Genomic DNA, 72,089 nt, shown 5'->3' with positions numbered 1-72,089 from the left:
ACTTGCCAGGGGGTGGTTATAGGGGATTCAATTTAAGCAATAGGATCTCTGAACTTAAATCTATTATTAAGATAGATATTACCGCTAACCCTAGAGATGAAATAAGCTATTTTGAAGATATGTGCCGAAGTCTTGAAATTTTTGACTCTCAATTGCGCTACCAAATTTTGACTTCAGTCTGGCCACATAAAGATATAAGAAATTTCTACACTACTGTCGAGTATGGGAGACGTTGTTACAAGAGTCTTATTGATTACTTGTCAAATAGGGATGGTCAGCTTGGTAGAGTTCTTCTGCCTAGACCTGATTTCAACAATCTAAACGGCCAAGCTTTGGAACTAGAAGTCACGAAGTGGGAGGCAGAAATGAAAGACTCTAACACTTTAAGAAAGTTTTTATACATTCACCTAGCTCCTGAACACTTAAAAGGTAAAATGAGAGAAGTCTTAAGCTTAGATATAGAAAATTTTAAGCGTCGTTGCAGGGATATTTGTGATGCCAATCACCAACGTAGTATAGAGGCTTCAAGGAATATTAATTACAATGTTAATAGACCAAGTCAAAGAAAGAGTAAATCTAACTATCACATGAATAGCTATAGACATATAGACCGAAACTCTGGCTACCAAAATAATGCAAACAACTATTTTGGCCATCAAGATTGTAATTTTATTCCTGATTCTAGAGTCATTGGCCACCCTAGAGATAATTTCCAGGGTCGGACACACCAAAACAATACCCCTGTTGTCAATGGGTATCAAGGCAGACAAAATAATAGCAATCACAACAATACAGGCAACAACGGGACTTCAAGTACTCTCTGTCACAGACATAGAAAGTTTGGGAATAACGCCTATGAATGCGCTGCCCCGGGGACGTGTGAAATGGCAGGTATCAGAACTCAACGTCCAACAAAAAACGACTTCCCGTCTTCGTCGCAGTGAGAGGATCAGATGGCGGGATTAAAAGTCCTCTTACAGAGACTGCTAAACAGTCTCCCGAACGTCCATTGCGCTGGACTTTCAAATTGGTCAAAAACTCTTTTGTTGACCCTAATAATTTGCCACAAAATCTTCAGTTTGTTTCAGATTTGAATACAAATGTGTTATTTTTAATCGATTCTGGAAGTGAGATATCACTTTTACCGAAATCTTTAACTAATGGTATTAACAAATATTTTCTCCCTAATAGCAAAAGTATCCAAGGAATAGGCGACTCAGTAATTCACCCAGTTGGGAGTGCAGATATAGAAGTTAATGTTAGTGAACTAGGTAATTTCACACATACCTTTTGGATAACTCCAGAGTCAAGGGGTTATGGTATCATTGAACTTGATTTTCTAAAAGCGAATGAATTAGAAATACTGCCAGCCAAGTCACAATTACGCTCAGCAATTTCAGGCCGTAAGACAAAACTCCTTGTGGCTTCAGACTTTTCCAGCCCTGTAGTTGCATCAATCAACAGTGTCGAACTGATAAACTCAGGCAAAAATTCTTTAGAAGAAAGATGTAAGGCCTTACTTGCTAAATTTCCAGAAATTACTAAGAAACCTGACTATACTGTACCACCGAAGCACAATCATTCCCTAGAGATAATAGTCGATAATTATTGTCCTAAAATGACCAAGGCCAGGAGATGCGGTGGTACAAGAGAAGTAATTAAAGATCATTTCTTTGATCTATTAGAGAGAGGTGCTGTAGTCCGGGGTAGTGGGAATACATGTGCTTCTCCAGTTACTTGTGTACCCAAGAAAGATAAGACTTATCGTGTCTGCATTGACTACACTATTCTAAATTCACATACACGTCCTTTATCTTATCCGCTACCTCGTATAGACGAACTGTCTGAAATCATTCCAGGAGGTACATGTGTTTTCTCTACCCTGGATCTAAAAGAAGCTTATTACAGCTTGCCAATAGAAATAAGTTCTCAAAAGTATGCTGCAATAATCACGCATAAAGGAGTTTTCATTCCAAAACGTTGCACGTTTGGCTTGAAAAATGCCCCTACCAGATTTCAGCAGATGATGGAAAGTATTTTTATTTCTTGTCAAACTTTTACATTTATTTATCTGGATGATATATTGATTTTTTCCAAAACTGAGGAAGATCATATCTCTCATTTGAAGACAGTTTTTAAGATATTGTCTGACAATGGATTATATCTAAATACAAACAAATGCAATCTTGCTAAAACAAAACTAGATTTTTTAGGTCATTCTGTTAGCATTGAAGGACTTAATGTCTTAGACTCAAAGGTTGAGGCTATTCGGGAATACCCTATTCCCACCACACGAAGAGACCTAAAACGTTTTTTAGGTCTTGCGAATTACTATCATCGTTTTGTTCCAAAGATTGCTGAAATAACTGCACCTCTCAATGAGTTATCTGGAGGTCCAAAATCTACTAATCGTGCTAAAATAAACCTTAAAGATAGGCATATTCAAGCCTTTGAAAACACAAAGGCTATTTTAGCACATACGACTACCTTGTCTTATGAAGATCATAACAAACCACTTATGCTATTTTCAGATGCATCTGATATCCATGTTGGCGCAGTCTTCGAGCAGGAAGGCAAGAATGGGGAGATGCGTCCTTTGACATTTTTTTCAAAGAAATTGCCACCACTTAAGACTGTTAGGTCAACTTTTTATAAGGAACTTCGTGCCCTTTATTTAAGCTTGAAACACTTTCAATATAGAATTCTTGGCAGGAGGTTGTTGATAAGGACAGATAACAAGGCATTGGTTGGGGCCATTAACAATAATCTAAAAGATCAGTCACCTATGGAACAACGGTACATCATGCTGATAAAAGAGTTTGATCCAGAAGTAGCACACATAGCCGGATCCAACAACACAGTTGCAGATGCTCTAAGCAGGCCGCCTCAGATTACAGCCATGCATGTTAGAGCACACCAAGAGGATCCGGATTACTTGTGTAGTTCGGAGTCTGATACTAGTGACAGTGAGCTGGACATAGATGATTTTGATAACAGTGAGCAATTAATAACTCCAGAAGTTTATGATTTGGATATTTCAAGCTCAGATGTAGAATCTGTTAGCCCTAAAACTTTGGATAGGGAGGCAATTGCAATTTTCCAAAGGAGGGAGCCAGGCCTTATTGACCAAGCACGCCTCTTAAAGAAAGAAGTCCAGTTCACAACAAACGAAAACATGGCTTTCTTTATAGAAGATGGAATTAAACGTGTCATATTACCTGAGTCGTTGCGTCTGACTGCGTACAACGCAGCCCATAACAGGCTTCACTTGGGTATTGAGAAGTCCATAGAAGCCATAGCAAGAACTTTCTGGTGGCCTAAATTAAGGAATAACATCAGTCACTGGGTTAATAACTGCGCCACGTGTCAGCAGACAAAAGTTTCTAGACATAACAGGCCAAACATAGGTTTTTTTCCCAATAACACGCAACGTTTCCAATTTTTACATTTAGACCTTATAGGCCCATTGGATAAGTCAGTTGACTATCAATATGTTCTAATGATAAAAGATAGAGCAACTGGGTTATTGGTAACAGCTCCCATACCAGATAAAACAGCAATAACTGTTAGGGATGCCTTTATACAAAACTGGGTAGGGCATTATGGAGTACCTCAGGTTCTTCTTTCAGATAACGGTAAAGAATTTAAAAATTTTTTATTGCAAGAGGCGTGTAAACAATTGGGAATTGAGCAAAGGTTTACCTCTTCAAGAACGCCTCAGACAAATGGTTATGTTGAAAGACAGAATAGAACAATCAATGTGGCTTTTCGTTCACTTGAAGACAAAACAAATTGGGCTCTTCACCTCCCATTAATTACTTGCACCATTAACAACTCACTTATTGAAGGTTCCCCTTACACCCCGGCCCAGTATGCATTTGGATGCTCTTTAAATTTAAGTGGCCGACTTCTTTTTGATGAAGTTGATGAAATTCATCAAATCACCAGACCATCTCCTATTGAATGTGCGGTCTTTGTAAATTCCATGGCAGATATCAGCCGCAAGTTCAGAAAAACTAAAAATGATGCACCTTTTTATCAGCCAGGCCTTTTTAATTGTAGATATGTTTGGTTGAAAAAGAATAGCAGAAAGAAATTAGATAAGTTGTATGAAGGACCATACAAAGTGGTAAGAAATAAATCAACAAAACATTCTTTGTACATAATAAAAAATTCTCAGGTTGTGAAAGTATCAATTGGGAATACTAAAGCTTATGTTGGTCCGTTAAATCTTACTGATGAATTGGAAGGTATTAATAGTTATAATTTAAGACCACATGGGCCAGTTAATTATGCAGAGACCCATAGTTCAGAGGAGTAGGACATGGTCAATGGTATGGTGGATTATTTTGGGTTTGGACTGTAACAATTATTTTTTTTTATTTTATATCCAAAATTATTAATATTTCTTGTTGAGCTATTTTATCCGTATAATTATTTTAAAAAATTTTAAACAAGTTATACGTAATTTGGGATAAAAAATTTCTGTATTTTAAATGTGCTTTGTTTTTGAGTTGATTTGTTTATCTAAATATAAACTAACTTATAACAAGATAATAAGACTTTTTTACTTTTATTTTATTTATTCTTACTTTTTTGTATCTAAGTTGAACTATTAAATACAATTATTGCTTGTTAAATTTATGACAATTTTTGAAACAAAATCTTAAATTTTGGCTTTAAGATTATTTTATTAACACACAAAAAAAAAACATATCAAAAATATAGATTTATTCTAACACTTTAATTTATAAAAAAACAAATTTTTTGTTTGCTTCTATTGTGTTGGGAAGTTAAATAAATAATGAAATCTTGCTTGTGTAACTTACAGTAACCAAGCAAATTTAACAACAACTGTAAACATTGAAAAAATTCCCTAAAACACAACAAAAAAAATGAAAACTTTATTAATTGCTGTTCTATGGAATTTATTGATTTATGTTCAGAAGTTTGACATTTTACATGACCGTAATGTTATGTGTAACTGTATTTGATTTTATGGGTTTTGTCGCCATGATTGTTATTTTGGTTTATTTATTTTGTCGATAATCTTAGTATAACGTTATTTATACATATTTTGTTTTTTGTTACCTATGTATTCTTTTCTTTCCTTAAAGAGAGTGAGGAAGGAAAGCGGGATGTTACTGCACATCTTTACTAGCGTGTTTTTATATGTTTTACTGTTTTGAGAACAATACTTCATTAGATAGGTGCATGTTAAAAAAAAAAAAAAAAAAAAAAAAAAGAGAGGAAAAGTAATGTAACGATACGTTATTTTATTCCAATTTTCTATTTTTTAATTGGAAACACTTTGTTGTTCGGAAAGCTAAATTTGAAATTGTTGCTATAACAATAGTTCAGTCAAGTAAAGGAGTATTGTAAGCTTGGACATTGTTAGAGTGAGTAGGCTGAGTTCTGAGGAAAGAATTGGAGTGAAGTTTATTGTCTTCCAGCAGAATCACCTTTCCCTGAGTGCTAGTGACTAATTTTATTGACTTTTTTATAAGCAAGATACTTAAATTGTTTTTAGACAAATTTAAGTATTTTCTTGAATTCTGTTAACATTGTATAAAATTTTATAACAGTTTATAAAATTTTATTGATTTTTTTCATAGCTGAGTTTTTATTGTAATTTTTGTCTAATTTTAACTACTTTATTCATTTTAAGTTTTTTATATTTTGTTACAAATTGGTTTACTATTAAGTTTTTAGTATATAAATTTATCCCAATTATTTTGTGTTTTATATTATTAAATAATTTTTATTAATGTAAAATTAAACTATGTCACGGGTCAGTCCAAACCCAGAGTGTCTTCCAGACACTAGGATTCAAACTCGGGCTAAGAGTGCTCGCATTCAGAGCCAAAGACCTCTTAGCCATGAGTCCATCATTGACCCTCCTACCCTCCTAAACAAACCCTTGGAAGTTGGCATGCCAACCTCCTCTGGTTTCAGATTGTTGTAGTTTAAAGTTTTTAAATTAACGTTTTTCAAAGTAATTTTTAACTTTTATTGCTCGTACGTTTACACCAGGGGCGTAGCGTGGGGAGGGACACTGGCGCATGCGTGCCACCCAAAAAAAAAAAGAAGTAAAAAAAAAAAATAATGTAATATCTTTATCCTTTACTTTGTTTTTTTTTCTGCTTAGTTTGCCTTTTTTCAACTATGTTTATCTAGTATTTAAAAAGTTAAACGAAATTTTGAATACCAATTAATGACAAGTTAGGAAAATTATTTAGGATACTGATTCGGTGCGCACCGAAGTTGATGAAAAACTCCATGAGAAAAAAATATAACTTCATTAACTTCATAAAGAGTTAGACTCAAAAAGCACGCAATTAATGTAATGCACCGCTGTTGTATAACCTTATGGCAGATTTTTCTATAAAAAGTTTACAAAAGTACGTCACGCTTTAAGAAAAATTAAACAATTTTACAAGTTTATTTTTTATGCTACAATAAATGTTAAGGCTACTGCCAGTTTTTATTTTTGTAAAAATGCAAAAAAAAAGCGTGTCGGCCTATGAAAAATAAATTTTTTTTGCTATTTTATTTTAAACAAATACAATCAGATAAATTAAATTTAAAAACTATACATTTAACTATTTTACAAAGTTGTAATAAATTGTTATAACAGTTATAAAGTTGGTCTATTTTAACTTCTGTGTAACTTCATTTAAATTATGTACAATAAAGTGTTGTTATCACTGTTGTATTGTATATTAAAGAGACTGATATTTTTTTCGTAAATAAAACAGACACTTTTGTTTTATTGAATATATTCATTTTCAAAGATACAAAGTTTACTGTAAGTAGTAAAAACAACTTTCATTTAGTAAGTTTACATTTGTGCAAGTATAAGTAATTCTAATGAAGTTTATACTTTATTTTAACTGTATAATTTTGTAATATTTAAATATCTTTTAAAACAGTTATTTCGAACAAATTTACAAAATGAATTTATTTCAATTCTATTACTTATAAAAAGATCTTTTTATAGCTAATTACAATTGTTGTTATTATTACTGTAATGTTAATTTAGGGGATTTTTCAAGAAAAAAATTGCGCATCCCCTGACCAAAATACCACGCAACGCCACTGGTTTACACGTACACTTTTTATAACAAAAGTAAAAAGTAGACCTGAAAATTAATAGCAAACTTTTTGTTGAAAAAACATCTTAACAGCAACCAAAGCTTACCAATTTTTTTGATGAACTATTTTTATCTTGAATTTAGAACTTGAAAAAATAAACTGAACTTCATGTTTTATCGACATATTTGCAAAAAACGTTTTCTAAACAATACACTGCAAAAAAACGATAATTTTATTAGATACAAACAAAAATTGCTTAGGCAATACTAATTATATTTTAGTTTGAAGTTTACTAGAGACCATTTAATTAAATTACTTAAACTATAGATCTGGAAAAAGTTTGCCTAACTTATATTGAGTTCACAAGTAAAAACTTATTTAGGATAATATATACATTCATGGAACGGGTCAAATATGTACGTAGAAACTTTTGTATGAAAAGTCAATTTTGCACGGAGGGTCAGTTTCGCACAAATTATAGGAAAAAAAAAAACTAGTAACCATACAAAATTTTTTTTTGAAGTTACTGACCAAGGGCTAAATGTTAGGGGTAGCAGTGATAATAATAAAAAAATAAATAATAATTCATACAAGTAAGATATTATAAATAAAAAAAAAAGAAAAGTAATACCAATAAACGGAAAGGGTTATGAGCAACAGTGATATTGAAAAGGGATAACTAAAAATTAAAAAAAAACGTGTACAAAAATAACAAGAAGAAAAAATAATTACCAATCAAGGGTAAGGTTAGGGGTAACAGTAATAGTAAAAAAATTCAAAAAGGAAAAATAATAGACTGATAAAACAGTAAAATAAAATAGAAACTGAATAGAAAATGTTTAAGCCGGTGTAAAATGTCAATTCATGCAAAAGTGTCTTTTTCTGTATACTTGTCACCTACTCATATTCAATAGTTAAGAAATAATAAAGTTTTCTTTTTACAAAAAATCGGTAGAGTTGTATTAGTTCAAACTCTTACTTAGGTAAAACGTTAACATATTTTTAATCACTGATTTAGAAAATATAAAACTTAAGCTAAAAATAAAAGTGTTAGAATATCAATATTTTTTAGGCTTTCACTAATATAAACATATTTTTTTTAGAGAATCGAACAAGGGAATACTTTATCAATTCAAACATTAAATTAAAAGTAATTTACAAATTAAACTTTGTAACTGACGTTACCGAAGCTAATTTAAAAACAATTAAATATTTTGAAACTTCTTTATAAAATATTTTTTATTTTCTGTTGTTGATTAGTTTAGAATTTTTTACTAAATAGTGTAAAAAAGATCTAAAGTAAGTACAGGTTTTATACTAACTACATACTTTAAACTATATATGCTTATTTCATTTGCTAAGTGTACTTAACTATTTTGAATTAGTTTTATTATTTAATCGTTTTTCGTTACTTTTTTGTAACGCAATATTTATAAACAGGGTTTAATTAAATCTAGTGGTTTTAAAGTTTATCCTTTTTTAACTCTAAAGTTTCTAGACTGATCACTTTGAGTTTATGTTAAATTATAGAATTTACTATTTCTATATCCACGTCATTTTTGAATTCTGGCAACTGTTCCATAAGGCACATTCGTTACAAATGAAGTATATTTAGATTTAATCGTTTCAACATTTCTTATTTTGACTTGAAGTTTTATAAATTAAATGCTTAAAAATAAGAGCTTAAAATAATACAATTTACAACTGTTATATTTACGGTATTATAGAATTAGACCTTTAAAAATAGAAATATTAAATACTAGAACGAGTTATAAACATTAAGTACACTTAAGAAGTGAACTGAATAGAATTAGATTAAAATTAATTTGTTGAACTAAGTGAGGATTATGAATTAAGTTACTTTAACTTTTTATAGTTAATTCACTACGAAATGTTTTAAAGATACTAAACTACACAAACATCAGAGAATAAAAAGAAACTTTCGTAAATCTAAAAAATAGTTACCTTTTAAATAAACTTTACCAATGTCAGTTGTGGTTAAAGAGTAGTTGATAATTTGATTACTTTTTAACATGCTTTGAGTAGAGCTAGTTTTAGATGTCTATTAAAAAAACTCCCTTGTTCAAAACTCTAAAAAAATCATCTTATATTAGTAAGCAACTGTAAAACATTGGTACTATAACAGCTTGTTTTAAAATAAAATTCTGAAGTTACTTAAGTCCAGTAGTTGATTATAAATGTTTCTTTTTACTTAGATAACAGTTTAACTTATACAGCTCCAGTGCTTTATTGTAATACAAAAACAGGTACTTCTTAACTTAAGTATATACTTTGTTTTACTAGTAAGTTTTTCATGTTGTTCACCTAAAAAAGTATTTACAAGTTATTAAGAATTATGTAAAACTATAGTAATAACCAAGTATAAAAAAATTACTAAGCAATGTAAAGTTTTAAAAATTTGTTTTATTTTTTTTTGACATAGTCAATCTATGACATATTTCACACCCAAAACAAATTTAAAGAATTCTTTCATTCATTTAACCATGCACACTTTTTAAAATTAGGAAAAAAAAGGAAAAACAAGAAACTGTTGTTCTTTCTCAAAATTATATGGAAAAGATTCTTTAGTAATTTCCACTAAGTCATGTTAGTTATAATTATTAGACAATTTTTTAAAGATATCCATACCCCTTACAACAATTCAGTGAAAAAAAAATGGAAACTATTGATACTAAGAAAAGCAAAACAAAAAAACAGTAAATTTCAAAGTTTTTTTACTTTGATAGAATGGCAACTATAAAAAACGTTACATATATATTTTTCCAATATTATTTTAAAATAAAGACGAAACTACATGCACTTAATTTTTGATTTTGTAACTTTTTTTGAGTTGTTGAAAACATCTTTTGTATAATTAAAATAGTAGTCATAGCCTCTAAAATATTAATTTAAACTTATTTAAAAATATCTTTATCTCAAAAACTTAATTTTTATAAAAGTTATCAGGTGAGCTCTGTAGAAAGTGATTAAGTTTGAATAATCACTTTATTTTCTAAAAATATACATATATATACATATTTATCTAATTATATAAAAACAATAGTTTATACAGCTGTTTCATACATGAAATGTATAATTTCATATACTTCTCAGTAAGCTACAGTTTATAACAATAGTAGACAGAAGTTTAGACTTTGAATATTTTTATATTAATTTTGACGTAGTTTATTGTACAGTTAGCTGAATTTTAAATTTTACGCTGTAGTTGTTAATTTATGCATTTTGGAAATTTTTGAAAGGCTATTTTAGAAAAAACTTTTGAGATATTATAAAAAAGTTTTAGACTGATAAATTTTTTTTTGAAATACTCGTGTTTGCGGCTTAAATTTATTTGGTTTTAATATTTAGTTAGTTTTAGTTTTGTTAAAAAAGTAATTTTGATAATGGATACATATGTTTTGTCTTTTGCTTTTCTTGTTTAATGTTACGTTTTTATCTGATTTATCAATTTCTTTTTTTCTAAGTTACAAAGTTTGCAGCTGAATTTAGTAATGAATTTTATTTTGTACTGTTTAATATTTACCATTTAGTTTTGTAGTCTGTATTGTTATCTTTAAAATTCCATATGTAGTTCGCTATTTCTGTTGTGTGTTATTTGTTAGTATTTCTGAATGATAATTTGTGGCTTCTGTTTCTTTGTTTAAAAGTATTTCCTGTGGATCCTATATACTGCTTTGCTGTTTTATTTGATGTTACTGTTGCTTTATATATTATATTTGACACTAGGCATTCGTTATTCAGTGGGCAAAGTTCTTTATGTTTTTAATAATATAACATATATTTTTTTCTACTACAACTTTGACCCCTATGTCTTACCTTCAGTCAGAAAATCTTGTTTCTTTTTCCTTTTATATGAATTTATTCTTAAGTTTTCTTATTTTATTTTTGTTTTGTGTTACACTTTTTCAAAAATTACCCTACGTACAAAATTGTAACTTATGCAAAATTGACCCTTGATGCAAGTTTGTCTTCGTGCAAAAGTATCTTCGTGCAATTTTGTGACCTAGTGTAATTTTGTCTTAGCGAAATTTTGACCATTTCCCGGTAAATATGTTCTGGTTGCTTAATTTAAACTTTAAAAACATTTTTTGCAGAGTTTTTAATCACAAAATGGAAGTAAATAACACTTCTACTGGTAAATCTTATTCTGTACCAACGAAAAATGAATCAGTAAACACTGTCCCAGAGGTGGGTTTTATTTTTTTTTTTTTAATGTTTTATTTCTGAAGTTCTATCCAAGTAAACTAGTCCAATAAAAACTTTACTTTAAGTTGTTGGAAAAAGGAATCTATTAATTTTATTGTTAAAAATAATTTAAATAGTATTATCAAACATAAGTTTAGCTAGGTAAAATAGGCAAGGGTACACCAATAGTTAAATTGTTTTACTTAATTTTGTAAAAGAAAAAAAATTACAACATATAAATTAATAGAAAAAATGTTCGGGTTGTTTTAATTAATAATAGTTACCACAAATAAAGTCATCATACTATTAGATACTGTATATTATTTATAACTCTATTATTAATTAAAGATGGAAATTTTGATAAAAAAAAGTATTATACACTCTAAGACAGTATGTTTTTTTTTAAATTCTTTTCTAATTTCATTTTAAAGTTTTCAATAAGGAGGATTATGGGTAACTGTTTATACCTAAAACTTAGGATTAAACGGATTTAGGATATAAGTTTAAGTTTTATTTATCTACTGTATTTTTCAATTGTTTTTGTGGTAATATTGTTGAAAAAAAATTCTGAAACATCAGTTGAGGTATAATTCATTAGATTTAGTAAAAACCTTAAACAATAATACAAATTTGAATTTTATTTCATATAGTAACCACTATTTAAACTAATTAGTATGGTTACAGAGCGGAACGGACAGACCAACTGAAGAAGTTCTTTCTAACAGTTCAAATGCTCCAGTTGCCCAGGTGCCTGCAAGGGCAATAGTATGTATATTTATAAACATTTAACAACTAACATTTTTGTAAAACTGTCAATATGAAATACATCGCTTTGAACCTTGAAGTTCAAAGTTAAAGGTTTATTCAACTCATATCATAAACGCCAAAATTTAACAAACATTCGCTCGGATATAAAATCATAAACGCCAAAATTTAACAAACATTCGCTCGGATATAAAAAACTTCCCATTACTATTTAATTAACCTTATACTTTTTCATCACCTTGCAGAGAGAAACTGAGCGACCAGCCGAAGAAATTCTTTCTTCAAGTTCAAATGCACAAGTTACACAGGCGCCTGCAGCTGTGAGGCGATATAACGCAATGGTATGAATTTTTTAAATATTTAGAAATATTTTTGTTTCTACTGGTAAAGCTTTTCTGTTAATTAGCTTACTTTAAGCATTGATGACCTTCTTAAACTGAACTTAGTGTGCTGAACAAACCTAAGAAGAAATTTATTTTTATTTTTTAATGTAGAGGCCTCTATTTTTTTGTTTAATGTAATATTCTTTTAATTTTTCTTTAAAATTTCAAAGGTCACAACATAATTTTAATTAAAAAGATAAACAAATAACTTAGACATTATGGCAGATAAATTTTTTTTAGGTTTTAAAACTTAAACGAAACTATTTTATGGTGTTTGCTTAGTTTTATATATTTTTTTTAATTTCTATTAAAGACACCAATGGCATTAAATGCATAATATTTTGCAAAACTTTGCAACTTTAAAAAGCTCATTCATACTAAACTAATGTTTTGATTTTTTTTTCATCAGAATTTTAAAACGGCTTGTTATAAAAAACATCAACTCAACTCTACTTTCTAAAAAAACTCATACTTTTAATGCAGCTCTTTAAAACTTAACTACAGTTTACTCAATTTGGTAATAAGCAGTAAAACTAACTACTCAAACAACCTGGGGTTTATCTCAACATCTGACATAGACGAATACAATACTCAAGTTGCAATCAGTTCACTTGATTTTTTACTCTCATTTTTTCTTCCAAAAAAATTTATTTATAATCAAACTCCTACTTTTAAAGTAACTTTTTACAGATTAGTAGTAAATTAAGTTTATACTGTTTAATAATCATGAATAAAACCATCAGCGACCTATGCCGTCATCCATCATAGACGTGTTCAATCGTGAAGGCATTCCATTACCCCCCATTCCACGAAATATTGTCCCTTTAGAAGAGAACAATCGCATTCACATTGACTCTAACGGTGTAAGGCACGAGTTAATTTCGCCTACAGAGTTTCACGAGTTTCTAATAAACGTAGTAATGAACGAAGATAATAATATTATTGGCCCTGCAGACAAAAGTGGAGGTCTTTCAGCGGAGAGGATCGAGAGATTTCATCACTTTGACGCGGGTGCTGATTTAGCAGGTGAGCAAGTAAAAAAAAATTATATGAATAAAAGTTCCGTAAAGAATGTTCAATTTACATTTTGAAGTTTTAGATAACTGATAATTAGGTTTAGATCCTTTTTACTTCTTCTAATATTATAAGATGATTCTAATTTATCAGGAGAACAACATTTTTTTATGTCCTTTGGTAATTAATTTCAATTAACATGTTTTCTTGCCTTTTTAGTTTTAATAAGCATGTTTTCTTGTAATACTACAAAATATTTTTATTAGGTAAACGTTGTCAAATCTGCATGGACGATCTTACAATCGAATCAAGGATGGTCCGTCTGGATTGCCACGAAAATCACGTGATGTGCGAATCCTGTACGGACAATTGGTTCGGCAACCACAACACTTGTCCGATGTGCAGGAAAGTTTTTCAGTAACATTTGTGGTAGAAATAGAGTGGTTAGCAACGCTGAAAAAAAAAAAGTTTTTCTAAGCTTGTTGCTTGGTTTTGTTATTTGCGTACTTGTGACTATATAGTCTTTTTTTGTGTTTGGTGTTATAAAATCAGTTCAGTTGAATTGTTTCTTTCTTTAGATGACCTGATTGTTTTAGTATAAATTTTGAACTGACAAATACTTTGAGTAAAACTTGCCAGACATGTCCATATCACTAGATACTGTTTGATTAGATTTGGTATTGATTTAGAGTGTTTCATAGTTTTGCGTTTATAAGATAATAAAACATTTATATAAACTTCTTAAATTGTTTTCATTTTTACTTTTTTATAGTTGTATAGTCTACTTCTTATATAGATGTTATTAGTTTAGTTAACTTAAATACTTAAACAATTATATAATTAATGCACGGAATGTGCCTTACATGGATGAAAGAATTTAAATAGAACTGTTTTTAAAATTAAATAAGTAAGTAGAATACTTAATAATTATACTTTTATTTATATAAGTATATTCGATGATAAAACACTTTGGTAATCTTTTATTACTTTTACTTATGTTTAAAATTTCCATGGTTTAAGTTTAATGCTATAAGATTAGTTCAGTTAATTTTGGGATACGTTTCACTCATTAGGAATATTTTGTACATGTTTTCTTTAAAGTTTAATTGGTATTTTAAGGTGTTAGGTGTTGTAACCATAGCTGTAGGAACAAATTATCTTTACAAACTTTTATTTACTGACTTTATTGTCAATCATTTACTAAAATGTCTATTAGAACATGCAAGTACTAAAAAATTTTTGTTCAATACACAAATTGAAAAAACATTATGTTCTGTAACACAATATAATTCTTTTAGGGAAACACTAATATCAAAGTTTTATTTGGTCTAGTATCACAATTAAGCAAACCTATGTCATTAAATAAAAAATTCCCAGTTAATTTCTTAAATATTTTTTCAATATTTTTTGAACAAATAAATATAGAAATATTATAGTTGCGCAGCAGTATAAAAGAAACTGTTATTAACTACAACTAAACTGCCAAAAAAATCTTCAATTGAAGTTAGAATTGTATTTTTGAGGTTTTAATGGAGTAATAGATAACTTAACAGTGTTCATCTAAATTATTTAGCTGTCCAGAAGAAGTTTTTGAGCAAAAAGACTTTTAAAGATGTTAAACTTCAATCATTTTTTAGCTGTAATAAAAATGTTATTGTTTGAAAACGAATTACACTCAGGCTTAACTAAACTTTAAAATTAACACAAACACTTACTTATTTCTTAATTTGTTGAGCGCCATGTAGCTTAGTTATTTGTAAACTCATGTTTTTGAAGAATCATCTTCTACAATTATTTCCAACAGTGACTCAGCGTAATGTGTTAATATTTAGCAAACTAAGTGTGCATAACGTATTTAGTGCTCAGTGTTTAGTTCAGTATTCGTAGCAACAAAGCATTTTAAAAATATATTTAATAACATTTCGAATGCTTTTATTTAACATATCGTGCTTCAGTCGCTGAAAGAATTAAAAAGCAGCTGTTTTTTTTTAAATTTATAGAAAATTTCCGTGTTGAACTTTTATTGTAATAGAAATAATTCTTAAACTTCTGATTTAATTTTATTCAAAAAAATACAGTTGTAAATATTATACTAAGTATTTAATGAAATAGTTTAGTCCATGAAAATGAAAACCAAAATTAAAATTGTTCGGTTTCATGGTTATTCTTGTTCTCTTATATGTTAGTCAGTTAAAATGTCTAAGTATACTAATATTTTTTTAATATATTATATTTTTTATATTTTAGAAAACTAAAAAATGGTCTCAACTTCTAGAGGAATACTTTTATTTATCAAATTCTTTCAAGATATTCTAAAGCAGACTCAGTTTCGGTCAAAGACCTCTTCGGTACTGAAATAAAAATTACTATTTAAATAGAATCTTATAGTTTTTATGGTTTAAAAACTTAGTTTAAAAATATTAATATAAAATATTGTTTAAATTCTCAAAATTATTTACATTAAATTTTACATAATTTAAAAATAAGTATAGTTATAAACAATATTCTGTGCTAAGTATTCAATAAAATAATTTAGTCTATAAATATGATTACTAGAAACAATTTTTTCGGCTTTGTAGTAACCTTTATTGTCTTAGATGTTAGACAGTTTAAGTTGCGTCATAGTTGCAACAGTGTGCTTTGCTTGTGAATATTTCATAAACTTTTAATTTAATTAAAAACCTTTATGTCATCAAACGCCAAGTCTTTCTTAGTTAGTTCCCGGAAAGGATTCCTCACTTATTACAAAATAAGTTTGTAAATATTTAGATATATAATATTTTAAACTATAAAATAAAAAACAGTATATAGCAACCAGATACTTTGAACTATTTTGAATATGAATTTTATCAAAGAAGCCACATGTTATATCGACACCTAGAGGCGTATTTTATTACTGAAAACAAAAATAAAGGAATTTTTGTTCTGCATGGTCATATTTTTTCTATGCTTTCTTGATTATATAAGAGTCTGTTAAAAATTTGGTGAAATCTAAGAAGGGTAACACTATGAAAGTAGTATTTGACAGGTACAAATGATTTAGAAATGTTTAAATTTGCATAAAACTACACTGCTAGTGTTTTTATGACAATAAAGTCCATATAAGTTAGGTAGAAAGTTGAATTTGTAAACATAATAAAAAAAATTCAATAACTTCTTTAAAAACTGCTACAATATTATTAATAATTCATTCAACAATAGAAACTTTAAATATACTTTTAAACCTTTCTTCGTTTCTAAGTATGCTAAGTAAACTTGGGTACTGAAAACATTGTAAATTTTTTTATTCGAACTTCTTATTTGAATCTTTTCTTTATAAACATCATCATTATGATTAAGCTAATTATTTGTTTAAGTTATTTCATATAATTTTAAAAGCTAGAAGTCTAATGCAAAGTTAATTTAAAGTATAGTTTGGGCTTTAACTTTTCAAAGTTACTACATTAATTAAAAAAAAATTCGGAAGTTTACAAGGCTCCCGATTTTTTATTTTTTTATTTCATATTCAATACATGGTAAATCAAGAGTAAATTAACTTAAGTTAAGTTAAGAGTACACAGTCAAAGTATAATTTTTAAAATAGTACGTGCATTTTAAAATTAGTGTATATTTTGGTCTGAAAACAAAACTAAATAAAATAAGAATTAAAAATTCTTTGAAAAAAGAAAAAAAAAAACTTAAGTTAAGTTTAAATATTATGTGATTATAGTAATTTCTTCAATAAACAATTAAATTCACCGCACGACCAACAACAACAGCATCCGACACAACCTACGACCGGTTTAGTCCTTTTTAAGACCTTTAAGTTACTATTGTATACATTACTAAAGTTATATGCTTAGTACTTGCTAAGTTTCAAACTATTTTTCGAAAAAATTTTGTGTTATGCTTGTATCTTAGTATAATTAACATGACTGATATGAAGTAGCAGTCCTATGTCAAATAATGCCATTCTTTTATTTATTACATAATATATTACATATATGATATATATATATATATATTTATCAAAAAGAAAAAGTAACTTTAATGTAGTAAAACAGTTCATAAAATAAATAAAATCATTAAAGTTTTATCCTCTTAACCAATAATGTGTATCTATAAAGTATATTTTTTTGATAAGAGTAAAAGCATAAATTAAAAAACAACTTTTTGTTTCGTTAAACGTCGAAGGGTATTTAGCACTTTCAGTATTTGTATACAAATTATAAAATAATTTAGTTTTAGAGTAAGGTTCATAGATTTAAATGTAAGAAAACTAAGCTTTGTCCTAGTTTGTCTTCTTAAAATGTGCTTATTTAAAAAAATAGCTAATTTTTTTAGTTTTAATTTTATACTTATATCTCAGCACAATATAATTTTTGTAAGAAACAAACAGTTATTCACAAACTTTATCTACCTTTATTATATAATATGATAATTATATGATGATTATAATATTATAATAAATGTTATTTACTTTATCCCTTTTTTTGTGACCAAAGACTGCTTTTGTATAAATTCTTATAAACGGCATGGATCAAAAATAACTAAGTGTAACTTTTGCCTTAAAAAAGCAAACTAAGAGAAAACCGTTTAGCTTGATTTAATATTCTCCATTTGAGCTTACCATTTAAACTTTCCTGTTATGTTCGTAGTTCGTGTTTATTTTAACTTCTGATAGAATTTTATACAGCCACAGTGTACATGTGCATTTTATATCTGGCATTAGACTACTTTGTTCTTAAAAGTGTGGTATTTTTAAATATATTAAAAATTGATTCATTTTAACACTTCTACACTATCATAAACAGATTTTATGAACATGTCAACTAAACTTTTGGTCAATTTTCCTGTTAAACCTTTTATCTTGTAAAAATGGTGTCTGATAAATACTTTAATACAACGTTAAAGTCAATGATATAACGAATTTATAACTATTTGGAGTATTCTATACTACCGTTCTATGAAATCAAAAATTAACAGTGACTTTCCTTTATTTTCTTACTTTACAATGCATGTTCATAAAGGCTAAAATGAGATAGTTCTTGTCATTGGAAATATAAATACAACTCAAACAAAAAACAAAACGAGCTACTTTGAAGGTTCTAAAGGTGTGGTTTTGAAAAGGTTGTTGACATAACATTTTAATGTTTCAGATAACTCCTTTTCTACTTACAAAACTATCGTTTTTTAAACTCAAGAAGCCTTACAATCAGCTTATTTGATTGAATAAATTAACAATTTATTTAAAACTTGTTTCAAAAGACTTGGCCGTTCTTAAAAATTTTATGTTTTACTTTCTTTTGTAATGTAAAAAAAATGTTAACTCGGTTGCATTTTAAGGTTTTTTAATGTATTTTAAACATTTGTTCTATACTTCCGGTAAAACTACATTTTTTTTTATCAATTATAGTCTTTAAAAATAAAAAGGGTAAAACTTTAAAAAGTAAACTATATTAAGGTGTAAAAACTGCTGCTAGAAAAATTGGATCAAAAATATAAAAGCAAGGTTTTGTTATTGAAATAGAGTCTAAAGATTTTTTTGAAGCGTTTAAAAAAAAACGTTTCTAAAGATAGTAAAATTCGATATAGTTCTCAATTTCATTTTTTAGAACAGTACTAGAGCATGTTTTTTTAACAAAGTTAACACAGCGGGCCAGAGACGACATAAAGAAAAAAAAGACAGTTTTTGAACTTTTCTGAAAGTTTTCTTGTTTTATTTTTATAAATGTAGGCGGGTTTTCGAGCTTGCAAGATTCAACTGAGAGAATTTTTGAAGCCGTGATTAATGCCTTCAGGTCACAAAACTTGAAAGAACAAGTTTGAGAACGGGAAGTTTAGATTCTAGCGCATTTTCAGTTTAAACTAAACAAATAATATAGAGATAAGCGATCAAAAAGTTTTTGTTTAAATTAAAGTTTGGTAAAACTAAAGTTAGGAAATAAAAAGTTGAACAATAAATTTAAAGAGAATTTAACATGTATGGACTTATTTTATATTTATAGCTTTAAATAATGCATATATTTATGAGTCGTAGTAGAAATTTAGTCAAAATAAGTTTTAAATTTTTGGAGAAAAACAGTGTTAATTATTTTTAGAATTTCTGCTTGCTTGTTGTTCTAGTATACTTTTGATAATTATTGTAATTTCAGATAAGTAAAATAAATAGATAAAGCTTATATTTATTAACAGAGTTAGATAACCAGACATTTTCACTGATTTAACTTCAATAGTTTCATACAATATTACATATTGTTACCTTTTAGAAAACAGAACATTTGTATCATATATAACTTTTCTGTACATTCTACTTATTTCGAATTTAAAGAGCTGAGGATTAAAAGCACAGCACATATTAAACAGTTGTACTTTAAATTTTGAATATTTAAGTTTTATATAAATGCATGCAAGTATAATGCAATTCTTAATTTACTTAAACTTATTTACACTGTGTTGTGTGTATGTTTAAGGTTTTTACCATTAAAAATCAATACTAAACTTTTTATGTTTTATTTAACATAAACAATAGCCTAAAGTATTAGAATTTATACACAATTAACAGGTTTAATTGTGTTTTGTATGACGTTTTTCTGAAAATCCAACATAAAACGACAAAAAAAAATTATAAAAGTATTTTATTTTGACAAAAATCAATATGCTTGAAAAAAAATTAAGTATAATTTATAATTAAAACATGTACAAGTTGTATTTATTTGTGAGAACAAAACAAGTTTCATCGTTTAGTTACTCTCAAAAAGCTGTTTACCTAATAAAATTTGATTCAAAACAAATCAAGTTTTTATTATTATAGAAAAAACTTCATACAATACAATTTATTGTTTATTTTTTAAATATACGACAGATATAAATCATTAGTTATTTTATTGTTAGAACTGTATTGTTTTAAATGCTTTATAAAAACATATAGATAAGTAACATAATTAATAAAAACATACTATAAAAAAGCAAGAAGTTATTTAATAAACATTATTGCTGTTTTTCTCTGTTTTCTTATTAAAAGTTTATTAATTTTTTTTTCCTAAACTATGAAAATACAAACAAAGTCAATGTATGTAAAAATACTTTTTAAATGTTTTGTTTGACTTTTTATTTTCTATCTTTAATTTTACCAAACTTTAATTTAAACAAAAACCTTTGGATTGCTTCTCTCTATACTATTTGTTTAGTTTAAACTCACATTGCACTAGAATCTTAGCTTTTTGTCTTAAATTTGTTCTCCTAAGTTGTGTGACCTGAAGACATGGTGGTCCTAATCACAGCTTCAAAAATTCTCTTAGTTGAATTTTGCAAGCTCGAAAACCCGTCTACATCTATAAAAGTGAAACAAGAAAACTTTCAACAAAGTTCAAAAATTTGTAATTTTTTATTTATGTCGTCTCAAGTTCGCTGTGTTAAACTAATTCTGTTAAAAATACATGCACTAACACTATTCAAAAAAAAGTCGGTTAATAATTATACTGAATTTTAATAAAAGTACATTAAAATATTTTAAGGCTAACTATAAATAAACTTTTAGTTTAGGATATTTTGTGTTTATGAAAGTTTTTTTTTTCAAAATGTGTTTTTTTATTTATATTAACTTAAAACAGAATAAGTCATTTTAAAATTTAACCTTTTTAAATAATAAAAATAATGTTGTTTTACACACATAAAATTCTAAGAACATTATTTAAAAAAAAAATTCTATTTCTTATGAGTTTTATTATACAAATCTTGCTTAAAAAAAAGGCAAATATTACCTTTCCAAGCCTTATTTAAGTTAGTTATCTACCCGACATGGATTTTCTTTAAATTCCAGCAGCGTGCAAATCTTTTTTAAAATTAAGATCTGGTTGACTTTGGATCCGGTGGATTGCTACTTTTAAGTAATAAGGAACTTTATTTGTTTTTTATATACTAAACCTAACAAAAATTAAACATTTTTTTGCAATTTTGTTATGTTAACTTAAAGATAAAGGATTAATCATTTTTATCTAAAGTAAAACAATTAGAAAACACCTAAACTAAATTAGAATATAAATCTCATATAGACTATTAAAGAAAGGTGATAATGTTTTAAGCAAATTTATCATTTGCGCATACTAATCAAGTATTTATGAACTTTTTTTTTCGAAAAATAAATGTGTGTAAAATTGTTTAGCATTAACTCAAATTCAAACAATACATTGTTAATATGTTTTTACATACTATTTCAATTAAATTTAATACAAAACTACACAATTAAAAGACTTTATTAAAGTCAAGCTAAAAGTAGTTACTTCATAAAGTATAAAAGTCTGTTCAGAAAAAGTTTGAAAAATAGCTTGTTTAGTTAAGTACAACTTAATTCTGTTTTTCAAACTTTTTCTAAACAGACTTTTATACTTTATTATGTAACTATTTTTAGCTAGACTTTTCAAATTCATTGTATATCTCAAATTACTCTATAATATTAATAGATTACAGCAATATTATTTTGAATAAGAGCTAAACAAAATTAATTTATTAACTTTTTTCGAAAATGAGTTAGTTATGTTTAAACCTTTTAGTTAAATATGTCTTTGTGCAAAAGTGACTCTTCAAGCAAAAATGTGTTCGTGCATTATTCACGCATACTTATAATGTATATACTAAAAAAGTTCTGGTATATTTTATTTGTATATAAGTATTCATTGTATTAAAAATAAATAAACAAGCTCTCTTTCAAACAGTTTTTCTTAAACTAATCTTTTAAGTTAACTTTACGGGAAGTATTTCTAAATGTTTATCATAACTTTATCTAAGTTAAATATAAATAGTCTCTATTTAACAATTGGTTAAAAAAGTTAAGTAAGTAAAAAGAAAATACTAGTTTTATTTTTTCTGCGCGTTAAAATGAAATACATATTTGCAGACCTTTTCTCCAAACGTGGTATTTATAACCCTGCTACAAGTTTAAAAACAGTTAATCAAAAAACCATTTTGCCCGCTAGTTGGCTTCAAGTATCAATTTTACATATATTTTCTTGTGGAATTAAAAAAAATATTGAGGTTAGATTTTTTATTTTGATATAGTTTAAAGATCAAACTTAAATAATAAATTTTACTTGTATACACATTTGTAATACATTTGTGAAAAGTTTGTTTATTTTATTTATAGTTACCTAGTCTTAAAAACTAAAGTTTATATTCAATATCAATATGTTTAGAATTTAAATTAAATTAAAGATAAGTTATTTTTAGAAGTCTTAAATTAGTATATGTAAGGTAGGTCTTAGAGTAATTACTTAGGATGATGTCGCACCAATATCAAGCTGAAATTATATTGTTTTTGATGTCTTTTTTAACAATAAGATAGGATAAAAATTGTATTTTATAAAAATACTATTTATGTGTAAATAGAATTATACTTTTTACACATAAACTAATAAAACTTAAACATTTAATCGTTTTTATTTTACAATATAAAGCAGATATATCAATACAATATTTTATGTTGATTACAATATTGAAAAATTTAACTGAATAATCAGTTTAATTTATAAAAATAATTTTAATTTTTACTATGTTTTTATATAGGTTGTTTTAAATAAGTAGCTTTTTAGATTAAACATATAAGACTAAAAAAATGGTTTTTAGCCTAAAATTATGGTCAATTAAGACATCAAATACAATATAATTTCGGTTTGATATTAGTGCGACATCATCCTAGGTAACTACCGATCTTAGTCAATAAAATGCACTAAATATATAAAATATTTAACATAAAGTTGTAAAAATTGTATTATCTGAAAATTATTTGCTGGTTTATCTGTAGAGAAAAAAACAATTAATTACCTTCAGGTAAACTAAATATATTTTGGTCAATAAATCATGTAAAACAAAAATGTTTTAGAGAAATTTTAAATTTTTATGAAAAAAAGACTCATTATTTTTCATAGTATATATATTTAAATTTGAAGTAAAACTACTTTTATTTTAATTTTTATTTTACAAAGTTTATTTTTCTTTATGTTTTCAATAAGTTTATTAAATATTATTTAACAAATTTAATTAAGTGAAAGTAAGTTACAGTATTTTTTCAATATTTTAACACTATTTGTTTACCTTAAACTTATCTAAAAACTAAAATTAGACACAAAATGTTAAATTTTAAAGTCTGAATAAAATTTTGAAAACCTAGGAAAAATTTGCAAGAATATTTTGCAACCCTGCCGAGAAATAATGGTCAGTTCCAATAAAATTTATCAATGCAAAATTTTAAAAAACTTAGTTATAAAGTAGTTATATATTTCATTAAAAAAAAAACGAAAAGAAGTTAATTTTATCTCTCTCAAAGTCTATAAAAAATAATATTCTGTCTTTAGATTTTCTTAAACTTGAAAGTATCGTGAGTTATGTTAAGTTTTCGGCAACTCTGATAACTCTAAGAATGAGAAAACAAAAAAGTTCTTAGTTTTTGTAGATTTAAATTATCATATTTCGCTGTAAATAAAAGTCAGATTTATATACAATTAGTTAAATGTTTTTTAAACAAAATAGGACTTTTTGATGATTTTGTTTTAAGTTAATTAGAAATCCTGATTTTTTTTTTATTCTTGTGCTTAATCCATAATTTCTTATAATAAGTGGCTGTTATCTACAATTTAACATACTCATATAAATTTGAAAAAATTGTTAAAACTAATTAATGTATGGTCAAGATTTTGAAACTAAAAGTGATTTCAATATTGACACACTTTAAAGCTACTTTAAATTTTTATTAACTCAGGCTAGTTTTTACATTTTTTGAAAAACAATACTTATATACCACTTTTTAAATATGATTTTAAAAGTCATTAATAATCATGTTCAATTTTTTTGAGAAGTTGAGGCTGGATTTATAGATCTTTTAAAAACTATTGGCTCTTTTTTTCGCCAATCTTTGTATTTTATACTAATTTTAAGATACTTTTTAATTACTCTTGCTGGCTTTTAGAGCCTCAAAAAGTAGCTACTCTAAATTTAAAGGGAATAGTTTCGTCAAGTAAAATTAAGTACTTGAGTATTAATCTAAATTACTGGTGGTTACTAAGAATCAAAATGATTAAACGTTTAAACAAGGATAAGATACATTGAGTTAACAATATTTGGACATTATATAATCATTAGAAACTTCACAAACACTTTTTTAAGTATTGAAAAACTTATGTAGTTTCATTATTTAAAAATTTTTGCGTTAAAAAATTAAAACATTTACAATGAAGTTAACAAAACTAAAATACAAAATTATGAGACAATTTGCTTAGTTATAACCTATTGTTTTAGATAATGATTCTTCATACTCCAAAAAAAACTTTAATTTTATTGATATTTTATCACATATATAACTTACTAATTGATACAACTTTTATAAATAACAATTTAAATTATTTTTTTTCTAAACTAATTAAGTTAGAAAACTCTAAACAATTGGTAAGTAACAATTAAAATTGCTACAGCTTAAGGATACTTAGTATCTTTAAATAAGTCAGGCAAGTTTGAATTTTTTTTAAATGAGCATATTTTAGGATTTTAAAAACAAACACTTTTGGGTCTATTTTAGTAACTTTTAGTTATTTTAGACAAGTTTAAGGTAAAAAATAGTTTTAAATAGTATAACAAAATTGAAAGCAAACTATAAAATTACATTTATTGTGGTTTTTTAGGATAAAAAAAGTTTGACAAATTTAATTTGTCTTAATTGTTGTTTCAAATCAAAATTTCACTACTAAAAATGTAAAAATTGTTTAAAATTTCAAGTTTTTTAAGATTCCATGGTGTTTGACCATTAGCTCTAGATAACTCAAGCTTGTTACGTTATTAAAATTTCAGGATAGTTTTAAGGTATTTTCAGAATATAGGTCGAGTTTTCTTAGATGTAATTCAGATTAGTTGTTCCAAATTTAAAATTTAACTATTGTGAAAAAATGTGTTTCAAATAATTGTCATCTTTTTATTTAGAAAATTTGTGATTTAATGACTTTTGAAATTTATCTAAGATCCTTTAAAATAGTTTTTAACAACTCAGGTTGACTTGGGACAGTTTAAGGTCACCCAGGACAGTTATTGGTTATTTAAGATAGTTTATTGACTCAAACACAGGTATCATCTACAATTTATAACATATTGAATAAAAGTATAAAAAAACAGAAAATAAAACTGTTTCTTAAAATTAAATGAGTTAAATTTTTTTTTAATAAAAAGTCTAAAAGTATTGCAGTTCAATTTTAAATTTTGATATTGAAAAAATAGCAAATAATTTTGTATACATTGAAACTATAGTTAATTTATAAATTATCTTTAAATTTGGGGAAAAAATTAAAAGTTTATAGTAAACTGATTAATTTTTACATATTTTTGAAGTGTATTATATTAAATAAATATACTCAACAAACTAAAAACAATCATAGAAAAAACAACTTTAAATAGTCATAAAGCCAGGCTCTTTTGTAAAAAAGAACTAGCATTTGGTCTTTTTGTAACTGAAAAAAAAAATCTCAGGCAAAAGCTATATTTCCAAATGATTTGATTTACCTTAAAGCCATTATTTTTAGTAAAAATTGGTTTTCACGAAAATGGCGTATTTTGAAAATGGCTTGAAATTTGTTTTGTCGAAAATGGCGTTTTTTGAATATGACTTTTACGATTTCGATGCTGAATTGAAGTGGCAAAAAAAAACCGTTTTTAGTCTTTACTTATAATCATTATCCACAGTTCTGTATTAAAGATATAAAATTGTTGTTTATACTTTATAAACAGTAAATTTGTTTTGATTTTAGTGTTAAACAAAAGCTGCAATGATTATGATTATTTTATTTAAAACAGTTTTCATGGAAAAAGGTTAATGTTTATTATTTTTTACAAATTTAACTGGTTACTATCGAGTAGTTTTGGAATTAAAAATCTTTCAATAAAAGTTTTTACTAAAATATTTTTTTTTTACATGTTTAAATTAAAAATAAATATTTTGTTTATGTTTTTAGTGTTAAACTAAAGCTTGTATTTGCGGTTACATGACAATTCAAATTCGGAAAACTCAAGTACCGACAACTCAGATTCTTTAAAAGTACGTAAAATACAATATCTCTATAAGTAATATAAATAAAGAAAAAAACCATATGTAGATCAGGGTCCAACTTTAAAGCAAAGGTGTTTCCCCTAACAATTTCTGAATCATCAATTATTTTTTTTAAATTTTATTTAATATTTATACCTTTACCAAAACATATAAAATATTAGTGATGTACCGGACCCACAACTTCGAGTCCGGATGTACTCGGATCTGGACTTTTTTTTTCAAATTAGGATCCCGCCGGACCCGGATCCGGACTTTTTTTCAAATTAGGACCTGGATCCGCACTATAAAACTAGCCTGAGTTTTTATAATAACTAAACTAGCCTGTGGCAGTCTTAGATTTTCTAAAATTCTCAAAAATTTTCAAACTTGCAGGGTTGCCACTGTTTAAGTCAAAAAAAACTAGCTAGAGTGAGTATAAACTAGCCTGAATCAGAATGGGGTTTTTAAAAACTGAAAAAAATGCTTTAATCTAATAATCAGTAGAACAGCTAGCCGTAAGGTTGGCAAATTGGTAGTAAAGTTTTTAATTTTACAACACAGGTAAAGAGTTGCATTTCTGAAGTGTTTATTTCATAGTTGAAACTTTAAATGTAAACAAATGTAAATTAGTCACGTGTACAAAATGAGCCAATAACGGTAGGTGTTTAATTTTAAGTGGCGAAAATGACTCTTTTTAATTTACACAGGGTTTGTTTTTGAAAAAATACTTTTCTGTATTCTATTTTTTACTAACTAGATCTCTGTTAGGATCCGGCCTAACCGGATCCAGACCCTTTTTAAAATCAAGATCCGGTCGGAACCGGATTCGGATCATTTTTTTTAAGCGAGATCCGGCCGGATCCTGATTTTTTTTTTATTTCAAGATCCGACCGGATCCGGATATCAGACAAAATGGCAAAATCCGACCGGATCTGGACCCGGATAGTGAGTCCAGTACATTACTATTAACTAGTAGTTAAAAGATAAATTTTTCTTATATTTTTATGCTGACTTAGCCAATATCAGGGCATTTCCGTCACATCAACAAAAGGGCTCTGTTTTTTTTTTTGTGTCGGCTGCAGTTAAAAGTTTTTGGAAATATTTTCCTTCACAACATTATGCCAACTTATGCAAATTAGGTAAATTGATAGCACAGCAGAATATTAAAAAACTTTTCCCCTTTTCTCTAACCCACCTTGCATAAACTTTTCAATCTTTATCCTTGACCCTGACCCATCTTATACAAATATATAATGTTAAACCAAAAAAAAAAAATATAACTTAAAACTTAAATCTAAAATAAGTAAAACATAAGCCAATTATAAGCGACTCTTAAAATGCAGCAGAAGCGTTTTTTGATAGTTTATCTTAATAAAAATTCTATCTACATTATTATATATGTCAGCTTTTCTATAACTTTAAATCATAAGTTATTTAGAATCATTTGAATGTTATAAATTTGTCCCAGGCAGAAATTCACAAATTCATTTCCACAATTGCACATTGTCAAATAAATAAAAGATATCCTTTCGCTATATTCACGGTTGCCAAAAACTCAGGGAATTCAAGGAAACTCAGGGAATTTTCAAGTTATAGAAAATCTCAGGGAGACTCAGGAAATTTTGATTACTTTTTTTTTTTAATTTAGGGAAACTCAGGGCAGTTTTGATTTTTTCTAAAAATTTCAGGGAAGTTTTAATATTTAAAAAAAAATCTCAGGGAAGTTTTTTTTTTCTAGATCTAGAATGAGATTAAGTTAATCCAGTTTCAAAATTTTGTTCAAAGCAGTCAATTTTATTTACTTTTAAGTGCAAATTTTAAAATTTTTAAGCCTTGCGGCTAGTTCTTCAATATTCTTTCAATTAATATTGTATTTTTTTAATAAGTAAAAAGATTTTTAAGGATTTAAAAAAAAAAAACAGGGAAACTCAGGGAAATTTAAGGTTATTCAGGGAAGTTTCTAGTCACTCAGGAAAGATTTTGGACCCAAAGAGTGGCAACCCTGTATATTACCTAAAATATCTGATAAAGATTTCAAATTTCTCGTCAGCTATCCCTAATAATCTCTGAACTACTTTTTACGGGCCCAAAGTTTTATATAAAGCTATTTGTTGCGGCCTTAATATCAATCATCCCCTTGCTAGTTATCTCTTCTCAATCGCTTCAAAACTTAAAAACGGCCCTCTTGCGCCCTTTTTATACCCCTTGCGACAATTTAAATTTAAAACTTCTCGAAAGAGCGGTATCGTCTTATTTGGAAAATTTTTATTTGAGGTGACGATGTTCAGTTAAAGGTACTCTATACTAATCATGTAAGTGAACTAAATTAATAAAATTCAACAACAAAACCTAATCAGGTAGACAATAATTAGTAAAATATTAAATAAGAGTAATGAAGTTTTGACTTATTTCAAAAACTAGTATACAAATATGTTCAATAATTTATTACTTTTGAGAAAAACAACTGATAAGTTTCACGTAGAGCGGATTTTTAAATTGTAGGTCTGTAGTTTAATAATAATAGTAAAACTGACTAATAATTAAAAATTGGTTTGATTTAAGTTTTTTTAACAAAATTAAAACTAAGTTAAACAATAATATTAGTAAATTAAGAGTCATGGTGATACTAAACAACCTTTAGTTTAAAAACTTTTAAATTATAGTCCATAAACAAATAAAATTTAACCATGGTATACGGTGGGAGATTGACATCTAATGGATTTAAAACAAAAAAAACACTTTACAGAGTTAGAAATTATAAAGTTGTAAATTAATATTATTAAGCACATTGTACTAAAATTAATTAATAATGTAATAATGTTTAAAATAAAACATGTGGGTAAACACTAGAAAATTGTTGAAAGCAACGCTACTGTTGTTAACTTGGTTATATTATTATGAAATAGAATGAAAAGGTCTCTTTTTGAAATATATTTGTTAAGTGAAAGATAGAATGAGGGTTAGACTTAAGATATTAAACTGAAAATATATATATTCAGTTGAGAAATAATAAAAAAGAGTATAATCTACTAACAATCTAACAAAAAATTTTAATAATTTAATTTTTTTTATAATGATTTAAAACTAGAAATGGGTATGTTATAAAACATTCATAAATTGTTAAATATCTTAATAAAATATAGTTTACTAATAAACTGACTTAAAAAATATATATACATATTACAATTTAAAGTTTAATAAAATAAAACTACTAAAAATAAAATGATACTAAAATACATGAACAAATAATCTAATATGTAAAAAAATATACTTTGTGAAAAAAGATATATAAATATTCATTTAAGTGATGAGGGCTTTGGGTTTTCAGTTTGTTCCTATTGTTTAAGGTTTTTCTTTTGTCTGCTAGGGCTATAATAAGTCTTTCTAGGTTACACAAAAAAAATGTTAGTATGTACATGCACATGTTAGTATGGTTTATGCTAGATGTTACTGATTCTACTATTTTTCATTCAATTGGGTATTTTATATGGTTACTGTTTACATCGCATAGGTGATTTGCAAGTTGGTTAGAATTTTAGGGTTTGCTTTTAAAAGGTTTGGGGAAAGAGGCTTTGTATTCATCATATCTAAACTTGAATGTTCTTTTGGTTGAACCAATGTAAATTGTGTAATCGTTTACGGATGTAGAAACTTAAGCTCAATATATGACGTTATTTAGGCAACATTTGTTATCTAGGGTGCAGTCTGTTGTTGATCTACAATAACAAAGTTTTTCGTTTTTATCTAATTTCTTTTATAATTTTTTGTTGTGTGAATTTAAAGGGGCCATAACATTTGGTGTGCAGCAGTATGATGTTTTTATACTATTTCAGTTGATAATTTTTTGTGGTGAATGCTGTCTTTGTTAAAATGATTATCTATTAATTTCAGGAAAAGCTTGTTAATCTTGGTCTGTACAGATTTACACAAAAGTGGGTTGTAATAAATCCAATTTCCTTTTCTATTTTTAATAATATTTGTACTATTAAATTGCCTGTAGGTTAAATTATATTTAGAAATACTTCTGTTAAATGAATTTTGGTATAAGCCATCGAAGTTATTTAAAACTTCTTCATTTTTAAATTGTTTGAACAATCTTTATAAATAATTTTTGGTATAATGTTACATATACTTTTAGAATTGTTGGAATTGTTATTGATGAAGTTATTTTTGGAGTTAGGTTTACGGTAGGGATAGTGGGTGTTTAGGGATAAGTCTAGAGAGACGTCAAGAAATTTTGTTCTAGTGTTGCTAATGTCAATTGTGACTTTAAAGCCTATTGAAAACATTTTTTGTTCGTTATAAAATTACCAAAAATAAGTTTTATATTTTTTATTAAGTACGGCAACTAATTGATACATACAGTAACCTCTCACATCTTTACGCACTTATGACGTTACGCACTTTCGTTTTGTTACGCATTTTAAAGTTCTAAAAAATTCAAAAAAAAAACTTTAATTTTTTTAATATTCCACAAATTAGGTTTATTGTATATATTTAATTTAGAATATGTTTTTAAATGGATTTTTTTGCGGAAACAATGTGCGTAAATAAACGAGAGGTTACTTTACGTGAATTTTTTTTTTGTATTAATGTACATCATAAACTTGAATTTTTTCTATTTATATTAGTATTAAATTTCATTTTTAATTATGAAGCATGTTTATAACTATATCCAATAAAAATAAATGTATATTCAAAACAAATAATGTTCGTTCAAAAGTTCGTTTTAGACTATAGTCAGTAACTATTATAATTTATTTAGAACGATGATTTATAGATAAACATTTGCGCAGTTAGTTTAAAGGTTAATATTTTAAATATGATAAAAGTATTTTAGTCCTAAATTTTCAATTTTTTATTTGTTTATAAAATTAAACTTATATGTTTCCATTTAGCATTGCCAAGGGTTGAAAACTGGAAAGAGTATCTGCTTAACATTGTGTATTTTTCTACAAGTTCAGGATGACTCATACTACTTTCTGATCACTCAAGCTCCAATTTTCGTTTGAAGAGTGTTCCCTGTTACTGTAAACAAAAAACGTTTGTACAGACATGTCAGTTACTCTGATACTCACCATAATCCAATCTAACTCAAACTTTTCGTATTCCCTCGGACTAAATCACTATTTTTACCTGTAAACTTTACAAGTATTTAATAACCCTTCTATAAAAGCTTAGGTTTACTAAAGCTAGTAAAATTTGTAATTAAATAACGTAATTTATATATTTTTAAAAAAACAAAAAATGCTTAGTTGTTGAGATAACTTATCTACATCAAAAGCACACGATCTGAATCATAACATTTAACTTTAAATCTCCTGTAAATTAAAAAATAGTCTTAAAAATATACTTTCTCGTTAAACAACTATAAAAGTATATTAAGGTAAAAACGTTTGCATTATATGAAAAAAAAAACTATTGTGAAGCGATAAAAACAATTAACATTTATTCATTATATAGCAAATTTTATTTGTTTCAGTTTAAAATGTTTTTATTTGATATTTAAAAAAAGTCAAACATAACGTTTTTTTTGTCAAAGTTAAATTTATACTAAAAATAAAACAATTGTTGTAACAAAAGGCTTTTAAATAATCAGTCTGCATTTCGAATTGACCTATTCATTATAATCTTAGTAAGCTTTCCGAACCTTGCTAATAAATCTTATTACAAATAATAAATTATAACGGTGAAGTTAGACTATTGGATCTTGAAAGTTATATTAACGCCTAAATCTTTTGCTCATTTAAGCCTTTTATATTAATCATTTAATTATTGTTAAAATTAATAGTGAATAATTTATTTTTACAACCCATGGTTTTATTAGTTTCTAAGTCTTATTTTGGTAAATCAGACTAATAAAACCATATAATTATCAAGTATAAAGCAGGATTTTAATAATTGTACTTAGTGTTTTCCATTCACTATTAGTTTGCTTGGTTGCATTTAAAAACCACAGTAGAAAAAAATATTCTAAAACTAATTTTAAAATAAATTTTACAAAAGTTCTTTGTATAACTTCGTTTAAGTCTGACAGTTTTAGTTGCAGGAATGTCTTATAGTAAATAATATAAATTAAGTTTGTAATCAATACCTTTAATTTTTTTTACAGAGGTTTATTTAAGTTTTTCTAAAATGGCTCCTTCTCAAAAATCCAGAAAAAAGATACCAGAAAAGAATACTAAGCAAAGGAAGAATAGCATTGTAAGTTTTTATTAATTAGTTTTATTAACCAGTTCTATTTTTTTTATCAATTTAAAAGCTTATAGGAAAGTTTTATTTTTTTTCGGCTGTAAACTTTGACTTATAATTTAATTAAGTTTTATAAAGTTTTTATAATGTTTTTTTATGTTAATCACGTTTTAAGCATTAATAGTAATTTAAAACCGTATCATTTTATGTTGTTAAGTAATAAATTTGATTTTTTTTTCATAATATCAACAATTTGATAAACTAATGTTATTATTAACTATATTTAATCATTTTCTTGTGTTCCGTTTGTAAAAACCAAATTTTTCATTATAAATTAAATTTATGTAATTTTTTTCTATACTTGATTTTATAAAATCGAAATACTATTTTTTACAAAGGAAATTTAGCATAGACAAACTAACTAGTTATCAATTATTTGCAAACTATGGATAATTTAATTTAAATTAAGAACCGGTTAGGACTTCATTTTAAATCAAGCTAGAATTAGTCAAAAAATTTCATACATTAAAACTTTAAATACTTAAAAAATGTAATACAATTTTAATATATATTTAATTTGTTATTATAAAAATAGGTTTGTTAAGGCTTTTTATCAATTTCATGCCTAAAAATAATTTAAGTTTAATAGTTAACATAAACTTATTATACAAATTTTACATTTAAAAAATCATTACAAAATGATTAATTGTATTTAAACAAGCGACATTAAATAGATAAATTATTGATAAAACCCAAACTTTAAAAAATAATTTAATGGACATTAAAGTTTATAATCTGATAATTTAAAAACCTTTTGCTTTTTGTGCAGAAAAACTTTTTTTTTCTTTAAGTTAAAAATAATTTATAAATTCTGAAGTAACTAATTAAGAATAAAATAAAAAAGAGAACATTAAAGTGTTATTAGTAAAATAGTCACTGATTTATATTACACATTTTTAGTTCTACTTTAAATTTGTTTCTACATGTTGATTTTTACGTTATTTTATTAATTGAAATGATTTTAATACTTGTAGACTTTACGGCTACTAAAATTTTTAAATATTTAAATTTTAAATTAAATTTTAAAATATTTAAGATGTTTGTAATTCAACTAAAAATTAAAAGTATAAAAACTCAAGTATATGGAAGCTTGATAAGAAATATTAAACAACATTAAAATAGAGTTAATTACAAATAATTGGTCATGTTATAGGTATGTAAACATTTAAAAGTTAATTAAGTTTTATTGTTAATAAAAGTTTAGTAAATGACTATAAAAATAGTTTAAGTTTTTTAATTATTTTCCTTCTAACTTCTCGAAAATAAATACAAAATTGATTTTGTCTTGCTTTATGAAACTTTTAATAGCTTAAATTTTTATTGATATCATAATAAATAAAATGAAGAGAGTGAAAAATTTAAAACTCATTTTTGTTTGTTGAAATTAAACTAATTTATTAAGACTTTAAAAAAATTATGTTTTAATTTGTTATACGTTTTAATTTATTATTAGATTATTTTCGTGTTTTTATACAATATGAATGTTAAACTCTAATACTTAATTTTCTATACTGCAAATAGATGTGTACCTAAGCTTTAATTTTTACAATTATAAAAATAATCGTAGATTTTCAATTTTTATATTTATTAACTTGGCAAAAGTTTAAAAAGATCCTCCACTTTAATTAGTTTTGCCCTTTACTCTTTGACTACTGTTTTACTTATTGTGCCCTCACTAATTATTACCTTTGACTACTGTTTTACTTATTGTGCCCTCACTAATTATTACCTCTTATATCTAACACTTCTACCTTGATGCCTTGTCGTCCACTCTGGAAAATCAAGATTCATATACCTAAGATAAAAATTATATGAAGTTGATTTTTAAATACCATTGATTGTTTTTGAAAACTTTTAAAACTTGTTGATAAAATTTTAAAATAAATTTTGCTAAAAACTGAAACTTTTCATAATTTTCTATAAAAAACGCTTTATATATACTTTTAAATACATTTTAGGATTGGATTCCCATCTCCCAGGAGTTAGTCGATGCCGCCTTCGGAACAAACAATGGAACCTGGCTCGCCCACAAACATCGCAGGACTGACAAGTGGAATAACTGGCAATACAAATATACGAGTCCTGCCGGCAAGAAACTCAGGTTTGTTGAAATTCTTTATTAAAACTTTTGTTTATAGTTAGCCTGTTAGAGAAAGTTTTCAATAATTCATCCTTAAAATTTTTGGAGTAGAATTGTTTAAATAGTGTTTACAGCAATTGTGTACTTTTGAACGTGTTTTCTAGAAAAAAAACCTTTAAGATGAGAATTATATAAAAACTAAAATATATAACAACGAGACCAGTATGTCTAGGGACATTTTCTATTATTTTTTTCATACACATATAGTGTTAGAAATTGAGCTCTAAAGGTAAAGATGTTGATTACATTTTTCTTCTTAAGTCTACGCTTTCTATTTTATATGAAGTAAAATTTTTAAATTTTCCAGATTATAAACTTTTTGACTAAAAAGTTTTGGTTAATTATTTATCTTACTGTCAATTAACTGAAATCCTGTTAGTTTTAGGCGTATGCGCCTATACGCTAATGAAATTTGTTTTTTTTTTATTCTTGGTATTAAAAAAAAATAATTAATACGTTGGTTACGGTCATATTCAACTTTATCAGATATTCAGATTGTCTAATTTAAATAAAAACCTACAACATTACGTTAGTCAACAGAATGACTACCCTGAATAATTTTTTTCTATGGAAAACCCAACAAGCATTAAATTTTTACTGAAGAGTTGTAATATTAATTATTAGACCAAACAGTTTTCCTATTTATGGTAGCATTTTTTTTTGGGTCGGCAGCAGTTATAAGGTTTTGGAAATTTTTGTTTATAACATCATGCAAGTTAAGTAAAGTGATGATTCAGCATTGTATTGAATACATAACCCTTATTCCTAACCAGACTTATTAAAATGTATTAAAAAAAAAACTAAAAAAGATAATTAAACCTTAAACTTTGAAAAGTGTAAAAAATTATCCAATCAGAATCGCCATTTATTTGCAGCTGACGCGTATTTTTTGCATCACTTATGTTTTTAGAGTAAATACTTGTGTCCATGGTAATTTAGTTTTAAAGTCCCACTTTTAAAATTCGCATTGAGTTACGTTTGTGTTTGTCAAGTAACTTATTCATTTATTTACTTACTTTATAATTATGTTTTTTTTTCAAAACTAATTTCTGATACACTGATCAACAAACAAAAATTTTGGTAAGTTTAATGCAAACGGTGTAACTCTTGAGCCCATCTTTTTTCCAAAACTTAAATCGTTCAATGTTAAATCCTGTGACGCATTTCAATAAAAACTCACAACGCTTGAGCGACCTAGCCTACCATAAAAACATTTATCATAAGATTCCTTTTCCCACCAAAGTAAAAGTTCGTAGTATATAAATATTAAACGTTAGCCGAATTCATTCTTTATTCATACCCTATAGTTCTAAATCAAAACATAGTACAACTTCTTTTTTTTTCTGTTACAACATAAACTTAGTGTATCAAATGTTAATACAAGAGTTTTATCTGTTTACATGTAGACCATGTAAATTGGTTAAGAAATAAATTATGTATGAAATTACTTTATACCAGAAATATTTTAGTTTTAATTGTTTGTTTGATCATAAACATCTACTTCTAACTAATTTATATATAAAATTTTACGTTTTTACTAGCTACTATAAATACAAATGTAGTATAAACTTTTTACAAGTATACAAAATCACAGGTCCTTGAAAAAAGTGAAAAAGGATGTTCATCTTCAACAAATTTACAAAGACAACCTGAAGTGCTACAACAACGATTTAACCGTGAAAACAAATGCAGTGATTAAGAAAAATAAGAAAGCAGTGAAACGATCAGGTCTGATCGACGAGACAGGAAACGATGTCAAACAAGATGGTGTTGCTGGACGCAACAAAAACCAAATTAACGATTTAGTTGTTGAAGAAGGCATGGAAGTTGAAGATCTAACTGCAGAAGGTCTAAATGTTCAAGAAGGTATGGAAGCACAAGGTCTAACTGCAGAAGGTTTAAATGTTCAAGAAGGCATGGATGCAAGTGAAGAAGGTCTAACTGCTCGAGAAAGCGTTGAAACTGAAGATCTAACTGCAGTCCAGGTTGCTAATAATGATGGTAACGATAATTATCAAGAACTTGACATCTCATCAGTTGCTACCGTCAGTAAAGCTGGTATAGTTGCAAACAGGAAAAGAAAGTCAATTGTATTGAAGCTTAGGCCTATAAGGAAGTCTAAGAAGAACTTATATGAGATTGTTCCTGCTTCGGACGACGAAATAATTGCGGATAATGGAGTTGAAGAAGCTCAACAAAACCCTCCTCAACAAGCTGAGCGTCGGCGTGACTCAGGTTTAGAAGGTCACAATGAGCAAGGAAGGCGTAGAGTTATCAATCAGCAAACATCTGAACAGCAGAACAGTAGCGCTGGAAGAAGCAGAAGAAAGAAAAAACGAACAAAGTTGTTTGGGTAAGTTTAAATTGCGCTAAACTAAAAATTTGTGTTTGTTTTTTGCTTGACCCTTTAAAAGTCTTACTGAAGTAAAAACCTTAGTAAGTTTTTCTTAGTTTACAAGGTTTAGTCTTATTGAAGAGTAAATGCTTTAAGAGTAATTTTGCATAAATCAGCGTATTAATGTGCAACATATTAGAGATTACTTATATAAATAATATTACTAAGCTACAACCAAAACGATGCCAAAATTCTAAATGTAATCAAATCGATGTACAACATATTTTAGTTAATTTTTTTTCTTATACAAACTTACATTTAAGGAAAAGACAATCTTAGTCTGATACAAAACAAAAAAACTCATTTAATTTAAACTTAGTTATTTTCTGGAAACAAGCAAACTAATGCTTGTCAAGAAAGATACACATGATACTAGCCTGATATAATATGCCATTTAAATAGTTATTAATGGAATTTTTCTCAGGAACAAGCAACATCTTGCTGAAACTAATTCCATGCAAATGGAAAGTCCAAATGTGAACCGAGCACACGAACAGACTGTTGAAAATAATGAAGCAAGGTTTAACGTTTAAACAATATAAAGATTAAATCTGAAATATTTTGTACAAAAAAAACAACTGTAAACCTACTTATTGTAAGTTTAAAAATTTAAGACCCTGCAAAAACTGCTATCTAATAGCATATGATATGTTGTTCATAAAAATACTAGCTGTACCTAGTATGATTAAATAACCATTCAATGAAAGTTGGCAATTTTTATCACGCAGTTACAATCATAGAGATGCAGACAATGTTTCAACCCAAGCTGATCAAGAAGTTCCAAATGTGATCCAGCAATTATCAAACGAACCAGCTGAGACTTTAGGAAGGTAAAACATGTTTATTGTATTTACTTAAAATAACACGTTTTACACGACAAACGAAAACAAAACTGTTATTTTTAGTACTATAACATTCTTGAGATATCAAAACGTTATAAAATAGTTATTTTTGAGAAGAAATTTTTTTAGGTTTTAATTTTGAAAACTTTAATGTCAATACAAACATACTTTAGCCTAGTGAGTCACAAATAGCTGATCAAAATAAAAATATAAATTAATTTTCACACATTGACTATTATAACGATGCGGTCAGAATGCAAGCTGACACTCTGCAAGAAGCTCCTAATATAAGCCAGCCGAAACCACAGGAACCGGTAGTAGTAGAAAATCGCTTTACAAGGTTTAACATGTATTATACTTTTAATATCTAAAATAAATATGCTTTATACGACACAAAGTAACAAAACTGTTATTGATTTAGATATTAAAATCTAGACTAATTATGTTGCAAACATTTCAATTGCATGAAAGGAAATATTTACCAAAACTAAGTTTATGTAAGTAATGCTATAACTAAACATTTATTTTGAAGCCGAAAACTAAAAATTTGCAGTATTCTCTAAGTTTACACGTGTCTGGATGTGAAAAAGGTGATTCTCATGTAAACTATATTTATTACAAAAGTGTGTAAACTTTACCATGTAGTACTTTTTTTGAAGAACAACTGTATTTTATTTCTGCATTACCAATGTAATATAGACTGTAATGAATTTACTTTATTTGCGATTCGTCGTTTAATTAGTAATTTGTCTTTCTATGTTCCTTATCATTATAATTTTTCCTTTCATAATTTAATGTGTTTAACGTATAATTTAGTATTAGAATGTAGGCTTTTAATTGAAACTACACTTTAATAAATTTAACTTTATTTTTTTCTGACTTAAAACCTTTAATTGTTTCAGATCACCTGCAGAAAACAATCTGGTGTTTCTAGACCCTCTCAACGTCCCGAATCAACCCTCTGGACAAAATTATGATCCGGCATATCTGTCCCTCCTTTACGACTCCCTCATGGCGTCCATAAGAAGGAAAGGAAGCACAGCCAACTACCGCAACAACTATCACCTGCTGAGCCACACTGTAGCAACTAACTACCACAAGAATCCTGGCTTACGCAACTTGCCAAACGACCGCAGTGAAGAAAGGCGTGTTCTGTTTGCCCCCATTTTCAGGGACTCGTGGAACAAAAAGGGCTTAAAAGGGTAATTTTTATTCGCGTGCTGCTCATTCTACTGAGTTTTTTTTTATTTTGCTTTTATAAGCCTTTCAAGTGATGCTGATAGCTTGCCTAATAATTATAACGATAAGCGACATGATTTTATTTACGTCTGTATGTAGAGACTATTTTAATAAAAAATGTTATAGGTTTCAATTGTGTATTTTTTAAAAAGGTTAATTAAAGTATATGTGAGCTTGGTAGTAGATTATTGATTTTATGCTAGACCATTTTTTATTTAAAGGTTTAAATGGCTCGTTACGTTTTGTGATAACATAAATAGAATAAAATTGATTGCTGATAGGTTCATCTTTTAATTGAATACTAGTACTTTTTTCTTTTAGACAAAAGGTCGCTGTTTTAGTTTTTGAAGTTTACTTAGTGAAAATAGTTGTTACGTAGTATGAATTCTAAAGTACAAAAATTTATTGTCAATGTTTATAATATTCGTGTTTTCTAATAAAAATTGAACTTAAAAAAAAAGTTTTTTGTAGTTAAAATATAATAACACTTGCATTTTGTAAACAATAACTTAAAACTGTTAGTTTGTTTTTATCAAAACAAACTATCATCCATTAATATATAAAATTTTTGTATTGTTTAAGCTAATAGAATAAAAACTAAACTAAAAGTTTTTTTTTTCGTCAACGTTTAGTATTTTACTAGCTTAGCAAAATTACATATACATAATTATCAGTTAACGTTCTATAAATACAAATTCTTTCCATAAACTAAGTTTTACTATTTTAAAAGCTTACTGTTATATTCTATTTATACGCTGCTCGCTCAAGTTATAGTAAATAAGAAAAAAATAATAATACATTTAAATTTTCTCTGACAAAAATTCTACTTGAGTAGCTTATGTTTAGGTTAAAGCTTTTCGAAAGAATCGATCTGTTAAATATACGATGATTAGATTAACTTTCAAAACAGTTCGATAACTTAAAATTTACACTAAAGGAAAATTGTTTCAACAAGTATGTTATAAGGTGCAAAAAATTTACTCTATTAATATCTAAGTTTTTAGGGAATAGGTACCTTTCTTTGGACAACTGTGGTATCTGTTCACAGTTTCTTAAATTTTTATCATGTGGCCCTCTTTATTGAAATGAAAATAAATAAATTGCCCCCTCCGACAAGATTTCTTAGAAAACAACATAAACGATTTTTTTTTTGCTCTTCATCATCAACTCCAAAAAGTGTAAGTTTTAAAAATATGGCTCCTCGTTTTACAGCTGATGCCCCTTTGAAATTCAAAAACGATCGTATAACATCTAGTATAAATTTCAAAATTACGACTAAATTCGTTTAAGACCTTTTTCTCCTCGTCATTATCGAATCCACAACATTAAATAAAAGTTTCAAAATGTTGCCTCATGCACCCCTCCCCTTTTTAACCAATTTGCTTCCCTAAGGGGGCCATATAGCCAACTTTGGGCAAACCCTGGTCTAAACTCTAAACAAATTTAAAAAGGTTTTTCGTAGTTATATAGTCACATGAAACTGATAATATAAGTATCTAATAAAGGTTGTTATAATATTTATTATTTCTTATGATACACATCAAAGATTGTCAAATGCTGCTTTGTTAAAAACAAGCAAATGCAATCTATCGTTTAAAAAACATGTTTTATTATTATACACCAATACAAACTTTAAAAAAATATTTAAACTTATGATTTTCTACATGGCATTTATATAATTCTTTATTGCTGCTCTTTATGAAAAAAGAACACTACAGCGCTTTAGCTAAAAGTAAGCTACAATTTGATATTAGCATAACTGCCAGGATTTATGTATTGCGTAAATACAGCGGTTGTAAATACTACAGTTTTATTAACTTAGATTATCTAGCGTTTTTTTTTACCACACAAAAGCAAAAAATAAAGTTTTTAATGAACTACATTTAATTCATTGTTATTTATAACGGCTCTGATGCTAAAAATTATTAAAAAAAAATTAGACTCAATTTAAAAAAAAATAGAGTGCACTAAAACTTCATTTAAATAGTTTTAAGTAGAGCTTAGGGCAAGTGTGTGCCTATTTTAGTTTATTTTACTGCATAAAACTTAAGATAGGTTAGTTTAATTTGTTGTTAATTTAGTCATGTAACAACGAAATTTAAATTGGTATAATTTTTTTTTTTATTAAAGCAATAAGTTGTTTCAATCATTTGAACAGGTAGCTTTTTTAATGTTAACAGTAAACAAAGTGAAAAGTTTTAATAAATTGTAATCTTTTTTTCAAAATTAAAAACGTAAAAGACATTTACTAGGGTCTATGTGTAAAATCCCCAGTTTTAATCTCCAGAGACTTCTTTTATTTCTATTACCATTCCAATTTTTTTTATACAAAATTATGTGGTTTCTTAAGTTATAAAGTTTCAATATAGTTTAACTTTTATCAAGTAATAGTTTTATCATCTAGGTAGAGCTAGTTTTATGTATTTCTAATTTCTAATTAATTTTCTTGTTTACCTTTTTTTGATAAGTTCTATATGTTATTCAATTAGCCCAGAACTTTTATTGTATTATAATTTTGTAAAATTAAATTATGAGTAAACAAAAATAAAAACTAACCATAGTTGATACTAAAAACTTGTATTTTTTAAAAGGCACTAAGGAAGAAAAGTATTTATAAATAATCTATTTGTTTCTGATATTTTTGTAATTATGTAATTATGTGTATATATGGTATTAAACTAAAAGAAAACATATAAAATATTTCCAACAAATTGCTTTTACAGGCAGTAATATTTTATTCACACTTTTTTTTAATATTTGAAAACCTCACTCATTCATAAATTTTATTTTGCTAACATATAATTTTGTTGTTTAAATTTTAAATTCTCTACTGAATTTTGAATTTTAGGGATAAAAATACAAATAGCTTTCTATATTTACAATGATTTTTAAAATTTAGGAAACAAATCTTTCATAAATGACATCTATGTAAAATTGTAAAAAAAAATTATACTTGGTATTTCAAATGCTTCAAATATTATATAATTACATAATACTACTCTTCAGTAATTACAATGAAACTTACTCAAGGTTTTCCTTTTTTTAAAGATTTTTTATTGTATTCAAAATAAAATGCTCGTTTTTTCTTTTTTTAATTGCTATAATTAAGCATACAATGTTATTTCAAACTTCTTCAAAGGATTCATGTTTTCAAGTATTTTTGCTAAAGCGGTCTCAATAATAAATAATTTTCAATGGCGCTTTTACATTGCTATACTTAACTATACTAACAGTTGCAATAGTTTCTATAAACTTAGTTTAATAAGCTAACTACAAAAAAAAGAGACGAAAAATAAAATCGGACGTAAAAGTAGTACTATTTACAGCAAAATAGATATTAAATGACAATTTTCTAACAAACTACTTTATGTCATTTATACACGTACATAAATGGTTGCTAACTTGTCAGAGATTTCAGTTAGCAGTTTCTCTTACTTTGCTGTCTAAACATGAAATCAATATTCGTTTTTCAAAAAAAGGTCAGTAAAATTTGACACAAACCTGCAAAATCAAAAATGAAAAGAATTTTTTTTTCTAAGTAAATAACAAGTTTGACTTTCTGAAGTACAGATAAAGTTATACATTATAACATTATTATAGCAGGCTAATACTTTAAAACATAAAGTACTTAAAATTTATTAAAATTTATTTATTGTAAATTCGTGACACTTCAAGATATTTTAAAAAGGAAATGTTAAATGAAAGTACTTCTAGTAATACAGAATAAGTATAATTTTTTAATAGGGTTTAGATCGAGAGAAGAATTGTCAGATTATTATAAAATGACAGATCGAGATGAAAGAAATTAAAGTTCTTCAAGAAACTTTTTTATTAATAGGGACAATCAGTTAGCTGAAATTTTAGATAAAGTTCCAGTTTGGAACGAGCGTACAAATTTTAATAAAATATTTTCTAAAGCAGTAAATCGGGGCAAATGTCCATATCAGGACAGAATTCAGTTTTTCTGGCATACTTGATGCCCTTTTCAATCAAAGATAAGATTAGGGAACATTTGATGAAAGCTTAGAAATTTTAAAAGAAATGGACAAGCCATATGGAATGCTCATAAAGAAAACGCATTAGTACCTTAGCAAGTTTATTACGATAGACTACAGCAGTATGAGCAAAATCATTATAAGCCTAAAATGAATTACCATGTGCGAGTTCCTACTAATAATCAACAAAATATTTATTTAAGAGTTAATGGTATTAATCGTAATTACAGTTATTGTCAACATAATCAAGATAGAGATAATTTTTAACGAAGAGAATCATACGATGGGAATGATAGTAACAATTTTCACATAGCACAATACTTGTCATCTCATCAACACTTACCTACGAAAACATTTAATACAACCAAAGAGTTTCAAACAGCCAAAGAAGAAGCTCAGCTAACCAAAAAAACGAGAGCAGTTTGAGTAACTGGTCAAGTAGTATGGTTTAATGTTCGCAAAGGTTACGGTTTTAATCATCGTGAACGGCGATATTTTTGTTTATTATACAGCTATCATCAAAAACAACCAGAACAAATTCTTAAGGTCTCTTGCACAAGGAGAGAAAGTCCAGTTTGATATTGTTGTAGGAAAAAATAACATGCTAGAAGCCGCAAACGCGATAGGTCCTAATGGTAAAACAGTTCAAGGGTCTCAGTATGTTTTAGATAAGAATTCAAACTACAACCAAAGTTTCAACAAAAAATATTAAACGGAAACTATTATTCAAGTAACCCGCAACAGCAGAAAAGAAAAGCTAGAGCTTATAAGCAAGCTTTTGCTTTTACAGCAAAACAAGGTAAACTCAGCAAAGAAAAATATCAGAAACAACAGCAGAAAAATATCAGTTACAATAAAAAATATGACAGCGAGCCAAAACATCAGGTGCCAACAGTGCAGCTTAAAAGTTATAAACAAGACTCAGGCTATTACAATTCTTTAAAAAAAACAAAATCAGAAACTAGTGTATCAAGCAACATATTAGCTAAAGAGAAAAACAATTTGGCAGTATTTGATTCCTTTAACAAAAAATAAGTTATAACACAGAATATAAAAGGCTGATTACTAATAGTAGGTCTAATACTTTAAGCATTTATAATAAAGCCCTTCTGAGGATAAAATATTTAGATTTTTTCTTAAAACTAACAAAACAGACTTTAATAATGGTAAAAAATTGTAACTTTTAATGATGTGTTATAAAGTTTTTTAGATTTTAAATTTCAGTTTAGTAATTGAACTATTAATTAAAAGCTACGACATAACAACTATACAATAAAAAAGTTGTTGGCCTATTTTTTTATATTAAAAAATTTTTAATTAAAATCTTTAATTTTAAAACAAAATAAAATTATAAGAATTTTTTGCTCGTAAAATAGTCAAGTTCCAGTTTAAAGCTTTCAAAATCGACTCGTGATATATGTTTCCAAAAGATTTTGAATTTAAAAGCACTTTCAACTCCCATTTAGTTTTGATTTTTAACGATCGAAAAAGCTCCTCGCTAAATTTTTCTCTTTATAAATAACTTTAATGCATAAGTTTTGTGTCGCTTTAAAAATAAATACGTAATACTTGAATCCTATAAAAGTTTTTGCATGAAAACACTACTTATTGCTTTGTAAAATATTTTAAAGAAAATGTTACCTATTTTGTTTATTGAATTTTGGTTTTCAAATATTGAGAAGTTATTTTTTTGAAGTTGAAGACAAAATAAAAATGTTATATGTGTTTTAAAGAAATATTAAAACTATTATTTCAGTTTCCAATGCACTTTAAAACGCTTAGAACTTCTTGTTTTGTATAAAATAATGGGTTTAAAAGTAAATACTGACACTTTTGTTATTGTCTTTTGCATAATAGTAATATAGTATATTTTACTAAACTTTCTTGAAAAAATATCTCAACTATGTTTTTTTTGAGCCGTGTACATTTGTACAATGAATTCATTCAAATGAATACTACAATGATGGACAATGGAAAGATATTTTCTCTATCAACAAAAGTATTTGATAAAGCTTTGAGTTCGAAGTTTAAAGAAGAACAATCGATTTGAAACAATTAGTTCTTGCTGAAAATAAACCACAGTAAAAGAAGCAGTCTGAGGACAAGAAGCCCGAGAACAAGAAGCCGGAAGACAACTAGGCCGGTGAGAATGATTAAAGACAGCTAAATGACAATCAATTTTGCTTTTTCCTTCTGTTATGTCTCATCTTAATTTTTGTAAATTATGTAGTTTTTGAGATAATAAGTAATGAAGTTTCTGTCACTTACTTTTTGATCCTCGTTTTTAACACTTGTGTTAAAGTTTAAATTTAAGTAGGATGTTATGGAATAAAACAGTTTTTAATAAGGCTTAAAACACTAATTTGAAAAGTTAAATTGAAATAGTGTAATGATATTAACATTTCATTTTATAATTATAAAGCGTGTAAATAAATATGGGATATTTTGTAACATTAAAACATTCGAAAAGCTTTCTTAAAACAATTTTCCCAATTCTCAAAACAATACTGCTTATTTAAAGGAGTTAATATTCATTTCAATTCGTATATATTTGCGTTTGTCTTTCAAATATGCGCTTAGTTAGTTAATTAGTTATTCCACACATTAAGTTACAATTAAATTCAATGTTTCATTTACTAGTTTCGAGAATCAAGAAAACGTCTACATCACTAAGTTGATGTTAATATTTTATATAATTTTACAAATTTTAATACATTTTATTTGTGTCGTGATTTAATAGTTTCTTTCTTAAGAATCATTAATGAAAATAAAGTAAATTGCATTTATTCAAAGTGTGTTTTGTTTATAACTTAGAGATAAGTTTTGTAACTAATTACTGTTAGCATAATATTTACTACTCGTAAGTATAGCAGTCAGTTAGTAAGTTACTGGAGACCACGTAGTTAAGACATAAGCATTAAAACATAGAGTATTTGGTTTTTACAATATTATTCATGATAATATTTTATTTTTGTATTTACAATATAAGGACGTGCTGTTAGCTAAACGTTTTGAAACTGTCAATCTAGGCTGCTTATGTATAGCTCAGAAACTGGCTAGCTGCGGCCCTCAAACCACCTACCTGCGGCCAGCGAAACAGTTTTCATCTAAAAACATACCCATTTAAAACAATAAAAGTAAAAATTTTTGTAGTAAAAGCTATAATTAGACTCTTAGCTTGATAAAAAGTGTTTCTAAGTGCTTTATTATTACCTTGTTTATTAAATTCGTCATATAAAATATATATTGGTTACTAGAGTTATTTTAAATAACTATTGCTCGAAAACACTGTTTTATACAGAGTGCAGAAATTAATTTTTATTATAGCATTTTTCCGTGCCTTAAAAATACCGCCAACCCGTTATTTAGCGGCAAGCTAATAAAACAATTTACCTTTATCGATTTAAATTACAAAGGTCCATGCTAAATAAGTTTTAAAAAATATTTAATCATTTAGTAATTGTTGGCAATTTAATAAAGATTTGTAAACTGCAGTTTTTTTATATCTGATAAAACGCTAAATGTTAGTGTAAAAGTTAATGAGAGTTTTATAAAAACACTTCTATTCCCGTTTAACGTAATATTTTTTTTGCAGCATTGTAAGAAACTTGTTTACCAAACATTCTGTAGTGTGGTTAATTAACATAACTTGTTTATAAATTAGAAGTGTTGGTTACAAGACTCTAAATTCTTATTTTAAGAATCATTTCAATTCTAAAGACTACGGTGTATTAAGACCTATGTTTTCATATTTGTTCATAATAATTATTTGTTCAAACAGATAGTGAAAGGCCAGAAGTAGTAACTAGCTACGGGTAAAAAAAAAATAAAAAGTTATATTGTTGATTGATGTTAAAGAAAAAAAATAGTTTATTACGATTTAAATACACATTTTTATCAAATGTCATTACTTTGTATTATTTCATTCATTTACGAATATCTATATACTTAATTTTCGAGTTATAAGTATGTAAAATAAGGAGTTGAATTAAAAATTAATAGTTTGATTAACATTTTCGAACTTTAGAATAAACCAAACTGTTAAAATTTTTAGGCTTACAATAAGCAGCTAACAGTAAATGTGAGTGATTATAAAAATAATTTTTACAAGTTCGTCTAATTTATCACTATAAAGTTCTTTAAAAACTACAGTCATGCCAAAAATACTGAACTTGATAAAAAAAAAACAGAGTGCTTTAGAGATTCTATTTAAACAGTGAAGTTAATGCGGTAAAAAAGAAATACTAAGAACTATATCTGTATAAACAAGTTCAACTATGTTTGAAATAGAAAAAAAAATGATAAATTAATGGTAAAATAAAAATACAAAAAATTTGACCGATATTTTCATTTAACTCAGCTAAAATTTAAACTTTCGAATGAAATTTTTAAGTGTTAGTTTAAAAACTTTATTTTATACGCAATTTTTAGTTTATAAAATATACTTAAAGTTTTTCAAATTATTTTATGAAAACACTTTACTTTAAACTATATATCTTACTTAATAATGTAGAGCATTTTAAATTAAAAAGTTAACACGAAAATAAACTACTTGTAAATTGATCAATATCTTTAACTTATAGAGCAACTTCAACTATTTTTTGTCAAACTTTACAATCTAACAAAACAAAAACTATTTTGTAAATATTTAAAATAAAAATAAACAAAATCATTACAGTGAGTAATAACCTACAACAAAAATAATAAATTAAAAAATATATAAATATAAAAAGTACTTTACATATACTCCAACATTTTTGAAATCTATTAACTTTAGTGACAATCAGTACAAATTGTATGATGAAAAATTTAAAACTACATAAAAAGGCTAAAATTATATATATATAATATTTCAATAAATTTTTTTTGTCATAGTTTAAAGTAATTGAAATGAAAATAAAAAACGTTTTTATAGCTTATCAAGTTATTATAACAAAATAATGCATAATATATACTAAAAACAATAAAAAATACCCCACGTTACAACCTGTCCAGCTTGGTAACAATCAGAACTCTTACGCACTGATCGAAACTCACTGAAGCGGCAAGTCCCAGTTTGTCGCGGTTCCAGTCGAGTGCACACACGGGTTGCGTTGAAACAGTGCAGTTTTGAAGGTATTCGATACTGCCCGCTACACCGAATGTTTCGCCTGTTAGAAACAAGTATATGTAATGCTTTTTTTTTTAATAATTGTATGTATAAAACAACTGAAACTATAATGAAAACAAGTAAAAAATTAATTTACCATTTTTAGTCCTGATTGTCTTAGAGCAGGGCTTCCCAGACTTTTTTACTTAAGGCACCCTATAAAAACATTAAAAAGCGATGGGCCCCCGGTGATAAGATTACTTAAAAACTACCTTAAGACGTTTCTCTTTCTATTCATTTACAACTCCAGAATATCTAGTGTAAGTATCATAGCTAACCTAAAAATTTCCCAAACCTTTTTATTTGCTTCTCATCATAAAATACAGAATATCTAGCGTAAGTTATGGCTTTAAGGCTCCTATGATAACTTTTCAAGTAACGGTCTTTTTTGGCCCCTTTACAGCTTATGGACTTTTAAGTTTCTGAAATGAGCCCCAAAGTGGGCCATCTCACAAATTTTAAATCAATAAATCCTGTCTTGATAGAAAATTTGTCCTCCACAAACAATATTATAAACAAAAAACAACTAATAATATAATCATAAAACAACTAGTAATATAAACATATCAACTTACCATTTTCAGTTTTGGTTCTCTTGGCAGGGTACTTATATTTCCACAAACACAAACTTCCACTACCTCCCGTTGTCATGAAAACGTCTCTGTTTTGTGGCAAGTGCCTCGCCAGCCACACTGTTGACTTGTGAGCTTTCTCAACTACTGATGCGAATCCCTGTTTGTTGTAATTAATTTCATTTATCACCAACTACCAAGGCAAGTCCTTGTATTTGTATGGAGGTATGTTTAAATACTTAAACATGTAATACACATTATTTAGGTTAGTATAAGACTTCAAATATCTTAAAGTTAACTTTGCTGGAGTATACATGATTTGCTAAAATATCTTTAATTAAACCATTATTCTGTTATTTATTAACTTAGATATTATTCGACAAAATAAACTTATTCTCAAATGTATGATTAAACTTATTCTCTATTTTACATTTCTTTGATACTAGACAAGTATACATATTCTACTTTAAATAAAGAAATTTCTTTATTAAAATTCTCACCTGTTTGGGGTGTTGAGTTCTTGTATCAAACACGTGGAATTTGCCCTCCAATGTAGAACACACCAACTTGTTCATTTTTATGTCCTTCCTATCAAATTGAACTGAGCACACTCCATTCTTCAAATTCGTCTCCCATCTGGGTTATTAATTATCATTAAGTTATTTACACTAACTTCACTAGACACTTCTTATTTTATTATAAATATGGTGTTTGGTACAAAGTTCAACCTGTTTTTGCTTGAAATAATAGTCAGTTACAAACTAATGTTTTATAATACAAAAGGCTTTTATTTGTAACTTGGACTGTTAAAAATTAAATAATAGATTTTGATCACTTTGAGGTGTTTTAAAAGCAGAAAGAAAAAAAACACAAACCCATAGATCATAAGAGTATAGACAAGATTTTTTAAGAAGTAAACTAAAATAAAAACAACAGTTGAAATGTTACAGATTTACCACTCTTTCAAGCACAAAAGCCAGATTCATTAATCAAAATTAGCCTGAGTTACATCAAGCTAGCTGAGTTGGTGGAAGTCTATGAGAGAAAAAACATGCAAATTAATCTTAAATACAAAAAATACTAGGGTGATCAAAAAAGAATAACCAAAAACACACTTTTGAAGGAAAAACAGCCCATAATCCAGGAAAAAAAATCAAAACCGAGTTTTGGAAGAAAGTCTCAAGCAGCCTGAGTATGTAGCAACCGTGATGTAAGCACGTTTAAGAAATAATTTCATACCTCAACGCCTCAGACATCAATGGGGAATATTATAACATCACCAAAAGTTTCAAATAAGTGAATACTTCATTATTACAAAAACAATAATTTACTAACAAATATTTATCTGTTTATAAACTATTTTAATTTAATAATTTAGCGTATTTTTATTAATACTTATTTAAACTCAACAACAACACTAACTCTATTCTGTTTAAAGCTTAAAACTAAACTACTTAAAAGTGCTTGATTTTTCTAGTACTACATTTTTAAACATACAGTCATTCCCTTACCTCAGTGCCATTGATCTCAAATCGAATATTTTGACATCTCCATTATCATACCCGGCAGCAACACACCTCTCTTCACTTGTATAAGAATCACCAAAACATACCGACCAACAATCCCTGGTGCTAGTACCTAATTAATTCTTTCAACTATTTACAACAATATCTTGTACCTAATTATTTAATCATTGTTATAAACATATGTATATACTATTATCATAACGTCTTGCATGTTTTTATGTTTATTTTTTATTTGATGCAATGAAGAGCTCTTTGACCAAAACTTATTACGCTAAACAAATTTTTGAACAATGAATTAATACATTATATACTATAAAAAATTAATTATAGCAGTAAAATATAATAATCATTTATTTGCAACAATATAGTACCTTCCTCAGGGGCCATAGTGCAAACTGGTTCTCCTTTCTGACGAACATCCCAAACCTTAACTGTTCCATCTCTACTACCTGAGTAAATAATTAAAATAATTTGTTTTATCTATTAAAAAAAATATCAATTTTATAATTATTTTTCTGACGAACGTTCTGTTGCTTTAACTACTTTGTTTCTACTCCTACAATAAATAATAATTTAGTTAGTTTTACAATAATATTTCTAACGAACATCCCAAACTATAACTGTCTTGTCACTAGAACCTAAAATGACAAACTTTATAAAACAAGTCTAAACTTTAGGTTCAATCTCAAGGGGAGTTTGAAATTATATATGCTAAGGTCATAGGGGGTTAACCATTTTTTTTTACATTTTGTTCTTGTTTTGTAGGGTTTACGTAAGCTACAAGTTGCTTTTAAAGCCTTTAAATATTTAAAATATTTTTAAGGTATAGTACGGTTAATATTATTACAATGGGTTGCTTAAGGAAGCAGAAAACTAAAACGATGAATAAATCGAAATCACTAAAAATCTATCTCTTCCTAAACGGCTATATCTCAAAGTCAAAATTATTTTAAATGTTAAAAATCTCTTAAAAGCAACTTGCTTAAAATTCTACAAAATAAAATCAGGTTATACATAAAATACCCCTATATGCCCTTAACGGGTAGTAATGGTATAAATTGCAAAACTATTTAGTGATTTATTTTTCAATAAGTCTATGTATACTCCTAACTTTTTTTAAAACATTTAAAGTATAATTCTTAATCCAAATAGTTAATGTCATAATAGCTTGAGAGACTTGTAAAACTTGTGATATAAAAATCTTAAATAATAGCAATATTAACTAATTTTTAGTCAGAATTTTTAAGTACAAAAAAATATCTGTTTAAACAAACAATCAAACAAACCAGTGCAAATTTCAGGGGCGCCCTCCCCAATACCCAGACCTCCAACACCATCGATGCAGTTAATTATTTGAGAATGGCCTTCGCATTGGTATGTTGGTTTCGAGTTCTCCAAATCCCATACTTGCACTCTGCCTGTGAGAAGATTTATAATGATATGTTTCTAATAAAATTCACAGCAAAAGTGTGTGCAGCAAAATAAAACTTATATAAAGTCTTTGTATACAAGTTCTGATCTACACTTGCAATCTGCCAATATACGATCAATGAGTGGTATGTAAATAAAAATAATACATAAAAAATAACATTTAATTGACTTATTTGTAAACATAAATTTTACTCTGCTTATATGAAAACTATACAACATAATACAAATTAAATGAATTTATAATGAAATAATCATAAAGAAAATGTGTACTTAAGTAAACAAACAGAGAGCCTCAAAATAAATTCATGCTGGACCCAAACATCAAAACCTGGGCCACTTAAACTGAAATAGACATTAACAAAAGACGAAAAGAACACAAAAATTTCATATTGTATAATTTCAAGACACATAAAATAGTTTACACTAAATTTTATAGATTTGTTAAAAAAAAAAAGGATTTGAAGTAGTAGTTGTTAAGCTAAAAAATATGTTATAAGCACAAATTTTTCTTGGCAGGTTTACCAAGTGTATCAGAACAACACAACCTGTGAAGTCACGGATAAAATAAGAACTAAATAATCATTACTGTTATAAAATAATTTAGTCTATATTTCGATAATTTACACCAACTGCAAAACTTGTTTAAATTTTTTCTACAAAAAAAAAGTTATAAGCAAATACCTATTCAAAATATGAAATTAAGCGTTTGTTAACAAAAGATCCTAGCGAAACAAGTTTACTGGAATATACAATACATATGTTTCTGTGTGTTTAACGAGTCAACACACTTCAACTAAGCTGTGTAAAAAATAAATACTGTAAGGGAAGAATAGAAGCTAAAGTAGGTATATACATGTGTCTATTAAAAATATATATAATTGCTATAGATTTTTATAGGTTAATGGTTAATAATAGAAAAACTACTTGATATTAAATCCGACTGTATAAAAATATATAACATTTGTAATTATTAAGTCTAAATTAAATAAGTTAAAGTAAAAATACAAAATAAATTAACAAATTAAATAAACGAAGGATACTGTATAACTTGTTAGTATTACAAATAAACGAAGTATACTGTATAACTTGTTAGTATTACAAGCAAACAATCATTTTACCACTTTTATACTTGTATTAAATTTTAACATTACTTAACCAACTAATTAGAAAAATATAACATATCTCATATTTTGAATTACCAGTAGCAAAAAAATACATAATCAAGGTTACATACATATTACTGTAGGAGAGAATTTATTTATTGTTTCAAATAGATATATATCACTTGTTGTGTTATAATACTTATTTAAAGTCATTAATATTATTTTACATAAACAAGGAATTTGAATGCATCTCACCTTTAAAATCTCCAGTGGCAAAATGCCTCTGTTGCAAACTCGAAGCAGCAAATGTACCGCACTTGAATGATTCTGGAGAGGTAATCTCCTTCACTTGCTTCAAACCTCCATTTTCCAGCTCGTATATGTTCAGCACTCCTGTTTCAATTTACAACTACTTGAAAAAAAATTATCAAAAAAGTTTAAATAAATAAAATGTATGTTGTACCAGCTATTATGGAAAGTAATATTATTAGTTGTATGCTTGCATAATATTAATAACAAGCTTGAATAGGTTCAGCACTTTAAATTTTTAAAACTATTCTATTGGGTTAATAAAAAAAGTTTCATTATTAAAAAAATTCAATAAGCAAACTGAGTGATATAGGTGAAAAACTACCAAAATAACAGCTTTAAAATATATTTTGAAAAACACAACTTAAATGCTCTAAAAAATAATAATAATAATATACTTGCTGATATGCTTTAGGTTGAGCACTCTTGTATGAAATTCTTTATTTTTTTTCCTTATTTTAAAACTTTTGTCATGTAATGAAAACCTTTTTCAGAGCAAGTTTAATAGTACAAAAATATCTAACAGTTAGTGTTAGTAAAATATCAAAACACTATTTTCTTATTCATGCCTTTGTAAACCTTGGTCTCAATAGAAAATGTGGATGGTGTGAATAAACAAACATTTAAAACTTTCAGTAACATCGCAGTTCAACTTAAACAAGTATAAACAAAAACAACAAAAATTCTGAATTTAAGACTTTAGTTGGTAAAAAATTGGTCACAATACTTGATCAATACTATGTCAAAGGGAACTCCTCAGTTCAAAAAACAATCTCCGTTAAATCAATCTCGTTCCAACAATCCCCTCGTGGTTACTGACAAAGGGTTAGGGGTAATAGTAATAGTAAAAAAAAATAAAAATTATATTAAAAACAAAAAAATAAATAAAATAACTTTTTTTTTTGTTTTTGAGTGGGACTTTGGGGTGGGGTTCCAACAATCCCCTTGTGGTTAAATCCAAGAACTGCAGACTGACAAATGGTAAGGGTTAGGGGTAATAGTGATAATAAAAAATATATAAATTATATTAAAAGAACAAAACATGGGTGGGACTTATGCGTAGGTGTGAATTGTAGGTATACCCAAATAACAAATTTATCCTTCTAGAATTATGACAAAAAAATCCTACGGCTTAAAAAAATGTACTACAGCTAAAGGAAGATTGAAAATATAAGTATATGTATAAAAATTTTATTAAACAAATAACCAGTGCCACGTGGGAGGCATCCGACAGTTACCAGTCTGGCACTTCTTGGAATCCACTTGACGTCGTACACTGTGTAGTTGAGAGATTTCTCATGGTGCACTATTATCTGCGGCTTCTCTAAATTGTCCATTTTGTTAAAAAATTGTTATTTTAAAAGCTGTTTGGAAAAATACAGCGTAATATGTAAACTTGAGTAGTATCATAGTAGTAAATTTATTTAACATGTTGTAAACTTAACTGCATAAAAATGTTTTTGTTAGTTGTGCTCTTCCAATTAGAGGGTCAACCATTTTTTTTGGAGGTTCAATTTTTACCAGATTTTTCTTTATGAAGCCAATACAACACATTCAAATCATACCAGTTCTTGCAAATTTGATAACATGACCGACTAGTACTCCCTACCCCAACTAATAAGTCTTGAGCCCTACAAAGTGAAAAACAAACTGTTTTAAATAAAACTTTCTTTAGTTAAGGCAATGAGGGGGATAGGTAATGCACATTTTTTAAATTTATTTTCCACAATTATAGCTAAGACATTGAATGCTTGAAAAAATAATTAATTTTTGAAATATAAAAGCAATAAAGGTTTGAAAGTTTCAAAAGTTTTTAAAGTGAGACCAACAATTAAAAAGGAAAAATACATTTTCATATAAACTATGCCCCTCATAAAGGTTTAAATTTTAACTTTTTTTTTTCCAAAGAAATTAAATTTGGTGGGTTTAAAAAAACTGTAGATGGAAGGTGCAAACTTAAAAAACACAAAAGCATATTTCACAAAAATCTTAATTACTTCTTCAGTTTAAACATAGATTTTTTAAATTAGTAAGTACTTTCAAGCTGGTCTAAAACTAAAAAAACTAGCATGAGTGTATGGCAAGCATGTAAATAAATTAAAATAATATTTCTTGGAAAATGATTTTTTTACTTAAAACAAATTTGGTTATTTCATGAAACATTGAAGTATGAACTATAAGCTAGTTTCTATGGAACATAAAAAAAATATTTTATTTTTGATATTTAGTCATCTTTATAATGTACTTCTAATAAAAACTATTAACCACAACTGTTTTATTTTTAAAAAAATCACAATAAAACTATCCTTTCTTTAATTTTCTTCAGCAAAAACTAAATTTTGTGAATTGAACAAGTTGGTAGTAAAAACAACTTGTAACTTAAATATTTAAGTGAAATATTACATTTAAATAACAAGTGATTACCCCTTCTTCCGGCTTTAAATAAATTTATAACATAATTAATAGGAAAAAACAATGGGTAAAGACAAAACAATTTACATATATCAAAATTTAAGGTAACTTCAATAATAAACTTAGTTATTTTATAACCATAACTTATAAAAATATTTTTATTTGTAGATACATTTTAATTCTTATATCAAAATTTAAACTACTACTTTAACTATTTTTGAACGTTTTACAGATAATTGTTTTTGGAGGACAGTTAGAGTAAATTTCTGATTTGGAACCTTATTTTTAGACAAAGACATTTTTGTTTTGCTTAAATTGTCAAATTCAAGGTTTTTCCAGGTTTCCAGGTAAAACTGTGAATAACCCAAAATGTGTAAGCAATCTAATGAATAAAATTTTTGTAATTATTGAAATTATTGATGACAAATTGTTAAGAGGGAAAAGATGTTGTTGGTGTAAAGAATGATGAGTATTTATCTGATTTAGTAAAAATTTATTTTGTATTAAATGAAATTTATGATAGTGAGATTCTGAATTATATCAAAACTATGAATTCAAATAAGAGTGTGCGTTCTGATGTCCTTAGTATTCGTTTTGTGAGGCTCAGTGCAAAAATAATTTCTCCTTATCTTTCTTAATTGTATTTTTAATGTGCTGAGTATGGTATGTTTCCTAAAACGCTTAAATTTGCTGAGGTAATCCCAATTTATAAATCTGGTAAGTAAATGACATAAATAACTACAGACCTATTTCTTTCTTATCCCAATTTTCAAAAACTTTTGAGTTTTTAGTGTGTGAGAGATTGAAAAAATTCTTTTTGTTGAATGAGGTACTACATGAGAAACAATTTGGGTTTATAGAAAATAGTACAACTGAACTAACTGTGAATCAGATTGTTGATGAGTTAAGTGAGACTGGCAAGAAAAAATTGATAAATTGATCTGTATTTTTGTATTTGACTTAAGCAACTAAGGGCATAGGGGAATCTGAAATTTTTTTTTTACTAAAAATAACACTGGATCTTATATAAAAGCTTGAAGTACAAACTACAAGCCAGTTTTTATAGAATTTAAAAATGTTATTTAACTTTGGAGATATTGCAATTTTTACAAAAATTTTCCGATACAAACGTATGAATCGCAGATTTTTTGAGGTCAATTTTCTCAGAAATTTTTAAAATTATTAAAAATATATCTAATTCTTCATTTTTTTGTGCTAGAGACCTCAAACTTTCAGGAAACGTTCCTTATATAGTATAAAAGACTTTGAATGTTGAAATTTTAAAAATATTAAAAAACAAAGATTTTAGATAAAAAAATAGGTAGCTATTTTTAATATTTTTTATTTTTTTTATTGAAAAATATCTGCATTCAATCTTTTTAAAATTAATAATACACTTTCTGTGAAAATTTTAATAAGATTTTTTGGTCCTTTGTTGTTTCTCGTGTATATTAATGATACTTTTTCCTCTACTGAGGTAAATATGAGATTGTTTGCTGATGATGCCAGCTTGAGCTACCAACATAGTGATTCTGAGTATTTAAATGAAGGTATTAATATTAATAAGGAGTTGGATATAGTTTATAAATGGTGTCATGATAATAAACTTTTTATTAATTATTCAAAAACTAAATTTTTGCTTCTCAATAAAACTTCAAAAAGTTTTGAATTTAGTGTGAAGTTAATGATTTTCTTATTGAGCATTGGTATAAAATGGCATAAAATACTTGGGTGTGGTTTTGGATGATAAGCTGAATTGGAAGAAACATTTGAGCTCTCTGAAAACAAAATTGTCTAGGAATTGTTATGCTATGTCAAGACTGAAATATTATTTGGACACAATTATACTTAAAATGGTTTATTATAGTTAGTTTTATCCGCACATCCAATATTGTATGTCTGCTTGGGGTGGTGCTGCTGACTGTTACTTAAAACCAATTGTTTGTATGAAAAAAAGATTAATCAGGTATGTTTGTCGTGTGCCTGCCTTAACCACAACAAACCCTTTTTTTATAGAAACTGGTGTACCAAAACTAAATTATGTGTATAGATTGCAAATTAAGTTGATATGTAATACTATAACAGGGTTTGATGTAGAACACAATAGATTTGCACTTGCACAAAATACTTTAAATTAGATATTGGTTTATTTGAGTTAGTAACAGCTGATTGTGAGTTCACACTGGTGGCAGTGACCACATGATTGGATTGTTGATGTGTTTTTTGTTGTAGCACCAGTAAATACTTACTTGGGGATTTGAGCTTCATTGTTTTCCCACACTTTGTGGTTTTGGATGTTTAAATTTTAGCCTTGTGTGTTTGCCAAATGGAGTGTTACCAAGGGATTTCTTTTTGAATTAAGTGTGAGGATTAGTTTTTGTTTTAGTTAGTCAATTTTTTTTTGTTAGTTTATAGACAGATTAGTTTTATTTTTAATTAAGAATTAATTTTCTTCTTATTAAATTTAAAGATAGGGCAGGTGGAATAATACGTGATGAGCTCAAACTCACTCGCTTGATCTTCAGAAAGCCTTTATTGTTGCAGAGGGGAGAGTGAGTTCTTATGATGTTTACAAAATAACATGGTTGCCACTCTTTGAGTCAAAAAATCTTTCCTGAATGACCAAAAACTTCCCTGAGTTTCCCTGAGTTGTTTTCAAAACCTTAAAATTTTTACTAAAAAATTACAAAGTTAATTTCAAGAATATTAAAGAACTAGCCACAAGGCTAAAAAATTTTAAATAAGCACTTAAAAACTAAAAAAATTATCTTTTTTGAACAAAATATTGAAACTGGATTAACTAAATCTTATTCTAGATCTAGAATAAAAATTTCCCTGAGACTTTAAAAAAAAATCTTAAAATTTCCCTGACAAAAACAAAATTGCGCTGAGTTTCTCTGAGTTAAAAAAAAAGAATCAAAACTCCTTGAGTTTCCCTGAGATGTTTTATAACTTCAAAATTCCCTGAGTTTCCCTGAATTCCATGAGTTCCTTGAGTGTGTGGCAACCCTGAAAAAAACCCAGTGGTTTACAATTTTTTTTTTCAAATTATAATTAAAAATTATTTTAAGTTTTTTTATATGTTTAACATCATTCTTAAACTCTATCCTTGAAAACAGTAAATGTTTTATGGACAAAAGCAAGTAAATCATGTGTAAATTTACCTTTTCTTGTTTAAGTTTAAATTAATAAAAAATCACATACTAATAAAGAAAATGTCTTAAAATAAATAGATATATGTTACAAATGCTAAAATTAGTACGGCTTGGTAAAGTATACTAATGAAGACAGTAAAAACAGACTGAATCCTACTAGTTGACACAACATATAAAAAATCATAATTTTCTTTTTAAAATGTAATCCACTTTGCAAAATTTTTTTTAGTAGAATTTACTTCTAAATAAATATGGGTTATGTTAACTTTTTTTATAGTTGTATTTTCTTTTCTGTTTTTATAATTATATTATAATTCATTTATATTAACTTTTTGTAATTAATGTGAAAATTTTCAACATTAAATAATTTAAAATCTAGTATTTAAACTGCAGTTTCCAAGATATGCAAGCTAAAAACTGTTATGTACTTTTTGTTTAAAAAAATCGAAGTTCGTTACTTGTGCATGGTTAATATTTTGACTAGTTTTGAAATCAGTTCATTTAAGGTAGTTAAGTAAATAAGTTTACTAATACAAAATGCTTACAAAATAATTAACCTTAAAAAAAATTTAAAGAATAGTCGTGTTGTTAGATCATAAAATTAATTCACAAAGTAAATTTAACGACACCTTTGTTTATTTAAAATACTTATAAATATGTTGCAACTAAATGTAGCTAAAAGTTTTTAATTAAACCAATAATTATACTTTTTCAAAATTACATAAGTACTTATTTTACATTAAATTTTTAATGTTGAAAAATGTTCTATTTTGTTTCGTTTATTTTGAAAAAAGCAAACAAAAAAACAGCTAGGTTTAGTTTTTTGTTTTAATTATTTACTGTTTTTTCCGGATATTTCATCGTATAAAAATTTAAATTCAAAAAATAGTTTTCAGCTTTTAAAACATAATGTTCTTCGTTTAAAACATTGCAACAACTTTTATTTTATTTTAAACAAACTTAAGAAATTAGTTGCCACTAGTCAAAAAGAAGTGCTACAAAATAGTTGTACTTTGAGAAAGTACTTAATGAATGTTTAACTCTTATTTAAGTTTATTATTTCTATCTGAAAATTAATGTATTTGGATCTTAAGTATTAATTTTTGTAGCGACTCAGTTATGGCAAATTGATAAATGTAAATTGTGCAAGTTATTTTATAAAACATGTTTTGTTGTAAGACATCTTGCTGTTATCGTTGCGGGCGTAAAAAAAAGGTGAGTTGTTTTTTCGTTGGTCGATAATTTGGCTGCAGTAGTTAAGTTTAAAACATTTTTATCCATAATTTTATTTATCTGAGGTAAAGTATTAATACCGTAGTATACTTAAAACATATAAACCTCTATCCCTTTTCTATTTTGCCCAAAATCTTAAATATTTATCTTTATTGCTAGCCTAATTTAATTGCTAATATATCAAATAGATCAAAAAAAATCTTTATTAGTCGAACAAAGATACTTAATACAAAGATACGAAAAAAATTAGTAAAGAATTTTCAGCTAATAGTTTGTCGACTTAACAACAAAATTTTTTTGATTGTTTATACAGTTTGCGGTTACTGAAAAGAAATAAATTTTTTTATGATAACGGAGTAATTTGATATTGGAATTAAAATAAGGAAAAATGCGCAAAAGAAAAGTAAATAAATATTTAAAAAATGCACATAGTACTTAGTCTGTCATATTTATAGATGTTTGTTTAAATTTCAGTAAAATTAAACACCAGGAAAACATTAAAAAAACTCTTTTGTTTATTTAACGCATAAAGGTTAATTAGTTCGAAAGTTAGAATTTTTAATTATTTTATCAATACTTTGGTAAAATTTGATTTGTTTTATTACTAATAAAATTAGCAAATGTAATCTCCAGCCCATATTAACAAATGTCTTTAAAAACTTAGCAAGATCAGCAAAATGTAACCTTAATTCTTTTAAATAAAAAGTTTAACATTTTCGTATTTAAACTCAGGATTAAAGTAATTCTGTCAGCATTTATTAGTGATCTTGGGCGATTTTTCTCACTATTATTAACATTTTAAGATAAAACTTTATAATATCAAAACCCGTGTTTAAAAAAAAATGTTTATTTCAAAAAACAGCTGCTGTAAATTAATTTAAAAAAGATCTATTATTAAAAATGTTTAGTCATTAGACAAATCTAACCATTTAATTTTCATTAGTAACCTTAAATATATTTATTAACTATCTACTTTAAAAACACAATCAAATTGTTGTCGTAAAAAAAAACTAACTTCAAACAAAAACAAAGTTTGTTTACCATGTTAAAGTTGGCAGTTTAAGATTACAAACAGTAGGCAGCTGTAAGGCGGATGGGAAAAACTGTCATAAGTATATTATCAATGATGAGGTACATTATCAATGATAATGTATACATTAACGCCCGTATTAAGGCGATTTGACCCTCTAATACAAAAAAAAGTTGATCTAGTCTAGAGTAAGATAAAACCTTTATTTTAATTTAATGAATTCACTAGCCGTTGATAAAAAACAAGCTGTAAGGCGGATGGGAAATAGTTAATATAATCAGTAAATCAGGTGATATGAGGTATATTATCAACGATAAAATTTATCAACAATAATAAAGTATATTGTTAACGCCCGCATTAAAGCGATTTTGTTCTTCTAAAAAGTAAGTGATGGTCGAGAGCAGGGAAGAGCCAAAAGGCTGCATTAAAGATTTATTTCAAACTATTGATTATAATAATGTTACCCAAAATTTTTAATACTTTTGTTTTACTTTAATGTGAACAAGTATTGCCTTAAACGTTTTGTTTAAAAAAACAGTTCGTAGAAACTAAATTTTCTTAAGTGTACAAAAATCGTTCGTATTTTGTCCTACCGACCCCTGGTTTTGAGTTATATCAATAAACCGCTTTAGCTTTCTTTATAGATTAACTAATTATTGAAAAATATAACATAATCCATTCTACATTGTTAGCATGTTTAACAGCTGCATTCTTAAACAATAAATTTAACTAAATTATGGTAGTAGCATGTAGCTTTATTAAATTAATAAATAACTACTAAAGACAACAAATCTAATTTTCTTCAAACCACACGCAATTTGTCAAATTGTTTAATTTTTGTTTCATTAATTTCATATAAGCTCGGTCGCAAATATTTAAATGTAAAACAGATCAACAACATTAGGTGAGCAGCTGTTACGCGCGTGGGAATTTGTCGATATAAAAGGGAAATCCCCTTTACGAAAATAGCTGGAAACACATAAAACGTTTTTACGACAATTTGTGTTTTATTAGAGCATAGTGGTTTGTATTTGTTTTCGTGATTTTTAAGTTTTGAACTTGTTTTTTACACATGTTTAACTATATCAAATATTTATCAAGGCGTTTTTATTACTGATAAACGTTTTAAAATAATCGGAAGGCCACAAGTTTACTCTCCTTAAATATTTACAATTATTAATAATTACTTGACATGGTGAAAAATTTCATTTGTTTCCAATTATAGGTAGGTGTTTGACGTTTAATAGAAATATGTAGTTTTGACAGTACAAAAAAATTGTACTTAAAAATAAAATTTGGGCAGACATTAAAATTAACTTTTATAGTAACACATCAAGATTTTTTTTAAAACTTAAAATAACTAAATATTTGCTATTCATAAGTTTAGCAAAAGTATCAAAAAATAAAATTCAGGTAGCCTGAGGCTTCGACCTTGAGAGTTATGGATTATAAATTCAATTTCGTTGTAATTCAAAGCTTTAATTTTAATATATAAAATGTGGACATAATATCGAGTTTCTAGAGATAATACTGCCGCACCTTATACGCTAACCGTTATCTTGTTTACAAATTTACAAAAGTCTCAATACAATGTTGTGTTTCAGATCCTAATGTCAATATGCATAAGGCAAAGCAAAAAAAAAATTCTTGTTGTAGAAGTGTTAGACAATAAAAAAAATTGAAATTTAATACTACATTTCTATCTACAAAATTGATAGCAAACAGACGTTAAAAATTTTAGTTATACAGAATCTAAGGTTTATTTGTTTCTTATGCTATAAATCTGTTTGAAAAAATTATTATAAAGTAAAAAAATCAAGCACTTAATGTTCTTGAGTTAAATTTACTTTTAAATGTATTTTTAAAATAATAAAAACTCTGACCATTTATTGCAACAAAGTAAATTTTTAACAAAAGTTATAATAAAATGAATTGTTTATATTGCTAATAATAATAAAAATATAACTTATCACAAATTGTTGAGCATAAGTTTTTACGTAGTCCATCTGACATTAAAAAGTAAAGCTAAAATTTTTTTTGTTAGAAAATATTTTAGTTAAAAGTCTGTTATGTTTTAAAAAATTTTTAATTGTAGTTTAAGTTGTAATAAATATTCTCAATAACAAAGAAATACATGCCAAGATTCACATTTTAATTTTACAGCATAACTTCAGTTATGGACCAAAGAATAGAGTCTGTTACTATTGTTATACATGCAAGATATCTTAATCAATCTATTATGACGTAGTTTTAAAAGATTTATGTTAAAAAAAGTAAAAACTGTATAAAAATATTATAATTCAAAAAGATGCACATACGAAAAATGAAACTTTTGATACAAAATAAGCCAATCAAAATTGTTTAATTAACTAATTTTGAATGTTAATCCAACTCAATTGGTATCATTTTTAACTTTATAAACTTTCACTATATATTTCGTTTTCAAAATTATAACTAACTTTTGATTTAAATCTGATGTTTAGCTAATTATTTTAACTAGAATTTATGTTTAATTAATATTTTATTTATCAATTTATTTACATATCATTAATATTTTTTTACTAATTTTAAGACACTTTAGTTGCTTATTTTGCAACTAAAGTTGCATATTTTGATTAGTTCTCGTGTTCAGTGTCGTGTTAATAAATATTTATGTTATTCATGTTAGCTTCACTTTTTAATGCTAATTTCTGCATTGTCATTAATAAATGACCTAATGTATATCCTTTAATTGTTTTACTAAAATTTAAAGAATTTTATTACTTATAAATTTTTTGCTTTCCGTTTAACTAGTATTTTTTAATTTTTGAAAGTAAAAAATAATTATGTAGATAAGAAAACTTTAGACAATTATGTGATAGACATTAATGAAAATTTCTAAAGTGTTTATTAAAATCTTCCACACATAATACATTGTTTTTGAACAAAAAAATGTGCTACTCACAGAAAAAAGTCTAGACACGTCTCTGCTACTTATATGTTTTTTTTTTAGTTTCTAAGCAAAAAAAAAAACATTCTAAACACAGAGTTTTTCGGCTAAATATTGCGTACTTAACTGACAGTGCATACCTAAAAAATGCGTACTTAAGTGGCAAGTTTAGAAAAAAAAATTGGGAACTCCCTTTGAAAAAGTCTAGACACGCCCCTGGTAATAATACATACATAATAAACATAAATGAAATTAACTTTAACCAAGATGAAAATTACTCATTGTACATTGTTTTTACATTAAATTTTCTAATTTTGTTTTAGAGTGAAAATTAAGACAGCCTACATTCTATAATTACACTTTCCCTTGAAAAGGATGACACATTTTCTGCATTTCTAATTCAGTATAATCAAAACAACAGAAATAAGAGACCACCAATTAATTATAATTCCTAAAACTTTTCTTAATGATAAACTTATTTCTCATCGCTTCTTCTTAATTGGTTAATTTTACAATTGGTTATTCGCGTGTTTAATTGTGAATTAATTAACTTCTTTAATTAGCAATTGCAAAGCGTGGAAATTTAAACTGTTTAGTTTTTGATGGGAAGAACAAACTAAATTTTCTGCAAAAGATAAGTTTCTTGAGTGTTTAGAAATATCTATGTTCAGCAAAGTTTGTTTGAAATAGACCGCACTTAATTTAAAATTGAGTTTGTCTTTTATTTTAAATTCATTTGGTACCAAAAGTTTATTTTTTAAAGTTAAGTGTACTTGGCAGGTTTAAAAATTTCGATTGAAATCAAGTTCAGGTTTATAGGTATATTTAAGCGATACAATATTTATGATTTTTTTTATGCAAAAAAATGCAAAGTAGTTATTATTTTTTATTTTTTTGCTTTAGTGCTTGTTGAATTAACTAGTTTAACTAAATTGAATTTAAAGTTTTAAATAAACCATTTCTACCAATATATCTATATAAAAACAAGGTGTTGAATTAAAAACTAGTCATAAAATAGTTTAAACTTCATGGATTACAGTATTAGAAAAAACCTTAATTTTTTCGTCAGGTATTAATTAATATCAACTAATTTTTAAAAATAAAACAAATATAGTAAATTGTGTTTCATGCTTATCACTGACTATTACTACTACAATTACCTTAAATTTACCACATATATAAACAGTCTTGTTTTTATATCATTTATTTGTTTATCAGGTTTTTTTGGCCATTTTACTAATCTATTGCAAATTTCGAATTTCGTATGCAATATCGTGGGAAAATATCTTCTTGTTTTAATCGCAACCTGCTACTTATTAAATTTCACAAACGAATACATTGGAGCGTCTGGCGGGCGAACTAGTTAACTTTTGGCGGGAAATATTTTCGCACGCGACAACAAGTTTTTGATGGAATATTTCTCAATGACTAACAGACTGCAAAATTGTCGCACAAACTCAACTGTATGACGTCACAATCAAACACGCAGATGTTAGGCTTTTAGAAAAGTTTTAATTTTTGCTGATTACTGCTTTAAGTTATTGCGATAACCGTATATTTTTCAAAACTTCAAGTAAAAAATTGTTTTTAGTATTTAAAAGTTCTTCCGCTTAACTCTAAATGCTGCTTTAAAAATATTTTTAATTAATTTTTGTTGCTTGCTAATCTTCATTATCCAACAACTAAGACTTGTAGTTTGAAGTTTATTATTTTTCGTTTTGTTTTGTATTAATAGAGTTTGTCTTTTTCGGAGTTAAACATAATAATCTAAATTGAAAATTTAGTTTGTAAAGTAATCTGAGGCTCACTTGTCCCATTACGTTTTTTTACAAATCTATTAATACATTGCTTAAGTTTTATAAAAAAATTTAACACGAAAAAGAAAACAAAACTATACCTAGTTACAGCAGACATTTCAAACCAAAACAAATACTTACTTTTTTTTTATATAAATAAAGTGCTTAAAACCATATTAACAACGGGTAGTATTAAGGGTTATCATATTTGATTTTCAAACTAGATGGTAGAGAAATTAAAAACTTTTTGTATTTCCAGCCAGGAATGTTAGAATAAAATATTGCAACATAATTTTGAAACAGTTGAATCTTAACAGCAGCCAAAATCTAAACTACTTTAAGTTAACTATTTGAGCTGCTATTTTTTTTTATTATTTACTCAAAACTATAATTATCTCACAAGTAAATAGTGACGACTTAAATAAAAACAGGTTCAATTTGAGTTACTTAGAAAAGTTGTTTTAAATTTACTCTAGGGATTACTACTTCCTAATTATGAAGTTAATACAAGTATTTATAAACGTTTTTAAGTTTTTAAGTAATTTAAACATATACCTCTATTTGTTTGTTCTGTAAGAAATTTTCAACCTTAACACTTTTTATAGAGTTAAGAATAATAATGTTTAAAAAATGATCAAACTTATAAAATATGTGTATAAAGAATATAAAAGTTTAAAGGTAATGCTTCTTTATCAAATATTTTAACTGCCATTAACGGATTTAAAGCTTGTTTGCAGTGGAACTTCACTTAAAAAACAGGAAAAGTTTTACAACTTTATTTACAAGACAAACTTTCAACAATACCACTTTAAGTTGTCAATCAAGATTAAGCTAACCATAAATTTAAATCCTTTAACTTTATTGTCTGCAAACGACATCTTGGTTTCGTCACATCTTAAAACTAAGTCTGAAAGGTCACTTTAATGATTAATGAAATTCTTAAGCGATAATATTTGCTTATTCAAACAAAAACTTTGAGAATAAGTATTAAGTTTTAGTTATGTGAATTCAACCGAACTCGTAGTGTAATTTAAAATAGTGTAAAAACTATTTGATAAATAAAATGTTTAAAAATACTGAAAATGTAAATAAAAATGTTTTATTTCCAGTATCTGAATATATAATTTTTAACTATAATTCTAGATTTACTAAACAAATCAATTTTTTTGATAACGATTATGCAAACGAATGATTAAAACTCTTTGCAAATAATTTTATAACATGTAAGTAAGATTTTGTTGTTATAACTGTTGCAAGGCTATCCATACATACTTGTATATCTACGTTCTGAGCGAAAAGTTTTCACATGTTATGATTTCCTAAGCATTAACCTTAAAATAGTTTAATACTATGTAAATGGCGATGATCGTTTATCCAACAAAGTTTTGATAAATTTACCTATTATAAAACGTTAAAAAAAGAAGTTTTTTTGTTTATTAGGCAGATGTTTTTAGGAATCTAGTTTGTAGATTTTTATCAATTTTGAAGTACTTTTTTGTAGTTTATTGAACAACAAAAACAAAGCTTAAAGTATTTGGTCCTAGTACATGGTGCTCGAAGAAGGTTTTGGTTGAACCACGAATGTCTTTTAACCTCTTGTCCAGGATAAAAGCTATGTCTTCTAAATTGAAGTAAGACTTTTATAATTGCTTCCAGTGTACGGAAGTAATATTTATTAACAAATCATTAAATTTTCAAAGTTTTTTATGCGTTTATAAAGGCATAAACTTTAAAATAGAGTTTAAAAAACTAATTTTTTGAATATTTTATTTGGTACGGTATTTAAAAGCTTTTTTTTTATATTTTACTTTTTATCAGTTGTGTTTTTAACTTATTAAAAAGTAAACTATGTAAAATTCACAAGGACTAAGTGCATCTTCAAAATTCAAAAATAAAAAACCTATATAAACCTAAATAAAATGCCTTTTTTCATGCAGGTTCATTTAAATGCTACGTTGAATGGGTATTTCTAAAAAAATATAGTTTAGTTTTGGTATCTACTTATTTAAAAGATTATTGAAATAATAAACACTTTTTAGTTTTTTAAGGCTCCAAAATGTTTTAAATACTGTACAAAAGATTTAAGTTCAGTTCAAACTAACTGCATTTTTGTCAATATCATATATGTACTAACATAAAACTAGAAAAAAATTGAGGCAGTTTAAAATAAAGATAGTAAAATAAAAGTATTTTATATTTTTTTCTTTAGTGAAAAACATTTTAATGTACATAAAATCTTATTTTAGCGTAATTACAACAGTTTTTACTTAATCTTAATTTTAAAAGCTCACTATTTCAAAAAGAATTTATAAAAAAAAAACACCTTTAGCTGTTAATAAAATAAAATAAAAATAAATTTATACTTTAAATAGTTATCAAACAAAAACACCGAAATTTGCAAAACTAATCATCAAATCAATTTTTTTTGCAAAAAATAAAACGGAGTTATCAACAAATCAGCAGTCTTTTATCAGATGATACATATTTAGGATTGGCGCCTTATAATCCGAATATATTGATACTAATGCGCAAACACACCCATTTTTTATCTGCATTCAGATTTTCCCAGCATTATATATTTAATATTCAGATAATACTAGCATCATAATATGTTTGTAAATACTGATAAAAGTTCGCTAAGCAGAAAAAAAGTTTATTAAGGGGTTTAAGGTTTCTAAATAATAGTTTTTCTTTTAAATTATATAACTTTACATATGAAAAAGATAAAAAATGTTTAAACTTTTAATGCAGCCAGTATATCTATCGTTTTAGGTTGCTTAAAGCTAATAAATAAACTTCGTTGATGTTTTTACTGTAGGGAAACAAGTTACACTTCTCTATTGCGTTGCTAGATGTTTTAAAAGTTTTACTTTTTTATGACTGAAACTTTCAACCAATGGTCGGAAAACTCAGACCTGCGGACCAATTGCAGTCCTCAAAGCCAAAGACTGCGACCCACAAGGTACTTTGTATATGTTTTCAGCTTAAAACATAGTTTTTGAAACAATTAAAAGAAAAAATTGTAATTACAACATACAATAAGACTCTTAATTTAACTTTTAGTTAATTATTGCTCATTTCATTACATTTTTGGCTTAAAATAGCAATTTTATATTGATAACTAAATCTTTTTCGAATAATTTTTTAGTATATTGCTTCCAACAACTTTTTTCTGAGAAAATTAGGCTTATAAAAACGTATTATGAAAAGTTAACTACTGTTCTTATGTAATTAAATTTATTTTAAATAAAAAAAAAACTTGAAATAAACTTTAACAATTTATATTTACAGTTTAAATTAGACTAATTAAACATACTAACATACCATCAGCAACGAAAAGTAAATATTTTGAGTTATTTTCTGAAACACTATTTTTTAGTTTATTTGTGAATTATATTAAGTTTAATAAAAACAAAGTAATTATTTATAAAGTACGTAAGAGTTTAAAAGCTAAAAAACTAATCAGTTTTTATTCAAAAATACTTACCTGTTGTTTTCAGAGTACTGTAATGTTAATATATTTATTATTAGATTCGGTTTATAGGCTGGCTTTAAAAAAAAACTTTTTCTCTAGAAAATGTCCAATGTATTCGAATTTCAAACACTCGTTAGACATTTCTTTATAAATGCTTTTACTATATAGTTATATGTCTTAATTAAAAAAGACTGCTCGTTTTACTGAGTATAAACAGCTTATTTAAATTAAAATGTGCATTACAGATAAGCAACATTGTTATGTGCTTTTTACTATTTTGATACACTTGAAGTTGTCGTAATATTTTTATGTTACCGAAACCTGGTAGTAAATACAATACTTAACTTTTGTACATATTTATCTAAATGCTTTTACTAAATGTAAAAAAAAAAGGTTTTTTTTTAATGCGTTTCTTTTCAAAAGATACAAAACTTGTTTATGACGTTTAATTATTATTTTGTTTACTAAATTTTTAAATACCTCAAATGCAAAGTGGGTAGCTTCTGTGCGCGTGGGAATTCGTAGATATATAAGAGAAATTCCCCTAACAAAAACAGTTTGAAAGACGTGACATTTTCTACGACAGCTTAAAATTGATTATATGAAAGTTTGTGAATTAGTATACGTGCTTTCTGAGTTTTCAATTTGTTATTCACAAAATAAGATTATAAGTGACAGTTGCTACGATGACAGTTTGTGTTTGAACAAAGGAAAGTTTTCTGATTGATTTCGTGCTTTTTGATGTTTTTAGTACAATTCTGTAGTTAAGGCTTAAAGAAACAAAGTAAAAAATTCATTGTTATATTTTTAAAGTAAAACGCCCAAAGGCATTGACCTTGACAGTTATGGATTATAAACGCAATTTTATTGTAATTCAAAACTGAAGTTTGTATTATAAGATGAGGACATGATACCGAGTTTCATGGGATAATATTGTCGCACCTTATATGTATGCCATCATTTTGATTAAGTTTTGTATTTTGCAGCATACTATATCGTGCTTTAGAACCTAATGTAACCAGCACAAAGCGAATCTATAAAAATGATTAAGTCTTGAAATAGAAGATGCCGAAGAAAACAAAGAATAAAACTTGAAAGCAAAAATACACATTAGAAATTTAATTAACAGAACTTAAAGCTAGGATTCTAAATAAAACTCTTTGAAAAACAGTAGTATAAAACTTAAAGAAAAACTTAATGATCTAAAGTTTAGTTTTTTTTAAACGTATTTTCAAAAACGAAAAACTTTATTTAAACAGTTGCAGCCACTGTAAACACATTCGCAATATTGGTGGTTGGGGTTTAGCCTAAATAAAGCTGCTCTTAAATAAAATTATCGTTGTTTTATGTACTACAAACGCTTTGAAAAATTAAAAATAAATTTTGAGTAAAAGTTATAATATTTTGATTACGTTGTGTAGCGTTATAAAAAAAATAAGTAAACGCAAACCATTAAAAATAAGATGTTCTGTAGCCAATCTGACAATAAAAACTTAATCTATAAATACTTATTTAATCGTTTAAAAATTTAAGGTAATACGTTTATTAGAACAATTTTTAGTTAAAAAACCTGTTATGTTTATATTAGCAGTGTAAATAAATAAACTCGATAACAAAGAAATGTATGCTACGATTCACCTTTGAATTTTACAAACTCTACAGTATAATTACACTTATAGCCCAAAGAATGTAGCTTAATAGTATTTAACACTATTGGTGCAATTTTTAGATTTTTTAAGCCACACAATTCAGTATTCATTATGTCTCAAAAAATGTTTAGTTCACTCAATGATAAGAGACTACAGTGAAGTTTTGAAATTTAAGCTGAAGTGTTTACTTAAAGTCATACATTTATACAATTTAATAGTAAGAGACTTATTGATATATGTCAAGTGCATTGTGAACTAGTGAACTTTAAGCTGTATTTTATACGCCAAATTTTACATTTGATATGTAAAAAGATAACATGGCTTTATTATAGTTTCATAAAAACAACTGTTGTTCAAGATATGATTTAATTCTACAATGTTTTAATATAATTTTATAATTGAGATACAATTTAAATAATAACTTTTTTTAGTATTTATACTTTCATACGCTTTGAAATACGATGCTAACCAAAACAGTTTATATTATTTTTAATAATAATTAAGAGGTTATTAGTTCATTCGAAACTTTTCTTAATGTTTGTAGATTTTTAGTATTTTTATGAAATATTAACATCACATAATTTTCTTTCGTTCATAAAAGTTCTCACTTATAAAAAGTTTATTTTTAGTTTTTTTATAGTAAGAGCTGGTATATTTGAAAATTTTAAGGTTTTTTAACTATTTCAGGAAAAAATATTTGTAAATTGAAAAATTGAAATAAGTTAAAAACTGTGAATCTTAATAAAAATAAACTATATTTCTTCATAGAAAAAATAATAACGAAAAGGTTTAAATTTCAGTGATATTTTAATAAGAACACAAAGAAGTTGTTCAAAGTTTTTTATGTAGTAACAATAAACACCAAAGAGCAAAACAATATAAGGCGTCTTCACATACGTACAAACCAAAAACAGAGCTTTAAAAAGTTAGGCACTTAAAACTGGAACACATGATT

General features: G+C 26.4%; 1 protein-coding gene across 1 annotated transcript; it reads right to left on the bottom strand.

Annotated features, from left to right (window-relative positions):
• Positions 1-48,253: 48,253 nt before the first annotated feature.
• LOC145849224 (dynein axonemal assembly factor 10-like) lies at positions 48,254-54,797 on the bottom strand. Its single transcript, XM_082954361.1, has 8 exons — positions 54,663-54,797; positions 53,402-53,539; positions 51,899-52,030; positions 50,984-51,061; positions 50,598-50,724; positions 49,587-49,722; positions 49,090-49,246; positions 48,254-48,515 (listed from the first exon to the last, which is right to left on the bottom strand). The coding sequence occupies exons 1-8, from the start codon at positions 54,790-54,792 to the stop codon at positions 48,346-48,348; spliced, it is 1,068 nt and encodes a 355-aa protein (XP_082810487.1). The 5' UTR covers positions 54,793-54,797; the 3' UTR covers positions 48,254-48,345.
• Between the last annotated feature and the right edge of the window lie 17,292 nt (positions 54,798-72,089).

This window comes from Thalia democratica, chromosome 1, assembly GCF_965202585.1.
Source record: "Thalia democratica chromosome 1, ktThaDemo2.hap1.1, whole genome shotgun sequence".
NCBI lineage: Eukaryota > Metazoa > Chordata > Thaliacea > Salpida > Salpidae > Thalia > Thalia democratica.
This window is presented reverse-complemented; position numbering and strand designations above follow the sequence as displayed.

What these genes read in the sequence shown, in the direction of transcription:
- LOC145849224 (XM_082954361.1), bottom strand. Translation starts at nt 54,792, where the DNA reads ATGGACAATTTAGAGAAGCCGCAGATAATAGTGCACCATGAGAAATCT. An exon ending in CACTATGGCCCCTGAGGAAG is followed by an intron (nt 50,725 to 50,983) that starts GTACTATATTGT and finishes AGAATTAATTAG; the next exon opens with GTACTAGCACCAGGGATTGT. An exon ending in GAACTCAACACCCCAAACAG is followed by an intron (nt 49,247 to 49,586) that starts GTGAGAATTTTA and finishes TACAACAAACAG; the next exon opens with GGATTCGCATCAGTAGTTGA.